Source organism: Lathyrus oleraceus, chromosome 1, assembly GCF_024323335.1.
Source record: "Lathyrus oleraceus cultivar Zhongwan6 chromosome 1, CAAS_Psat_ZW6_1.0, whole genome shotgun sequence".
Taxonomy (NCBI): Eukaryota; Viridiplantae; Streptophyta; class Magnoliopsida; order Fabales; family Fabaceae; genus Lathyrus; species Lathyrus oleraceus.
Window position 1 is genome coordinate 331,390,826 of NC_066579.1, and position 72,089 is coordinate 331,462,914.

Consider the following 72,089-nt stretch of genomic DNA (forward strand, 5'->3'; position numbering starts at 1 on the left):
GTGGTGCGATCTGAGCGGCAAACTCGCGCCATCTCTGGGCGTACTCCTTAAACGTCTCCTTCTCTTTCTGGGACATTACCCTCAGCTGGTCCCTATCGGGAGCCGTATCAACATTGTACGTGTATTGCTTGAAGAAAGATTCGCCAAGGTCGTTGAAGGAGCGGATGTTCGCACTATCCAGACCCATATACCATCCGAGTGCGGCACCGGACAGGCTGTCCTGGAAATAATGGATAAGGAGTTCATCATTTTCGATCTGAGTTGACATCTTGCGAGCGTACATCACAAGATGGCTAAGAGGGCAAGTGTTTCCCTTATATTTTTCAAAGTCAGGCACTTTGAACTTGATAGGGATCTTGACGTTGGGCACAAGGCACAACTCAGCAGCAGATTTACCAAAGAGGTCTTTCCCCCTTAGAGTCTTCAGTTCCTTGCGTAGCTCAAGGAATTGGTCATTCATAACGCCCATCTTCTCATACACATCTGGGCCCTCAGATGTCTTAGAATGATAAATGGTTTCTTCGACTCTTGGTAAAGTGTGCACAACGGGAGGTGGCACAGCAAGGACCGGGCTAGATGTCGCCAGAGAAGCGAAGGTTGGAGTAAGACCCTCTGGCACAAAGTTTGCGGGCATCCCCCAGGGAAACCCGGCTGGCATAGTCGGTGCGAAATGAGCGGTGGCGGCAGGCATAGTTGAGGAAGCTACCTCTGAAATAACCGTCCTCGCGGGAGGAGTTGCAGGTGTTGGAGACGATTGGCTCTGAGCAGCCAACACTGACTCCATCATGGCAGTCGGCCTAGCTACTTCCTCTTTCAGTTCACAGTTCTCTTGTTCAAGATGATCCATCAACTTTGGAAGATTTGCCCTGGTGTTATACCGGTGCGTCAGCTTATCTTTGAAATAAATGAAGAACAAAGAGTTAGACCACTGATCAAGAAGCTCTGAACAAAACCTGCTTATGCACATGATACATGCAATGCTTGTGCATATAATTTATTTTTATTATAGAGATCCATTTGCAAATATTTAGAAATATCAATCTTTTAAGACATATATGGAATACTCATAGCAATAGTATTTGGAAAAAATTTTACACCAAAGAAGTAGTACAGTTTTGGCAACCAAATACAATACAAGAGAGTAGGAAAATGAACATCCTATGGACCCTAGAAACAATCGTCCAAAGCTCTCGAGACCGGAAGATAAGCTGTAAGAAGCCTCTTCACCTCTCTCTCATAGGCCGCTTCAATATCAGCCTTCTCCATAGCTAGTCGATCATACTTCCTCTTCCAAAACTTGGACGACTGAGGAAGAATAGAAGCCACCACATCATCAGGATCATCAATAACCTGATGCTCCAGAAATTCTATCACAGCATCTTTATCTCTGAGTTACTGAAGTAGTTCCTCTCGCTCACGAACCCAAGCACGCGGACGATCTTCGTCTCTCAACTCCTCTACTCCTTGATTAGGGAGGTTTGAAGACCCAACCATAATCATAGAGGTAGGTCTCGGATAATCATAGGGCATGCGGTACTCAGAAGCTCTCTTCCTCACCCAAGAGGTGTAGGGTTCCAAAGTAATACAATTATTCAGACCAAGCTCTTTCCTTCCCTTCCTATGAATCTTGCGCCAAGCGTGAACCATCCTGCTCTTCAAGTTCTAGGGATCTTTACCCTCTTGAAAGAATACACCTTCCAACAGAATGTTGTTAGGTTTATCCTTTAAGGGGAACCCAAGCTGACGGCGAGCCAAAATAAGGTTGTAGTTAATTCCACCACATGTACCAAGAAGAGGCACATTGGAGAATTCACCACAAGAGTGGATAATCGGCACACCATCATGCACACAGTTCTACCAAGAGATATCATCATTAGTGAGAGACATAAGTCTCGTGGACCACCGTAGACATCCTTTATTCTCCTTGAAGGCGACCGTCTGAGACAAGTGCGAAATAAACCACTTGTACAACAGAGGCAAACAACACACAATGGTACCACCACCCTTTGCATTCCTCATATGCAAAGAGAAACAAGTGTCACCCAACAGAGTCAGAACGGGCTTAAGGGTAGAGAAAATCCTAATAGCATTCACATCCACAAAATTGTCGATGTTGGGGAATAACACTAGCCCATAGATGAGAAGTACAAATATGACTTCAAAGGCGTCCTCACTCATGGCCTTCCCAAATAAAGTAGCTTGGGTAATGAGAAAATCATATGGGAGATCTTGAATTCCACCTTTGGTAGTCATATGAGCACCAATATCAGATAGATCTATGTGAAGCAGATCAGCAATCTCCTGGGAAGAAGGAACCCTCACCAAGCCACTGAACGACAACTGGTCCAGAATAGGTATACCCACAAGATATGCATACTCCTCAAGTGTAGGCAAAAGCTGGAAATCCGGGAAAGTGAAGCAACGGTACAGAGGATCACGGAACTGCACTGGCACACTCATCAGACCTTCATCCACCTGAGTAGAAAGAATAGACAGAAGCTTCCCATGGAGAGCTTTGAACTCCAAGGGATCTAATACATAAGATGTCAAACTCCTTAACTCTTTCAAGTCGGGTTGTCTGAAACTATACTTCTTCATATTCCTTTTTTGCTTATCCATGTCTGAAAATTTTCACATAGACCTCTTAATTTCCTTGAAAATTTTCTCATCGTTGATGATATGGATGCATATGAATGCATGAATGCATGGATGCAACAATCACACTCAAGGATCAAGCAAGTCACGTCACACAAAGGTCACGGGATGGATCAAGTCATCCTCAATATCAATCATCCATTTTGGTGGATTATGGTTTACATCTTATCAACACCCAAGTTCCATTGATATTGAGGATATACGAGAACGGATCAACCGCGAATCAAGGGTTTGTTGCAAGTCACGAGTATGGAGTCTCAGTTAAGAATCACCCAAAGGGAGTGTACTATTGTTAAACCCGACGATCATGTTCTAAAAGAGGTTCCCATAGTCATCATCTCATCTTTCGGATATTATCGGATAAACGACTACTCGTATTCCAAAAATATTCTCAAGAGAGACTCTTATGAGTGTAGTATCGCGTAACAATCGTATCAAATCTTACACTTGAACGACCTTCGCACTAAGTCCTAAAATAGGCCAAGATGGGCTAGGTAATCTAAGGTCCTTGGCTTCTAAGGTATATATTGGAAAGAGTAATGCCTAACCACGACTACTCGTGTGACATTATTGATCCCAATAAAACCTCCACCAAGTGAATGGGCTTGCAAGTCAACTTGCTAAGGAATAACTCCACACAAGTCAACAAGACTATGTCATTCTCCTATCATAAGTGCACTCGAGTTCGGGTATAGAACTCATCTCACAAGAGACCACCAAGCACACAAGCAATTAATATATCAAGCAAATCATACATTACAAACAATACAATCATCCCAAATTTGCACAAAAATATGTCACAAATAAATATAAACATACAATACAACAAAGACAAAAAGTAGGCTAAACCCACTAGGAAGCAACGATCTCCCCAGCAGAGTCGCCACTTTTCTATAGCGGGGTATTCGTTACCTTTAGATTTATTGACTACATCAAAAGTAAGCATACAATTCGAGTCGCCGCCGCACTTCTATTTATCCAAAGGAAAGGTTAGAAAGCGAACAAAAACCAAGTAAGAAGTTTTATCAAATCAAAAACTAATAAAAAGGTCAGAGATCTGGGTAAGGGGGTTGGTTATGAAATGGGAAGGTTTTAAGCACCCAAAACATCCTTAGTACTCTAAGGGAGCCCTTTTTGCAAAGTTGTATTGTAGGTTGGTATTTGTGAAAAATATTTGTGCAAACATGATTGGGGAGATGAGAAAAGAACGTACATATTATTTACAATTTTGTTATTTGAATGGATGAACCCATTGCCTACGTACCATCACAAAGGTAGGATCAAAACCTCGTAGTTCGGGGTAAAAATCTCAAAAGATTGGTGAACTGATTTGATCAAAAGCCTTAAGGTCTTTTGTTATCAAAGGGAGAAAACTCAACCTAAACCAACAATCCACCATGTGAGGAGAGCTTCAACATACTAGCGAGGGATCCACCCTATGATAAGTATGGAAGACTTATAGTCTAATCACTAAGGATAAGGTGAGTTTTACATCAACCACTATGATAACTCAAACCTAATGACTAGTGTTTATGAAAAGGTTTTAACAAAGGTGGCCATTGGAACCACAAAAACAAATGGAAGTGAGTTGTATTTACAAGTTTAGAAGTATTCACCAAATGAGGTCAAGGTTGACTTAAGGTTCATTCGTAATGAGTATTAATGAAAAGAGTTTGAAAAATCAAAGGCATAAGGCCTAGGCTTCTAATTTGAAAACAATGTCAAAGTTTGCACAAAATGAGTTTGGCTTGGGTTAGAGTGGAGAGAAGAAGAGAAGGGCTAGTCCTAGACATGCAAAGATAAGAGAAGAGATAAAACCCTTGGAGTTCCTTTCTTGAGATCATAGAGATGATTCAAGATGCTCCTTTCCTTTGGACTTAGCGATTAACTCAAGCAATCAAACAATATTTGGATTCAAGCTCCTAGGATCTCCATTTGGCTTGTCTCTCTTAACTTGACTACTCATGACAATGGTCCTTTTTACTATCTCAAGTTTAGAATCCCTATCACACAAGAACAAACAATCAAAAAGTTCACAACACAATAAGAGAAATGGACAAAAAATGAGTTTGGAAAGGAAGTCCTTTGAAGTCAACTTTAAGATTTAGCATTCTAAAGGCATGAGGCCTAGTTGCTCTTCAACAAGTTTAGCATTCTAAAGGCATGAGACCTAGTTGCTCTTGAACTCCTTTAAGCATGGGTAAGGTCCTAATTCTAAGTCCTTTCTCCTTTTTGCATTGGATTCACACAAACAAACACAAAGCAAACACAAGGCAACAATATATTTATATACAATAATGGGCTCAAATGAGCAAAAGGAAAATAGCATAAACATAAAATATGTGCTCAAGTGAGCAAATGGAAAAAGCAATATGAATAAATGAGCAAGAAAGTAAATTGCATTAAAGTAAATTGCAAGGAATTAAATGCTCAAATTAAAGTTAGTAGTTAGTAGTTAATGTTAGTGTGTCATAAGATAATTTAGCGTTATATTAAGCAATCGTAAGTGGACTAATGTAGTAGTCACGCCTATCTGAGGCCGGTCAATAAAACTATAGGCAAATAAACACAAGTTAGAGATCATGACTAGTAAGCCAAGCTCCTACAACTTACCATGCCAAAAGAAAAGAGGAAGGCCTTGTATGGACTTTAGGTTTTTTGCTTGACCAAGAAGAAACCTATCTTGGACACAAAGCAACTCACTTGATCATGGATCAAGTTGAGTTTGATTTGGATCAAAGAAGTTTAAACCTCTCATATGTCAAGACCAACCATAAGACATTAACTCATTGGCCAAAATAAAAAGAAATAAGATGAAGATGAAATGAAATGGACAAAATGAGAATTCAAATGACATAATCAAAACACAATGATCAAGTGTGAATGAAATCAACATCAATCAATGGTAAATAGAAGTGAAATGAAGATTAGAAGTCAATGAAGGTCAAACATATTTTTGGTATTTTTTTGGAATTAAAATAATACATAAAATAAAATGAATAAAGCATGGTCAAACTTCAAATTCAATTCAAATCAACTTGAATAAGTCCAATTGAATCATCATAAGTCTAACATGGTCAAACTAGGTTTGACAAATTTTCTCAACATTTTTTGAAAACAGAAACTATTTTAAAACAATTAAAAATCAAGAAAAATAACACAAATGAATTAAAATCTTAAATAAATCTCAAATCAATTAAGAAATTGATGAGAATATTTTTCATAGACTTATAATCATCCATATGTGTTACGAAAATATTTTTGGAAATTTTGAATATCAAAAAGTATTTAAAATGAATTAAAAACTAATAAAAACAAAATAATTCACAAAAATATTAAATGGAATCAAAAAAAAATTTAAATCAGATTATGAAACTAGATTTTAAAAGAAAAAGTTTGCAGTTGGTCTCATATTTTTGTGATTCCAAATAAAAGAGTTATGAATTTTTGAAAATAAATGGAATAAAAGAAAATAAAATAGAAAAATAGAAAATAGGAAAATCAGCGCCCCTTGGATGTACTTCATTAATTGACGTGGCAACATCCAAGGGCTTAGAAGCGCGCGTACGATGTACATGAGTCAAGCGCGAAACACATTGGATTTAAAAAAGTCAAAAGAAACAAAGGCTGAGATTAGAACGCGCGCATGAGATCCAATGGCCATGGAGGTATCCACGTGGGGACGGTGGCGGAAACCACCGTCTTCTCCGGTGAGCCAACTGATTCCGGCCACCAGTTGCAGGTTTTCAAACCTCAACCAAAATGCACGTGCCTTATACCAAAATGAAGTTGGGGTGATGTACATCACCCCTGTAACCTTGGATTATCCTCAAGATCTCTATGGAATGAGAAATCTGAGATGGAAAATCCAGTTGCATAAACTGAAGTGCTTCAAAACACAAAATCAAAGCCACCACTAGCTTGCCTCTCACACGAGGACTTCAGAAAACCAAATGAACACAAGTAATTCACAATATATGATGAGATAGAGATTAAAACAGTTGAGTAATGAACCTTTGAAGTGCAGCTTTAAACAGCACAAACCACTCAATCTCTTGCTTCCAAATTGATCTTGAGATGTAAATTGAATGCAAGGCTAAGGAATAAGTATTGAAGATCAACTGATTTTGTTGAAATTCAAACTTGAAATGAGAAATTAAAAATGAGAATTCCTTTGGTATGGTTGGGTTTCCAATTCTGCAGAGCTTCAGGTTGAGTTCAGGATCCAGTTTGAATGAAGCAAGCATGGTATTTATATCTGAGCTGCAAGGGAATGAGGGAAAATACTCGTGTGCATGACCATTGGATCCTCCATGCATGGGCCTGTACAGGCGCATGTGAGGCCCAAAATCCATTGGGAATGCAAGCTAATGTCACTCTGAAGTGAAGTGGACGTGTAGTTTGAATTGCAATTGCTTGTGCATGGAAATTCAATGTGAAATGCATAATTGATCATAAATGTTCCCCTCTTCGAAAGTCCCATATGGAAAATCCAAACATAGGCATATGAGTAATGGTTGGAAAGGCCTTGTCATAAGGAACAAAAGCTATGTTGGGCAAAAATCCATTTGGAGTTTGGAAATTTATGAAAACTGACCTTGAAGTTTGATGTACAAAACATGTCTTTGAAACATTTGTCAAAAGTGGCCAACTTCAAGCCCTTCTATTTCAATGATGCAAGCCTCAAATGGGAAAACCTCCAACATCAAAGTTGTATATATTTTCAAGATGATAAATTTGGACTTAACTTTTGCATCATTAAGAATTTTGATGAGAAAGTTATGGGCACTTGAAGTTGGACATTTTCAAGATTCAATGGTTTTGGTCCAAAGTGACCTATAATGTTTTGTATTATCACATGTGTTTATTTTAGTATTATGAAATTTTGTCCAACATAACATTTGATTTAGACATCTTAATATTTCCAATTCAATTGGTCTCACCTCAAAATCATAAAAAATGAGGAAGTTAGGTCCTTGGGAAGTTGACCCAAAATTAGGGTTTTAGTCAAAATGACCTATAATGTTTTGAAATGAATGATGACCTTCCAAGTTTCAAATGGATTTTTTATGAACATGAAAGTTGTTTATATTGTTCTTAAGAACATTTTTCATCTTTAGGTCATCTTCATTTTACAAACATATCAAAAGTTAGGTCTCAGTGGATCTCAAAATAGTCAGATGACTTGACTGGTCAACTTCTCAAGTCCAAACTTCAAATCTTGATGAATGAATGATTGAGGACACTCACATAGGCTAAAATATGCAAAAATAATGGATGAAAGAACTTCCCTTGATTGAATTTGATCATAGGTTGAGGTTGCTTCATGAGCAAGGCACAATCAAAGCACAGTTGAAATTAGGGTTTCCTTGGGAAACAATCCTCAACCCCTTTGGTTTATCTTGATCAAATTGGAAAATTAAGATACTTGGGAGACATATATGATGATTAGGAATCTTTTGAACCATGGTAATTCTTGCTTTCATCTTCATCTGGCCATTTCATTGTGCATAGGAGCCTCCTAAGAGCAAGGGATCTCATGATTTGCTTGAGCTTCAAAACAAAACAAGTTAGTGACATATTTTTATGCTTTTGGTTAGTAAACAAAATAAGAAAAGCAATGATATACAATTCAAGCATGCTTGGTGGTCTCAAACCAACTCACATAAGTCCCAACCCTAGGGTTAAGGAGCCAAGATGTTCTTGAAGGTGAGAAAAACAAGAAAGGGGGGTTTGAATTGTTTTTGAAATTAAAAGCTTTTTCAAAAGTAAGAACACACAGAATTTTATATTGGTTCGCTTATAAAACAAAGCTACTCCAGTCCACCTGGCCAAGGTGATTTCGCCTTCAAAAAGGACTTAATCCACTAATCTTGAAAGATTAATACAACCAAACGTCTAAGAGAATGATCTCTTAGTCCTCTCAAGTATACAGACTACGCAGAGTCACTTGAGGAACAAAGGCAATTTAGCAAAAAATAAGTTTGTAATAGAAGGTGCTTCTAAGAGTAAGCAAGTATTATAGTAGAATATTTAAGCAAGAGTTTTCACGTATGAGCAGCAACTCGTGAAAAACTGAGAGAATGTGAATGACTTTTCTGTGCGTTGTTGTGTCTCTCAATGTGGTAGGCTATCCTTTATATAGTAGTGAGAAGGACCGTTGGAGTGATGACAGAATATTGGTCTTTGATGAGCATTCAATGTCATTACTTTTGTGTTTCTTGCCATAACCAATTTGTCTCCCTGAATAATTTCTTTCTAAAAATACTTCCTTTCCATTTGAAGAATTTCTTTCCGTTACTCTTTCTGATTTGGTGAATCTTCATCAGAGTCTTTGTTATCTCGGAGTCCTGCGTCAGAAGGAGATTACGTTGAGGTTACATCAGAGCTTCTCAGAGTACTGGTCTTCCAGATCATCAGAACTGAGACTCGTGGATGGTTAGAGCTTCTGGTTCTTTTTACTGTCTTGCTTTGTTCAGATTCAGAACTTCTTGAGCGCACTTCTTCCTCAGATGTGTCTGATCTTCTAGTGCTTTGTATCTGATCATAGTTTGTATCTGATAAAATGATCAGAGTCCTTCGTTGCTGTTCAGAGTCCTGCACACTTAGAGAAATTTTGTTAGGGTGCCATTTTTGGTTTCATCCTTTGTTATCATCAAAATTCTGGAATTCTATTGTAGAACTAATTTTGTTCTTACAGTTATGATCCTTGAGGCAATGTAATGAGCAATGATATAATGCCATGAGGGATCTTAAGGTCAAAATTAGGGTCTTACATGCACCATCAACCGTCGTTTCGTTTAACTGTTCTTCCATATTTGGTGTGTCATTTTCCTTTTAACTTGACCACTTCTCAAACACATACACTCTCAAATATTTATATAAAGAACAAAACAAATAAATGAATATACACACTTTCCTTACAAAAAACCTTGAATTAAAGTGCACAAAAAAGGGTCTCGTTGGGCGAGCCAATTTGCTTACTGGTATTTTTAGTAAACAATCACGAGTTTGGTTCACTTAAGAGATTAAACTCGAAAAATCTTGAGGACATATTTGTGCATGAAGTTTGAGAAAAAACTGCGTGTTTAAAATGGTGATTTTATCTGAATTCGTGAGAACTCAAGAATAACATGAAAAGAATGAAAATGTGTAGAAAATTATGGATATTTATAGTGAAAAGCAATAAGAATGGAATTAAATAAAATGAGATAAAATAAACTGAAAATAAAGTGTTTGCACTAATGTAAAATGGTGCGCATAATCATACGTTTTTCACTGAATCTCTGAATCACTGTGACTTGGATATTAGATTCTATAGAGAACTTAATGAAATTTTCCACCCTCATCATAGTGTAGAAATTCAACTTATATACTAGTAAAAAAACAATTGCCGACAACGGCTATTTGCTTAACATTTAACATGTTCCTAAGTATGTGGGTTACTTGACCTTTGTATGACTTCCACGCATCTTCAGAGTTAAAATCGCTTCAAAATGTTACTCATGCTGATAACTGCCTTTAAATCTCTCAATTGCCCTTGTCACAAAATCTTCACTCAACTCTTATAGTTGTTGTGAAGCATCCTTAGTTTGACTAACTTCTAGACTTAAAACCACACGAAGTCCCCAACATCTAATTAACGTGTCGAACTCGACACTTGTTAAAGTGCTGATTTATGCAACATTTTTCAAGATTCTAGACATGTTTTGAAGAGAGAATGATTATAATCTTGTAGATGTGTTCCTAAACATCTGTCAAACTAGGCTTAGTACAATGTCAAAATTCAATGACTAACAATTACATAAATTTCCAACAATCAAATTGGATGAAATATATTATATAATAATGTTTAATAATATTCATCTGTATGTCATAACACTTATAAATAAAAAAAAATTCACAAAACTCATTATTTCTAAAAATAATGTAAGTTGAAAATGATAAAAAAAAATAATAATAATAAATAACATTTAGCCTTAAATTTTCATAAATTATTGGTCGATCTAGTAGTAAATAAAAAATTTGGCAAATTTGTAATTTGTAAAAATATATTAATTTTAAATTTTTATTTAAAATAATAATAATAAAATTTTATTAATATCACATCAATGAATTGAATCAACAAATTAAAAATTTTAAAATTCATAGATCTGTAAATATACAAATTTGAATAATTTATAAGTTTCTTTTTATTTATATCGACAAGTTCGTAAACCTGCAGGCACGAAGATCCATGATAATTTGAGTACTTTCTATTTATTCTTAGTTATATTTTATATTTTCAAATCAATAGCTTGTCAAATTTTAAAACTTTCAATAAGTTAATGTCATCCGATCGTGAGGTATTAGTGGTGTAAATTTCTTTTCGCCCCACCAATAGTTTATTTTCTTGTGGTGTAAAACTCAAAGAAACCCAATTCAATTATGAAGCTTTTGTGCTAAGGTTAAACATATTTTATAAGCATTTATGAGGTAAGTTTTTTTGGGTGAATGCATTTATGAGGTATTTGCACATTCATAGATTTGCCAAATTATTTGATGGGAGTGATCATGTAAAATCAAAGTTTACACAAAAAGTTTCACACTACATTATACTACAAAAAAATACACTAAGGTTTATCACCACATTAATGATTCATTGTCGTATATTCAAGTTGGCAACTGCAGCACAACTTGTAACAAAGGTCACAACTTTTGGGGTCAACCAAAGCAATTATTGGCACAAGAAAAACAACTTGTATGATAGGAAAAGGATAGGGGTGTTGAAGTAGTGAGTCACTATTGGCCATTCTATTAGAATTCATTCCAATTTTAACAATTGTGTTGAATCAAATACGGGTATTTTTTTTTCATTTGAAACTCTAATAATCCAACTCAATGACCAAGGTGTGTATATTGTTAGGTAATTGATTGAAAAGACATAAAAAATAATAAATATAACTATATTTTTAATAAAAATAAATTATTTAATAAAAAACAAAAACAATAGAGACATAAAATCTAACACATCAACACAAGCTAAGGATTATGATAGTTGGGGTTATCTTAGATATCTTCAAAAAAAAAAAGTTTTCAAAAATGCAAATTATACATTTTGAAACTAAATAATGTTCTGCATCATTGAAACTTTTTAACGTTTGGAACCCAATCATTGGATCCACTTATATATTTTTGAAATTGTAGAATTAAGGAATTTTAGAGTCTCTTTATTACATTTTTTTCAAAAATGTTTTTAAAATATTATATATCTTTAGTAAAAATAATTTAAATAAAAATGTAATTTAAATAGTTTCTAATTAAAAAATATTTTAAATACTTAGTTCATTTGCTATGAACTTTTGTATATTAAAATTTTATAGAGTTACTAAAATTTGAAATTGTTTGAAGTTATTTTTCATTAAGCTTACTTTTTAGATATATCTGTTTTAAAAAAGTGATGTGATTTTTCAATAATGAACATTTTGTTTGGGAGATCAAAGACGGCGAGAGCAGCAACAAAGTCAATAATGCAAGATCGCAAAATTGTGAGACGTCATATCTCCATCAAAAATCTTAATTTTTTCCACAAATGTGAGTATCTCAAATCTTATAACAAAATTCAATATAGGATTCAACTCTCCTCTTCCACCAAGCTAGGTTTTGATATATATATATATATATATATATATATATATATATATATATATATATATATATATATATATATATATATATATATATATATGAGAGAGAGAGGGAGGGAGGGAGAGAGAGAGCATTTCCACCTCAAAAGACATTAAATATGTGGGTCGTCTCTCTTATACATTCTACATATTCATAAGCAATGTGAGACTTAACAACTATAACTTGCACCTAACAATCTTTCTCACAAGTGTGAGTCTCCCATAATGTATAATAAAATCCAACATAGATTTTGCTTATGTTCCCCATCAAGTCAAATCTGACTCTGATACCACTATTGGCGAGATTGGTGGAGTCATGAGCAAAAATAGAGCCAATGTTCAAGGATCACAAGAGAGACAAACGCCACATTCCAACCCAAAACCTTAAGATATCACACATATATCTGTCTCATATCATATAAATCCATCATTCTACTCATTTATAGGTCATGTGAGAGTTAATCACTCACACTTACATGCAATATATTTAATGCTTAAATTATTATTTTAATTTATAACATATTAGTTTTAAATAACTTCATAAACACTTAGAGTTTATTTGGGTCAACGAAATGGAGGGGAGAAGAGAATATGGATTTTAAAAAGTTATATTTGGTTTAACGAGTGGATGAGAGCGATTTAAATTAAATGACAATATGAAATTGTATATTTTTTATTCTTTAAATATTTAAAATTAAAAACTATTAATTCTTAATGTATATAACATTCTTCTCTTTCATCCAAATTTCCCATTATTTTAAAGGGGTGTCGAAATTAAATATGCTGAGATCTTATAAACCCCTTCATTTTCTTTTGCTCTTTCCCTCCATAAAAATTCAATCAAATTATTAAAGTTCAAAATAATCTCTCACATCCATCTTCCTTTTTCTTCATTCTTATCCAATCAAACACTCCCTTAACCTTCATAAAACTACAAGTTATAACTATCATGTTAAGATATCAACACACGTTTATTTATTTTATCTTAGTTTTATATAAGTTTTCTTATTTGGATGTCATTATATTCAAAAAATGATTGTATAACATTAAATATGAGGATACATTTCTAATGAAGTTTTTTTTAGTTGGATTCAAAGTAAAGACTATGGATTTTATCATAGTAAAATGACTATGAATTTTATCATAGTAAAATGACTGCATATGATTTTTCATTATCTTTAACATTTTTGCCCACTAATCTCTCTTTAGTTCTTAATAGAAAGTTAACTTGAAAAATATGTTGTATTCTTATTGTTTTTAATGAAAGATGACAAACCTTTATATATAGGTTGATGATCTATCTTCCAGAACTTGAAAATAAGATCAACACTAACAAACCCTAACAAACTAATAACAAACCTAACAAACTAATGACAAACTATCAAAAATTGAAAATATGATCAACCCTAACAAACTAATAACAAACCTAACAAACCCTAATAACAAAATATTAAATTTAGTAAAAATGAGGTCTTGAAAAACTTTCACGCCTAAGGACTTAGTAAAAATGACAGCATTTTTTTGTTTGGTGGGCAGGTAAGTTGTGCTTGTGGCACTTGACTGTATGTGTTCCCTGATAAAATGACAATCAATTTCAATATATTTTGTCCTTTCATGGAAGATCGGGTTTGCAGCTAAATGAAGAGCTGCTTGATTGTCACAATGCATAAGTGTGGGTTTGATGCATGGAACTTGTAGAGTCTCTAACAAATTACGTAGCCATAGTATTTCATTTGGGACGTGTGCCATTGCATGATATTCAGCCTCACTTGATGATCAAGAGATTGTGGCTTGTTTCTTTGTTTTCCATGATATTGGAGCATTGCCAAGTTTCATTAGATAACCTGATATGAACTTTCTAGTAAGGGGACGTGATGCCCAATCTAAGTTATAGTAGCCAACTAGTTGTAGATCATTGTGTTGTGGAAGAATGGTACCTTGACCAGAAGAAGATTTGAGATATCGTAAGATTCGCTTAGCAGCATCCCAATGGTCTTGGAGTGGAGTTTGCATGAATTGACTTAGAATATGAAATGAGTGGGTTAATTCAGGCCTAGTGATAGCTAAGTAAATCAGGCGTCTAACTAATATCCTATACCTTGACGGTTCTAAGAATGGAGGTCCCTTGGCCAAAGCAAGTTTATGATTTTGTTCCATTGGAAACAAAAAGGCTTACAACCAAGCATTTCACATTTTTTAGAATGTCTAAGGTGTGTTTTTTTTTACAAATGAATATCCCTTCTAACCCTTGTGTTAATTCCAGGAATATGAAGTATTTAAGCGAACCAAGATCCTTCATGTGGAAACATTAACTAAGATATTGCTTGAATTGATCACATGCCTCAAGGTCATTACTAGAAATGATCAAGTCATCAACATAGATCAAAACAACAAGAAAAATTGATCCATGTGAATAAGTAAATAGACTATGATCAGACTGGTTGTCTTAGAAACCATATTTTATCAAAGATTGAGATAGCTTGATATACCAATTTCTAGATGCTTGTTTCAATCCATACAATAACTTCTTTAATATGCATACCAAATATTTGTTTAGAACTTTATATCCTCGTGGAGGACTCATATATACTTATTCTTCCAATTCTCCATGCAAGAAAGCATTAACATCCATTTGATGTAATTTCCATCCTTTCACCACTGTAACTGTTAACAAACATCTGATTGTGGTCATTTTGGCCATTGGTGCAAAAGTTTCATTGAAGTCCTCACCTTCTATTTGTGTGTAACCTTTAGGAAACAACGTGGCCTTGTACTTTTCAATCTCACATGTAGCTTTATGTTTGATTTTGTAAACTCATCTACATCCTATCAATTTTCTTCCTTGCGGTAAATAAGTTATTTACCATGTGTCAGTGTCTTCTAGAGCCTTGATTTCTTAATTCATGGTCTCCCTCCAAACTGTGTGCTTAACTTCTTGGGTATATGATTGAGGTTCTTCGTCATTAGTGATGGCTGCAAGATAAGCTTTATGTTTTTGTGAAAACTTATAATAATTTTAAATTTTTAAGATGTGATATGTGATACATGAAGAGGATTCTAGAATTGATGCCATGCACTTAAGGTTTATGTTTAATTTTCCACAATCATAGTCTTTTAGAAAATTTGGAGGTCGTCTTATGCGTGACATGTTTTGAGGCTCCCCCTCATTTGAGACTTCTCTTTCACTTTCACTTGATGATTATTTTTTAGAATCATTGATGACTTCCTCATACACGTCATCTATGAATACATGTTCTTGCTCTATAGGCTCACACTCAGTTTGACTTGTGTATTCAGACTCATTAATGAGTAAACTTTCTATAGGACCTAATGTTTGGTCATTATGAAGAATTTACCCCAAGACTTGGTACTTCCAATTCTGCATCATTATAGAGTGAAGACTAATTATTGAGGTTATCATTTGATGAGTTATTTATAAAATTAGTATACCCATTATTGTCTTGTACATGTTAAGGAAATACATGCTCATAAAACACTACATTTCTCGATATGCAGCGTTCACGAGTCTTTGGATTGTAAACTTTCCATCATTTTTGTCCTTTTGAATAACCAATAAAAATAAATCTTTCAGCTATGAGATCAAATTTACTGATTTGCTTTAAGTCATTTTTCTTGTAGCACAAGCAGATAAAAGTTCTCAAGTGTTCATAGTTTAGTGCTCTCTTAAAAATTAACTTGTATGGAGTGATTCCCTTATTTTCCACGATATGGATTTTATTGATTAGATACGTTGTTGTCAATACACAATATCCCCAAAAATGCAATGGGAAATTTGCTTGAAAATGCAAGGCTCATGCTATGTTCAAAATTTGTCTATCCTTGAGTTCTACACGTTCATTTTATTGAGGTGTGACAACATAAGAAGTTTCATTGATCCCTTCTTTTTGAGTGAAGCACTTGAACTAAGAGTTAGTAAACTTTGTCCCATTGTCACTCCTAATCCTCTTGATATGCATATTAAACTGCCTTTTGATTAGATTGTTAAAATTAATCAAATGTTATAAAGTCTTTACCTTGTGCTTCATTAAATATACCATGTGCCATGAGTGTAGTCATCTACAATGGTTAGAAACTAATGTGATCCATTGTTTGTGGCAGTGTGGTATTTCCTCCATAAGGCACAGTGAATCAATTCAAAAGGTGCTTCAGCTTTATTAATACTTAAAGGGAAAAAGTTTCTACATTATTTTGCCTTGTAGCATACATCACAATAATTTACTCGATCAAAACTGCACTTGACTAAATGTGAAATATGTTGAAGGACTTGATTTGAGGAATGTCCCATTCTGATGTGCCATAAGGTTGGTATGTCCTTACCTGCATCCATTGAAGCCTTGTTGATGTTGTTTTGTGAACACATAAACCCCTTCATGCAGGTCACTTGATTCAATCTTTCTCTTCAAGACCTGGTCTTGTATCGTGCATGAATTTTGATCATAAATCACATAACAATTTAAATCATATGTTAGTTTATGAATTAAAATAAGATTTCATTTCAAGTCAGGAACCAATAACATATCTTTTAACGTAAGGCAACTTGATAAATTCACATCTTCCATATTTTTAACTAAGGTTGAAATCCCCGTTGGTGTAGTTATGTAGAGAGGTTTATCTAATTTTCTGATTTTCTTTAATATTGAGGTCAAAGGAGTTACGGTGTGAAACACCACTATCAAGTATCCAATTGAAACAATATTTAAAATTACCAGTCATGTACTCAGGTTTGGAGGTTTTTTCTTCTCCAATATCTCTTCTGAATCAGAACCGTGCTCGAATGCCATAATACAAAGTTAACTTGAAAAATATGTTGTATTCTTATTGTTTTTGATGACACATGATAAACCTTTATATATAGGATGCTTATCTATCTTTCAGAGCGTGAAAATAGGATCAACCCTAACAAACTAATAACAAATCTAACAAACTAATAACAAACTATCTGAGCTTGAAAATAGGATCAACCCTAACAAACTAATAATAAACCCTAATAACAAATATTAAATTTATCTCTAATATTTCTTATAATCTCTCTCTTGCGAGATCAATAACCTACTTTTCAACTTTAAGCTTTTAAGCTTGCATTAATAAAACAATCATGCTATGTAACTATTTTTTAGCACGAGCTTATAGCTTTTTTACATATGACTTTTTTTAGATACTATTTGAAATAACTTTTGAGTTAGTTATTTTTTTTTCATCTGTATCCTTATTATTTTAACAAAACCTCATGTTTATCTTTTATATTTTATTATAATTTAGAGCAAAATAAATATATTTTAAATGTAAGATAAAAGGTCAAACTTTATTTCTACAAAAGAAATTTATGATATAAAATTTCTTTCATTTTGTTCCTTCATAGTTTTCGTTCTGCTTTCTTTCATTCTCATCCTTATTTGTTTCCACCTTTTTCTCTCTATTGATCTTCACTGCTACTTCATTATCTATAATCTTCCGTCAAATTGTAGTTATGTTTGTTCATTTTCATTTCCCCAGATATCTTTCTTCATTTCTCTTTAATTGATTTTTTTATCATTCTTTAAAAGATTTTTGTTTGTAAGATTCATAAATAGATAAAAATTCAAAGTTCTAATTTTATATTTTTATCATTACTATTGAGTAGATGAAATTATACGCCCCGAGAAATTTAGATTTATTAATTTTACTGATTTAAGTGAGTAAGAGTGAGATGTTTTAGATGTATAATTAGGTTTTATTACTTATCTTTATGACTTACTTGTACACCATTTATTTATTTTAGTTTCTATAAATCAAAAACACTAATCATCATCGTCGTGTATTATTAAATTTATAAGATGCCTTCAAATAAAGATAAAATAGAAGGAATCAAATTTAATTTGACATATGAATATGAAAAAAAATTGTGGCATTTGTATCAAGTTTATTAAAAAGAACAAATATGGATCATTTAAGTGGAAGAAAATTAACCAAGAGTTTGAAATTGCCACCAATCGAAGATATTTGGAAACAACTAACAAAGATTGGTGCATTAGAAAGTTTAGTGAAACTAGCATAGGATGTGATACTATTATAAGAAATATTAGTTGTTCAAATGAGTGGTGGGATAGAAATATTAATGTCAATTTTTTAAATAAATATATTTTGTTAATTTACAATTAAAATGATATAATATAAGTTCTTAAGATTAATGGTGAAGTTCTCTTTGTAGGAAGTAATTCAACAAAATCAAAGTAATAAGTAATTTTTTAAAATTGATTGTAATTCTGAAGTTGCATTAAATATTTAAAAAATATTGGTCCACACGGTGTTACACTTAGAAATGCATTGTACATTATAATTTAAACCCATTCTCTAAACCACCATTACATGAACCTTTTACTTGAAATAGTACCTTCAATGGAGTTCAAGAATCACTTCAATTCTCTTTCACTTTGAGTTCCATCACTCTCAAAACCCCATTCCACTCTTCTCCACTACCACTTTCAGCAACACACTCCTAAACTCACTCACTTTTTCACACTTTTCTTTTTCCAAAATGCTTTTCACATTCATTGTGTTTTTCCCTCCTCTACTTCTTCTGACACACTCTTTCCGTTCACCATACCAACCTCTTTCCACACACTTTTCTTCATTCTCTTCACGTGCCCTTCTGACATTTTTCTAGTTTTTAGTTCTTCTCTCTCTCAATCATCCATCTTTTTCTCTTCAAAAGTCTTTGCTTTACCTTATTGGAAACTTCAATTTCTTATCTTTTTTCTATTTCAATGGTTGTAATCTCTATTTACCTTTCAAAGGGTATGCAAAGTTTACATTTTTATACTGTTTTGATATACTATATATTCATGTATTGATTCAAGTAGTAGGGTTTTTGATCTTGTTATTATTATCATTATTATTATTATTATGGAGTCTTGGAATTTTGTTTCTCAAGATAAAGGTTCAATCTTGGGCTGGGATTTGAAAACCCCATCTAGTTTTTTAGGTCAACAAAGCATTGAAAATGAGAATAGTCAAAGTTTTGAGGAATTGGGTTTTCATGGAATGTTGGGGAAACAATTGACTAATGTTGAAAATGATGATGATGATGTTGTTGTTGGAACTAGCAAAATTGTTACTAGTAGTAGTTCTGTTGTTATGGCTGCACCAAATGCTTGTAGTTCACTCATTGATTTGAAGCTTGGTGGGTTTGGTGATCATGGAGATGCAATTGGTGCATCATTCTCCAAGGGGATGTCGGCGTCGACTGGATCGTTAAAACCGACTAAGAGGGTTCGGTCTTCGGGATTGAACTTGCAGATTGCTTACTGTCAAGTTTATGGATGTAATAAGGATCTGAGTGGTTGTAAAGATTATCACAAGAGGCATAAAGTTTGTGAGGTTCATTCAAAGACTTCTAAAGTTATTGTTAATGGAATTGAGCAGAGGTTTTGTCAACAATGTAGTAGGTTGGTTTTACTAACTTTTTTCATAATTCAAATTAATCAAATTTTACTCTTGGATAAGCTTATTCTACTAAAAACAGATTTAGTAGTTTTTAGGTGTTATGTTACTTCCTCATTTTATGGATAGTCCTATTTTTGCTCTCTAATTTGTTTTTGGATTTTTGCTTTACTAGTGTTGGATTTATGTGTCAAAAATAGAAAATCTCGAAACAAAAAGCTATATAGTACTTCTGTAATGTTTAGCTTACTATCCAGGTTTCATTTGCTGGCTGAATTTGATGATGGTAAGCGTAGCTGTCGTAAACGTCTTGCAGGCCATAACGAGCGCCGAAGAAAGCCACAAGTTGGTATTCACTCAGGAAGGGCTGGGAGGTTTCTTCAACCATATGGCGGTAAGAATGTTTTTACGAAACATAATTTAATCCGGTTCTCCATCTCAATGTTTCTCCCTTCATTTCTACTTTTGCTTTGTTTGTTCATCGTGTATTTCGTCTTCATTTGGACCAGATACATGTTCGTTTTTAGTTATATGTTAGCCCGGAGGGAGTAATTAGTTTCATAGGTTTAAGTTGTGTTGCTAAAGTAAATTATCATGAAGAATGTGCACGTGTTCTCGACACGAAAACGGGAAAATAGATGTGCTGCTTTTTGAAAACTGATTGATTCTATGGATATAGATCTACAGCATGATAATTATGTGCCATTTTTGTTGGTTTTGCACCATTCTTTATCATTTGTCATCTTTGGTATAAAGCTAGCTTTAAATTGGATTCTTTTAGTCACATGGTGGATGTGATCCATAAGTGACTATTCAACAATAATAATGGAATCATATCTGAAACAAAAAGCTATCGGCTTATTTTCGATAATTATTTGGTTCTCGCAGATAGCAGATTCCAGGGAAGCATGCTAACATCAGCATCTTTTATATGCCAAGATATACTCCCCGGCGAGGTCTTTTCTTCCGAGAGATGTGGAACTAGTAACTGGTGGAGACCTATAAAAGCCGAAGACGGAACCGGATCTAGTTTTAGGCCTCTTTCTTCTATTCCAATTACCAATGCACATCCTCATTCAAGAACTCTATTTCCTTCATATAGCGATAAACAATTTCCTTTTCTACACGAAAATGTTCCTGTGTCTGCTACAGGAAGCATCTTCTGTGAAGACAATAGTCAATATCCTTCTATCCTCGAAGGCTCGAATACCAGATCACAATCATTATTCCAAGATACCTCCTTAGGAAGCGAAGACTTCAATGTTTTTGAAACAGAATCGACTGTTCAAGGATTATCGGGAGTATCAGATGGTGGTTGTGCTCTCTCTCTTCTGTCATCTCAGTCTCAGAACTCTTCAAGCCAATCGTCGGGAATTCCCGTGCCTCGTCATTTGGTCGGTCCAAGCAGCCATAGCCATAGCCATTATCACATGAGTCAGGTTTCCGAAAAGATGATAGGAATGGGTTCACAAGCATCAAGTGGCCTGTCGGATAGGTTTCCGTCTGAATTAAATCCGACAGATCGAAATCATCTCAGTCCTATACTGATATCAGACAATAATGAAACTGTCCATTTCGAAATGGCTGATCGGTTTTTTCAAGGGTCCGATTTTGTCAACGTGAAAGGCCGTCTTTCTTGTGAAGACGGAACAACCATTGACTTGCTTCAACTTTCGTCACAACTTCAGCGCGTCGAGCATCAGACACGAGCCTTGCAGGTGAAGCAAGAAAATGGTTCTTCTTGCTCTCTCCGGATTACTTAAGATACTTTTGACAGGTACATTTTCTGTTTCATGATATTTTTTCACCAAATTTTGTCTGAAGAGTGTTATTAAATTCACCATCACTTTCTTCCATTTGCATATAGCGTATATTCACCGCCACTTTCCATTTAATCACGCTCAACATTTCTCAGTTCAAACGTAAAAATGATGATATTTTTGCAGGAAAGAACTCGTGCATGTTATGACAGACACCAATGCTAGTAATCTTGATCAATACAAGACATAGAGAAGGAGAAACTTAGTATCTGGCAATCCTGCAACTCATGAGATACTAACTAGATTAAGTAGCTTTCTTGTGCCGAATACGAACGAATATCTGACCGAAGGTTGTGATGCAATAGTCCGAATATCTGACCGAAGGTTGTGATGCAATAGTCCGAATATCTGACTAAAGGTTGTGATGCAATAGTCCCTCTTAATCTACATAAAATCCAACTAGAATGTATAATAATAAAGAAAAGCCTGAGATGTATCAAAGTGTGACATTCAGGTTTTGTAAAAAATACTTCAATCTGAAGTTTAATGATGTTCAAATTTTGATGAATGTTAATTCTAGAGTAATAGTAAATACATTATTCCATCTTAGTATTTGTTAACTGTGTCAAGAATCCAATACAGGAAGGTGGAGTTTTCACTTATTGCATTCTTAATATTCAACTGTCAATCAAGCTTAGCAGCAAGAGATGAAAGTATTGTGCTATTTTATAGGTCTAAGTGAAACTATTAGCCATCAAGGGAACCTTATAATGTTTGCCATCCGATGGTGTCAAAACACTCCAACTCCAAATTTTGTTCATTTCAAAACCTCTCATCTTTTCTGAGTACAACTTTCCTCTGCTTTAGAATTAGTTTTACTTTGGTTTCAAACGGGCTTATGTAAGTGGACGGTAGAGTTGGTCCTCTTGAATTAGTCGGTCAAAAATGTTACTCTAAAAACGATTCTGTTTCGGGTGGGCTAACGACTCACAAAGATCGACTCAATGAGGATTTTACATGGCACCCTTGTTGTTCTTGGCACCCCATAAATTTAATAATGTAAAAAATAACTTTTGTTTTTTACCTCTTTCAAATTTACGTCTTTTAAAAACAAATTTTCTCAAAAAGCCAAATAAATGAAAAATCCGATAGAAAATTTTGTTTTTTTTATCAAATTTATTAAAGATACAGTAAAAATGCATAAAATCAAACACTTAAAATATTCTAAAATAATTTTGTTATCAGTTTTTAATTTTTTTTTGTAAATAAATTTATTGGATATTTTAAAAAATTCAGTAAAAAAGTATAAAATTAGGTATCAATCTTTTAAAAGTCCGGTAAAAATTGTATAAAATACTTATAATCCAAATTTTGCAGAAAAATATGCAGGTAACGCATTTCCACAGCAAATTTCGCTAATAAAAAATCAAACACTTAAAATATTATAAAATGGACATGTCAAAAAGCACAATTGTTTGTGGTATCCCTACAATAGTAGGGGATACTCAAATGTCTTAGTATGTTTATAACAGTTTAGGGAGGTAAGAGTTTACCCGCGACGACGAGAGACTCTATAAGATGGTTTTACAGGGTTCACTAGGGTTTAGAGGACCTGCCCACGTGAGGTGAGAGACTCTATATGCAATCATAATGCTTATAATATTATGTGTAAGTTATGAGATGTCCCTTCTCTCGTTAGGAGAAAAGTTATTTATAGAGGCCTTTGGGTTTAAGACTTAGGAAACCCTAGGAAGTGGTAAATGCTCCCCTTTTACTAATAGAGATTGTTGACTATCTATTCTCCAAGAAGTCGTGGTATGACTTAGTCTGCAACCTGATGGAGAGATAATGACATTGCACATATGTCTTATTAGGAGTGAGAGCCCTCATACTACAGACGTAACGTTGAGCGTCACTTCATGGGGCATGAACCCTTGAGTCGCCCTTATTTTGAGACTTTTACAAATATAACATTACACAATCCCTAAAGCATGAGGGTTTGTAAAAGGCGAAGTGTTTTTAAGTCTTATTTCAGGTTCCGCCCCACAGTTTAGGGCGAGACTTTCTATAAGAGGTAAGTTCAATATTTTGGGGTGTGGCCCCTTTAGATGGGAGGCAAGTCCCTCTGTTGAAGGAAACCTTTTTAATGGGAGGCGAGTCCATCAGCTGAAGGAGATCTTTTTAATGGGAGGCGAGTCCCTCCTTTTTATTGGCACAAGCACCCCTAATTGGGGAGATGAGTCACCTCCCCATTGCCATATGTCTTCTGATTAATCAAGATGTCAATTGGGAATGTCAATTATTCATTCACATAATAAAGCTTACTTTCATTTAATGTAAGTAATCATACCTTATTTTTCGTGACCCTAAATGCTAATGTCATGTGTCATAAGCGTGTTGGGTTTTTTGAAATTTCGGGGGAGCCTAAAAAGTTCCTTGTGGTTATACCTTGCTTATAAAAGTTTCTCTTTCCATTTACCTTGCTCTATTTTGATCTCATGACTTCTACAAGCTCCTTTGACTTGCATAGCTTTTCTACACCCCCCCTGACTCATTGTTCACAACCTTCCCAAGTATGGTTTTATTTTTCTCTCCCTTCCTTCTGTAGAAGTTGTGGGTAGGGATTGAAAAATAAATGTTTGAAATCAGGTTTAGGTTAGTGTAGAGTTATAGGTGTTAAGGGTCATATTCATCCCCTTTGATGATTGCGATGGTGATTTCTTTTTGTTATTCTGTTTTCCCATGAACAAAAAGACAACAGTTGCCCCTCCCGTCGTGCCTAAGGACGCCATGAATATTGGGCCTTATTATACCTATGACGAACATATCCTTTCTTTCCGAACATAAATGGGGGTTTCTGACTCAGAAGGCGAAGAGATGGTTATCCTGGACGCTTGTTCGCAATTAGAAAGAGTGACCATGTTCCTCTTTTTTGATTCTCCTTATTTTTACTTCTACTTCCCCTTGTTAGGGATACAGGGGTTCTCTTCCACTTTTCCCCTTTCTTTAGGGAGGTTATGAGGGTTCTTAATGTTACGCCCTCTTTTTTTGAAACTACGCAATGATGTATGTGATTATTTTCAAAGTTGCACTCTTTTTTGCTCATTTTTCACTCAAATTTTTACTAAATCCATAATCTTCACTCTTAGCTATTTTTCATCATTCTTTGGTATTTCTTCTTTATTTTGGATCATCTTTAACTTATTTTGATCCGATTCTTCGACTAAATTTATGAAATGACGAACTGTCATCAGTGAAGAAGAGATTCAAGTTGATGATGATAAGGTGAGTGCTATCAGGGATTGGCCTGCACCTAAATCAGTGAATCAGGTTCGTTGACTTCATGGTATGACCACCTTCTATAGGAGGCTTATCAGGGACTTCAATACTACCATGACATCTATTACTGAATGTTTGAAGAAAGGGAAGTTCAATTAGGGGTTTGACCAAAAGCGGAGTTTTGCATCGATTAAGGATAAGCTATGTACCTCCCAATTATTAGCACTTCCTAATTTTAACAAAGTGATCCAGGTTGAATGTGATGCTAGTGAAGTGGGAATATGACTTGTGTTGTCTCAAGAAAAGAAACCAACGGCCTTTTTCAACGAGAAATCAAGCGATGCTCGCCATAAATGAAGTACTTATGATCAGAACTTCATGTAGTCTTTAGAGCTTTGTGCCAGTCGGAACATTATTTGGTTCAGAAGAAGATCATTACTCACTGACCATCAAAATTTGAAGTTTCTTCGCATCCAGAAGGTGGTAAATAAGATGCATGTTTGGTGGGTAAGTTTTATGCATAAATTTCCTTTTATTATTCAACATAAGTCATGGGATCTTAACAAGGTAGATGATGAATCGAGTAGGAGGGATTCCTTACTAATTACCTTAGCGCATGAAATAGTAGTCTTTGAGTGCCTGAAAGAGTTATATGAAAGTGATGTTGAATTCAAGGATTTATGGACCAAGTGCAATGGAAAGCATCCTTGTGCAAATTTTCATATCTGAGATGGCTTAACGGTCATCTTGATAGAGACAAGACCATTGCTAGCCTGGAGGAGAGATATTATTGGCCAAACTTGAGGAGGGAAGTTGGTGTTATAGTCAGGAGATGTTATACTTGTCAGGTTTCTAAAGGTCAGTCTCAAAATACTGGTCTTTATATGCCTTTACCTATTCTTGATGATATTTGGGAAGATTTAGCCATGGAATTTGTGCAACGTACACATCGAGGTGTAGATTTTGTGTTCGTTGTAGTAGACATATTTTCCAAGATGACACACTTCATTGCTTGTAAGAAGACTGCTGATGCACCCAACATAGCCAAACTGTTTTTCAGGGAGGTTGTGCGTCTTCACAAGGTTCATACGTTAATTTCTTCAAACAGGGACACCAAGTTTCTTAGTCATTTCTGGATTACCCTCTGGAGATTGTTTGGAACCGCGTTAAACATGAGTTCTACAACTCATCCTCAAACAGATGAACAAATTGAGGTAACCAATAGAACTTTGGGGAATATGATTCTGAGTGTTTGCGGGGACAAGCCAAAACAATGGGATTTAGTTTTTCCCCAAGTCAATTTTTCTTACAACAACATTGTGCACTCAACTACGGGGAAATCATCATTTTCTCTAATTTATACTTATGTTCCTAAACATGCGATTGTTTTGTTTAAGTTTGCCTAAGGCGCCTGAAGTTAGTGCTGCTATTGTGAATATGGTTAAGGAGATGATAATTGTTAAATAAGGTGTCAAGGATAAGTTAGAGGCTACTGAGAACAAGAATAAGGTCGTTGCTGATAAATGCAAGATAGTTAAAGTTTTTAATATAGGAGACGACATAATGGTGTTTCCGCATAAGGAGAAGTTCCTAGTTGGTACTTACAGCAAACTGCAACCACATAAGTATGACTCGTTCAAAGTGACCCGAAAGATCAATGATAATGATTATGTGGTAGCTCTCCCGGATTCCATGAATATATCCAATTATTTTAATATTACCGACATTCATGAATATCAAACATATGAGGCTCTTTATCAAGAAGAGAACTCAAGGTCGAGTTCTTTAGAGGTGGAGGAGATTGATGTAGGAAGACTGACTGCGTGTATCTAAGAAGAAGTCGCGTGTCGAAAAACGTACATTTTAATATTTTAGCAACTTTTTGTTTTATTTCTATTTTGGATTAAAAGCTAATTAAGGTTTCTTTGAGTCCATTAGAGTTTCTTTTTTCGGTATTTAAACACTCTTGATATTTAGTACTTTTCTTTATCTGGTAGATTCCAGAATTTTATCTGACAGGTTTGTCACTTGCAAACCTGTGTTTTCATCCCAGGTTTAGCCCTTGCTAATCTGTAGTGTTTCCGACTGCGTCAGATCCGCAACCGCAAAGTCACAATATTGTTAATGTTGTTACCTTCTAAATAATATTGGGCTATAAAAACCACATAAACCATTTATATTCATGTTCGCTCGATTATTTTCACCAAAAATAAAAAATATAGAAATACAAATTTTAATATTAATAAATAATTTTATTTATATTTTTCAATTGTATATTTTAATTATCGCTCTATAAGTATTCACACTGCAATCCGCAATTGCAATTACAATTTAAAATCATGATTGATTCAAGCGTTTGATTTAATATATCTTATACATATGGTTTGTAGTTTGACCTGATATTTGTACTTTTTTGAACTTTTGTTATCCTCTTTTTTTTTATATATATATATATATAAACAAATTAAGGTAAAAAAATTAAATTTGGCAGAACATTCTTAATAGCAATAATCTCATTATTAAATTTGAAGAAAGAAAGTATATAAAACAATACAATTAAAGAAACATTCAAACCTTATTATTGTTAAAACAAAAGAAAGTAAATTGATAACAACGTATTCAAACATTCAAACATTTAAGTATAACCGTATCCTCTGCCATGCGTAACAACTTATTCCTAGAGCTTCAGATCAAGAATCTATTTTCTTGAATCATTAGGCAATGCAACAGTTTTTTCCTCAGAAGGGTTAAGCTCATCCCAAACTTCAATCCAAGTAACCATAGCATCAGCTAGCTTGATGAAATAATCATCAATCAATCCAAGCTTTTCTTTAACCATTTTGGAGAGTTCAAGATAGCATTGCTGAGGAGTTGTGCATTCCTTTGGAAAAGTAACAGATTGGAAAAATGGTATCAACTCTTCCTGCCAGAATATTCCTTTGTACTCTAACTTGAGGTTCACAAATGGGTTACTAGCTTTGTTGTGCCTCAGATAAGGCAAACCAGTCTTCACTCCTAGACCCAAATGGTCACTTATCACCTACATCATCAAAGAGAGTATATTGTTAGCACTCTTCAAATGACATATACATTGATGAATGAGTTTATAGAATCAAAATTTGGATTACCTTCACACACCAGCCAGCCCACATATCATCATAGCGACTAATAGGTTGGCCAGCACCCATGAGTCCAAAATACAAAGCAGGACCAATCAATTCACGGTTGAACGCCAAATTCATACCACACATGGGAAAGAGAGTTCCCTTTGGTATTGTCATAACAGCATCTACATACCTAAGAAAAAAACAATGCTACAACTCATAAAACATTTCTCAGACACAGACATCAGACACAATACTGACACATATAAACGTTGATAATAATTTGAAGGAGATACCAAAACAAATACCTAGTGTTTCTTTCGAGGGGCTTGACAAGCTGAGTTGGAGCATCATAATCAGGAACGTTAAGCCATAGTCCATGAGAGACTGCTGTTGGAACACCTTCACGAAGACTGAACGGATATCCGCGGACAAAATCTGCACCTTCTCTATATGGATCATACAGAGTGTTGAAGAAAAATGGGGTTGATGGAGTCAGCAAGTTCTTAAGATGCTGCTGCACGGCATTAACTCTTTTGCCAGATGGATCTTCGGCAACCTGAAAAAAACAAAAATACCTCAAAACCTATAAGAAGGATCTAGCAAATACAAATGATAGTTAGAGAGATAAACAAGACATACAAAGCAGTCATCATCAATGGTAAAGATGTATTTCTTTTTGGATAAAGCGAAAGCAAAGCAACGACAAGAAGAGTCTCTGAATGAAATACAAGAAGCTTTAGGACCCAAAATACGGTTAATATCGTTACGGTTATAAAGCTCATAATCAAAGCCTTGAGGGACTTTGATGACTTTAGAAGGATCACCATCTTGTATGATGATGAGATGATATGGTTGGAAGAATGGTCTCCAGTCTTCCAAGAAATCGAGATTCCTTATTGTTGGAATCACGATATCCAATTCATCTTTCAGAATCAGTGTTGATGATGATGACATGGTTGCAATGAGAGAGGAGTACGAGGTTTGTTGTTGGACTATGTTGTTGTTTGGGGGGTTTTGTAGTAGAAAGATTATACTTTTTTTTTTGCCAATGATAGAAAGAGTTACAAAATATGTATTTTTTTACTGAATTTCAGATTTTGTTTACAAGTGGGAAAAAGAAAGGATCAAAACAATAAAAGAAAAGGTTATTCCCGGATTAAGAAACAACACAATAAATAAAAAGTAACTAGTGGAAAGATTATGTTAATTCAATACTCCTTCGGTCTTAAAATGAAACAGAAAAGTAATGATTTTATTAAAATATCTTATAATGAAATAGAAAAAATAATGATTTTATTAAAATATCTTTATTAACTATTGATGTATTTGAATTAGTTAAAGTGACGAATATTGACAGTTAATTTAAGACTGAGGAAGTGTTATATTATTTTTCTTTGTGATATACTATTAAGTTATTATAGTTGGTGAACATTATTATAAATAAAGGTAGAAATTTATGTAATAATTATATAAATCTTCTATTGGTAATTCTTAAAGTTTTAGTGTTTTTGACTGAACATAAAATATATCTAATCTCATTAAGCTTTACGCTTTGACTGAATAATGAAGTTTTTTCTTATATAAGTGTTTCTTTAATGATATTTGATATCGAAGAATCTTAAAATTTGGTTAAGAATGCCTGAAATAAACAATTAATTTAAAGCTGGTCTATTATGAATCTTTTCAACTTGATCAGATTTTGGTCTATGAGGGTGAGGGTTGATGGACTGTTATGATTTTGTGTGTTAGTGGGGTCTCTCTAGAGTTGTCTCTATCGTTTCGATAATGATTTTTGAATATTAAAAGTTAAGTAGTATTAGTTATTTATTAAAATTGACAGTGAAAAAAATCAGTTATTTGTGCAGATCATAATTTAAGATGACTTAAAAAAAATTATACAATTTTTTTAGAACAAAACCTTCAAAAGTTATTAAAGAATATTAAGGATGTATAATTATAAAAATATAAGATTAAATGGAATAGTTTTCTTAATATTTTCCATTCACATTTTTGGTCCCTCCTGTCAAAGTCTGTTAACAAAAACTGACGTGACACGCCACATGAATGTTTTTTTTTGTGACTGGGTATACACATGGCATACCACATGAATAAAGTCAATATTGTTCATGAATCTAGAAAAAAACGTAGTTAATCGGTAGTTAAAATCGTAGTTAATCTATATCAAATAAATTGCAAAAAAATTTGTTCTAAAAATGCAGTCTTAGTGCAGATCTTTTCGAGAACTGCTTCGGGTTTGACTTGGGTGTCGGGAAATCAACTTGCGATTATGGACAAGAGATGAGTTTTTTTGTTTTAAAGGAGAAATATAGTATGCATGCTAATGAATGTGAATGCATGATATATTTTTTTTTGATATGCTAAAAGATTCTTATGAAAGGGATAAGTTTAGGATGGTGTCGCAACCTGAAAAAGGAGATGCGAAAAAACAACCGGCGAGAAAGAAATGACAGAAGAGTCGCCACCATGCGTTATTTATCCCAAATGAGGGAAAGGAAACGCTCGAAATAAACCTGGAAAAGGGAAAGGAAAAGACAAGGTCTCGCAACCAAATCTTGGGTTCGGGAGTCGATTATGCGAAGGGAAGGTATTAGCACCCCTACGCATCCGTAGTACTCTACGGGATCCAATCTTGTTGTTCTTGTCTAAAAGACGTGGGTTTATCTAATGTACTATCTACTAAAAGAAGGGTCAAAAGAAAATGACCCGCACGGATGTCGCATCCACTGCATACGTATCTCATCTGAATATGAGAATCAGAGTCTTCGTAGCTCGGCTACCTATGGGTTAAAGAGGAGTGTGCTCGCTAAGACATCGCGTCTTATGCCTACGTATCTCATCTGGAATGAGAATCAGAGCAAACCGTAGTTCGGTTAACTACGGGTTAAGGGTTGTGTTTTTTAGATGAACAACGTTACTACGCAATCTACCGGATGCTCGACCTTTGGAGACTTACTCGCCTGTAGTAGAGGGAGTTAACGTGTTCTTAGGAGAAGAAAAATCAATGAGTTTGTTTGGGTTTTAGGAATGCTCATGCAAAAAGGAAGTCCTAGACGAAGGAACAATGCTACCTTAATTGACATGCAAACGAGAGACTATACGAAGCCTAACAATCCTATGGGGAGACAATCACACCATACAAAACAAACATGCATAAAGTAAAATGCCAACAAGGGGGTTCAAACATATATTTAGTCAAGAGGGGTCATATCAACCTCGACAAACAAGCCATGGAATAGGTAATCAAATGGGCTTTTAACCACTGACATTGAACGTCAGGGTGAGCAGATCAAGAGGGTAATGAGGATAAGACCTCATAGCTCTTAACCTTGGACAGGGTGAGCTCATGACAAAAAGTGGGGATTCAGAAAGGTGGAACCCTCTCCACTGACTGACCGGACAAAAGATCTTGGGCTTTTGTTCTGAAGCATCGACACGTAGTGCGAGCATAAAGAACGACACACTGAGTAACAGGGGATTGATTACTAATCCCTTTTATCCGTCAATTGCCTCTTCAGGGAGGTCTTTAGCACTGATGCCTCTTCTTGGAGGTCTTTGGGCACAAAAGTAAACAAACAAGAGAAAACATTGCCTCCTATTGAGGTCTTCCAGCTAAGAAAGCGGTAAAATGCGGGAAAGATAAAGGATCAAGAGATCTACCACACGGATAAAGATCCGAAGTAATAACAGCTAAAGAAATAAGAAACCCAGAGATCTCTCGAGCTGGCACCATCAAAGAAAACAAGTCAATACAGGTAATCAGAATAAATCTCCAAATGGTATCCCACAAATAAAGTGGAATGCCAAGCAAGCTATCATTTCAGGAGTCATGTGAGCCCTCACAAAAAACTCAACAAACAGGTTAGAGTGACAAGATGGGGTGCAATCAAGAGTTTCCCCAAATCAAAATGTAACCACATGAATCATGCCATTGAAATTCACAAAAAGAGATCACAAAAAGCAACCAAGTGTAGGAGGCCTAAACCTCTTGTCAGACACATGCAACAAAAGGGTATCAAAATTCAAAGTCAGGGGGCAAGGATCCATACATCGAGACATGACGTACCTACTGATTGGAGACATCGATTGAAATTGAATTGCACCGTTGGCTTTGCAGAATAATCTTAGGGTTTATATGAGAGGGAATTGGTTCTTTGCAGATGAGTTCCCTTTAGTCTCTGGAGGTTGCTCTGAATTAGTTAGAATCTCTCTAGGTTTTTTCCACTGAATTTTTTTTAGAATTTATAACCTGATTTTCGTGGCTTTGTGGGCTCAAATGAGAGAGGTCCAAGTCCAAGATTTTTCTGTTATATTTTTTTTATTTTTTTATTTTTTTATTTTTTTCGTTTTTTTTTTTTCGTTTTTATTTTTTTTTTCGTTTTTTTTCGTTTTTTTTTGTTTTTTTTTCAAAACGCGTGGGCTTCGCCTAGCGAGCATGACAGTTCAAGAAATTCCTCTGAGCGTAGGTGATTCTGGTGGCTTTTCTTGGGACTCGCTAGGCGACCCATTCTGCTCGCCTAGCGAGCATGACAACTCATGAACAAACTTTTGCTCCTTCAAGATTAACGTTTTGACTGATGAATAGACCCCATTTGAACATGTTGGAAGTATCTCAAGCCATTCCCTTGTGTTGACTGATCACCCAGATAGGACCAACAAAGTGTCTTGGATGATATTCAAGCTTCTTGGATCTAATTCCGATTGACATGATGAAATGCAATATGAAATGTTAAATGACCTAAAAATGAATGCATGAATGAGGGGGGCAAATTTTGAGGTATTACAGCTGCCCCTATTCAATCAACTGGAGACCCGAAAAGAAGATAGCAACGGTTTTCGCACTTTCGATGTTTCAAGGGATTGAATACAATAAAAGCCCGAAAATTTGCACTGAAGTGAAGTGAAGTAACAATGCCTGTCAGAATCGGCAAAGAGGTGGTCTTGAAAGAAGAATCCGTCTGGTACGGTGAGATTCAGTCTGAATACCGAAAAAGAATGTTAACCTGGATACCAAAATAAATGATAACACAGAAATAACCATGGCCTGAATGCCGCTCATCAGTCTGAATACTGGAAATGACTTCGATCTGAACATCGGAAGATATGAGATTATTAATACCGGTCTGAACACCGAGAGGCTGGCCTGAATGCCACAAGTTGCGTCGACCTGAATTTCGGAAACTTCTTCGATCTGAACATCGAAAAACTGACCTGAACGCCACTTCGGTCTGAATACCGGAAACTGACCTGAATGCCACTTCGGTCTGAATACCGGAAACTGGCCTGAATGCCACAAGTTGCACCGACCTGAATGTCGGAAACTTCTTCGATCTGAACATCGAAAAACTGGCCTGAACGTCACTTCGGTCTGAATACCGGAAACTGGCCTGAATGCCACTTCGGTTTGAATACCGGAAACTGGCCTGAATGCCACAAGTTGCATCGACCTGAATGTCGGAAACTTCTTCGATCTGAACATCGGAAAATTGGCCTGAATGCCACTTCGGCCTGAATACCGGAAAAACTTCATGCCTGTCAGCATCGGCAGAAATAGGGAAAGATAATAGAGGCGACGCATGGGCCAATGACACTTGCTGGGGATAATAAAGGTAAGTCATGAACAATCTTCAGTCTGAGTACTGGAAACAACTTCTGGCTTATCACTTGGGATACCGAGAATGTTTTATGCTTACATGCGTATGTTTGAATTTTTCAATGGCGTAATGCTCCATGAAAATGGAAATGCTACGCGATTTGGGAGGATGCAATGCAATATGATTCTACATGCAGGGATGCGAAATGCTGGGTAGAATGCCAAGCCGAGGCAAGGGAATCTACTGGAGAAATTATCACCATCTTCTGGACCCTGGCAAGGCTGTTGGAGATGCACAGCGCAAATAACTCTGTGGGGAAATGACCCGCCACACGGTGTTCTAGCAATAACGAAATACCGAGACTCTGACTGGGGAGAGAACGACACTGAAAACCTGTTGTTGGGGAAAGCGATAGTGGTTTTGGCAACCATAATCTGCGAGAGAGACGACTTAGCAGGAGAAGCAAACACCGATACGGTACCGAGATTCTGCTTCAAGGAAAAAGACCATGGATCTGGCGTCGAGATCACCGATCTGGCATCGAACCCTGAGGAGCAGCCGCTTCTGCTGGGAAGATACAGTCTGGCACTGTCAACTCTGCTAGGGATGTATAGTCTGGCACTGTCAACTCTACTGGGGAGTGTATATTCTGAAATAACCGCTTGGGGGAGGTACAGTAGTGAGAGCCTGCTGGGGATCGAAGAATCCAATGGGGAGACGACCACACCATACAAAACAAACATGCATAAAGTAAAATGCTAACAAGGGGGTTCAAACATATATGGGTAGGGCTTTAGTCAAGAGGGGTCATATCAACCTCGACAAACAAGCCATGGAATAGGTAATCAAATGGGCTTTTAACCACTGACATTGAATGTCAGGGTGAGCAGATCAAAAGGGTAATGAGGATAAGACCTCATAGCTCTTAACCCTGGACAGGGTGAGCTCATGACAAAAAGTGGGGATTCAAAAAGGTAGAACCCTCTCCACTGACTGACCGGACAAAAGATCTTGGGCTTTTGTTCTGAAGCATCGACACGTAGTGCGAGCATAAAGAATGACACACTGAATAACGGGGGATTGATTACTAATCCCTTTTATCCATCAATTGCCTCTTTAGGGAGGTCTTTAGCACTGATGCCTCTTCTTGGAGGTCTTTGGGCACAAAAGTAAACTAATAAAAGAAAACATTGCCTCCTATTGAGGTCTTCCAGCTAAGAAAGCGGTAAAATACGGGAAAGATAAAGGATCAAGAGATCTACCACACGGATAAAGATCCGAAGTAATAACAACTGAAGAAATAAGAAACCCAGAGATCTCTCGAGCTGGCACCATCAAAGAAAGCAAGTCAATACAGGTAATCGAAATAAATCTCCAAATGGTATCCCACAAATAAAGTGGAATGCCAAGCAAGCTATCCTTTCAGGAGTCATGTGAGCCCTCACAAAAAACTCAACAAACAGGTTAGAGTGACAAGATGGGGTGCAATCAAGAGTTGCCCCAAATCAAAATGTAACCACATGAATCATGCCATTGAAATTCACAAAAAGAGCTCACAAAAAGCAACCAAGTGTAGGAGGCCTAAACCTCTTGTCAAACACATGCATCAAAAGGGTATCAAAATTCAAAGTCAAGGGGCAAGGATCCACACATCGAGACATGACGTACCTACTGATTGGAGAGATCGATTGAAATTGAATTGCACCGTTGGCTTTGTAGAACAATCTTAGGGTTTATATGAGAGGGAATTGGTTCTTTGCAGACGAGTTCCCTTCAGTCTCTAGAGGTTGCTCTAAATTAGTTAGAATCTCTCTAGGGTTTTTCCACTGAATTTTTTTTAGAATTTATAACCTGATTTTCGTGGCTTTGTGGGCTCAAATGAGAGAGATCCAAGTCCAAGATTTTTCTGTTATATTTTATTTTATTTTATTCTTTTTTTTATTTTCGTTTTTTTTTTCAAAACGCGTGGGCTTCGCCTAGCGAGCATGATAGTTCAAGAAATTCCTCTGAGCGTAGGTGATTCTGGTGGCTTTTCTTGGGACTCGCTAGGCGACCCATTCTGCTCGCCTAGCGAGCATGACAACTCATGAACAAACTTTTGCTCCTTCAAGATTAACGTTTTGACTGATGAATAGACCCCATTTGAACATGTTGGAAGTATCTCAAGCCATTCCCTTGTGTTGACTGATCACCCAGATAGGACCCACAAAGTGTCTTTGATGATATTCAAGCTTCTTGGATCTAATTCCGATTGACATGATGAAATGCAATATGAAATGTTAAATGACCTAAAAATGAATGCATGAATGAGGGGGAAAATTTTGAGGTATTACAGATGGTAACAAAATAACCTATATAAGAAAGCTCCTTACGATTGGATAGTTCTAGGTGTTTTCACACAAACCCTATCACATTGGATGGATCTATGGTTTTCTGTTTACTTAAGAACACACCCAGGTTCTTATACCTTATTAGAAACTTCACCACGAGGATGTGATAGCCAATTTATGGTGAAATTTCAAAGGATCTCCTATAGGCGGAGCCTTCGCATTAACCTAGAGAGATGTGCATCTCATAAGCCATACTACATGGTCTCCAATCTTATTATAGATATCTTGATTCTAGACAAGGTCCCCAGAGTCATAGACCATGTTCAAAATCTCGCCACGAGGATGTGCTAGCCAATTCATGGCGAAAGTTTTGAATAGATCTACTACAGGCGGATTCTTCATATTTAACCTAGTGGGATGCGCATCCCATAGGCCAATACTACACAACATCCATTTTTAAACTTATGTTTTTCTCAAGATCATGTGTAGAGCTTCCCTCAAGAAACAGTCCCAAACCAACAAATGAACTATATATAGAGATATATAAAGTATCAACATAAAGTAAGAGAAATGAGAAAATATCTAATAACAGAAAAAAATGTGCAGACAAAACTAAACACTTAACCTAAAACTGATTAGAATAGGCTTGACTCGCTAGCTTTTCCATAACTGAGTTGCCAGTTCTCGCGGCGCGAAATGCCCAAGCGTAATGAACACTCGAATTTCACAGATTCGCCACTAAAGTTTTATTTTTAAAGTAAACATCGATAAAACCCTTAAAGAACTAAATATGGTCATCATAACCAAATACACGTTCGAGAGTCGGTTATGCGAGGGAAAGGTATTAGCACCCCACACATCCGTTATGCTCAATGTTGAAACACTTTTGTTAGGAAAAGTATTTGTTTTACTGTATCCACAGAGATTAGTGCGATATCATTATCGTTCCATAGTTAATAATGTTTTAAGGAAGAATTTAAAAAGGTTTTCGATTGTGTTAAGAAACATTCACTAAAAAGTGTAACAATGGTAAAGGATTCGGTAATAAACGTTTAAAGAAACATGTTAGAATTAGATTTCATTAACCATGTTCATATGCATTCTATTGATCTAGTATGTGAACACCATTATCAATCACTGTTATCACATATCACTCATCGGTACTATTTATGTCTAAATAATGACATGAAATCTCACTGTGTTGTTTAATTGATGATCTCTCTACCTATTAAACAATACAATGATGTTTAAGATCTGATACATGTAAATATCAAATCCCAGATCCATCTCTAGACTTTGGTTTTTGATAGATGAAAATCCTAGTTCAAGACTTGAAAGATATTTCTCAATATTCATTCAAACTCATATATTTAACATGTAAACAAAGATAACATCAATATTGATTCTCAATACGCTCACAAAACAACGATCAAAAGAAATACATACGAGTTTAGATAATTACATCTAATCCGGACACAAATAATTTAGCTACACATCATCATGGTAGCTTGCTTCATAAAAAGAGAGAAGAGATAAATGAGCATCAACAAGGATTTCCCGAGTATTGATGTGTATCCAGCTCCGATTTTCCAATTTTTGAAGTTTTCTGAATTTTTGGTGTATTTGGTGCTCAAAGTTGGTGTCTAACCCTCTCCAAATTAAGTGAGAGGTTATTTATAAAAAAACAAAAAAAAAACAGACCGTGTAAGCCCCCATAGACGGTGCTTAGCGCGGATAGATGACAAAACATATAAAATCGTCATAAGTCGCGCTAAGCACGGAAGCTCCTGCCCGGAAAATTTGGATGGCACTATGACCGCGCTAAGCTCCATATCCTGGCATGCCTTTGATCCAAAAATACATGTAGAAGCCTTTGTCTTGCCTTTTAGCATCCAAAGCTTCTCCAATGTAACAAAACCACATAATTAAATACAAAAATGATTAATCTTCATAATATTTACATGATTAAACTAAAAATCTAAATTTACATGAAAGTTAAGGGATCGATATACAAATCCAATGAATTGAGCTAATAAGAGCCATTAAATTATACTATTAATCAACACAATTTGGCCCTTAACATCTCTCCCTAGCTTAGAAATTTGTTTATTCTCAAACAGTAGTCTTTCCAACCTAAAGAAACATGCAACATCAAACATCAAAAGATTAACAAGCTTTGAGAAAAGACAAATGCATGGTTCAAATTTTTCGAGGGCACAAGCAAAATAATGCTTACCACTATACTACAATAACATCATGATCATGAAACAAATTCTAAGCACAAATCTTATATAAAAAATTCTAAGACAACACATGCTCAATCATGAATCACACCTAGCACACATCTTCATCAATAGATAAAGGATAAAATTTGAGAGACTTGACTAACACCAAACAATCTTGCTAACATCTTGATTAACTTATGTGTTCATCTAAACAAAGAATATTGAAAGCATAAAAGCATAAATCATAAAGGACTTTAAAGTGTTGTAATGAGCCTTAGTTAACAAAGAAGGGTCATATCTAAAGGTCTTTGAAACAAAGTTTCCAAATTCTAGAAGAGCATTCACCTTTTCAATTTATTTACAATTCACAACTTCATTCACCATTTTTATTTGTTCATATGATACACCCTTGATCACACTTTCTAGCACAACTATTTGCCACTTTTTTTCAAACAAGTTCGTTTCTTTTTCACCATTCTCTTTCTTGTTCAAATTATTTTTCAATTTCTTAGCAACTTATCTTTTTTATTTTTCTTTTCTTCCCAACTTGAATACAACCAACATTGCACATGAATGCTCCCCGATTTTCTATGGCACGAGACAAAATTTCGACCATAATTTGAAGGTTGATGGTTCAAATGTTTCAAGAAAAAGATTTTAGAATCAGATAAAAATCAATGATGAACTAATATTTATCTACAATTTTCACAATTCAATATCAAATGGATCCTGACATTAAGGCTCAAAGGGGTTAACGAATTATCGCTCACTCATAAGGTAGGTTACTTTTGGTCAAGTGGTTGTGCTCAAAATCAAAAATTGCCTTTATCATTTTCATGCTTTCATAACTTCAAACATAAACGCAAGATTAAACATAAATCATCTGAGTTAAAACAACATATTGTTGGTCTCCCGTGCATATAGTAAACAATGGAAGTTTCCTCACATTTAGACTTTGATCTAAAGTTATTCAATCATGAACAAGTATTGCAAAAGAATGTATGACAAGTTATTTTTACAAATTACAAGTTTCATATTCATGCTATAGTTTAAAAAGAAATAAACATGTACCTTGCTTTTGTACCATTATTTTCAGGTTATTATCATTACCACACATTTGCATATTGACAATATCAAACTTTGAGTCATCACTTTTTGCTTCTTCAAGTGGCTCAAGACTTATCTTTGGAACAAACTCCAAAAAAGAAAATATTTTCCAAAAACCACAATAACTTAAATTTAAACTAACAACTTAATTAATTAAACTAACATCCAAAAGAAATGTCATGGCAACATAAAATGCCTACAAAATACAACAATTCCTTATCCTATCAAAGGATGGCACAACATAAACCAAAATAACATAAGTTCAACAATACCATAAAAATAAAAAATATAAAAACAAAGTAACATAAAAAAGGTTATCCATTAATAGGTCATCCATCAATCTTCATCACTCATGTATTCCTCATCTCCATTTTCTTCTTCCTCGGTTTCTTCATCCTCATTAAATGCCCTCTCCTGATGAAATGGCATGCCTTCAAGCCAATTAACATGTTGCTGAAATGCTTCACGAGAAGGAAGGCTATTATTCAAATGTGGTTCCCTGATCTGCAACCCCAACTGATGAATGAAATCATGCATAAACCAAAAGGCTCTTTCATTAGCCTCAAGCATGTCCCATGTATAGGTACAAGTAGCTCTCTCATCAAAAGGTTGTTGAGTAGGAGGTTGTGGATCATTTAAAGTTAGGGCTCCTTTAGTCATGCAATACCTTTCTATATACCTATCATTGATAACATCATCAACGGTTTCACGGTCCACTGGTGGCATTGAGATGCGAGATCTAATGCACAACCCCATAATCATCCATAGAAAAGCCAAAGTACAAGGGATCTTGCTTCTCAATTGATGACCGCTTTTGGCAATCATCTTAATCTCATTCAAAATAATCCGAGCAACATCCACTTGTCTATTACCCAAGATGTAGTACAAAAGGTACGCAGTATCCAAAGGAATTGAGGATGTGTGACTTCTTGTTCTTATGTTGTAAAAGACCAAGGTCATCATTACATGAGCTGTAATTTTGAGCTCCTTCCTTAAGAAGTTTTTGGGTGCCCCAGAAACATTAACCTCATAGGACTTACCTGTCATCACAAGCGCATCCTTAACCAACTCAATATTCCAATTACCCCTATCCAACCTCTTTCCATACTCACACAGTGCTCCTTCCTCCAAAGTAAGAGGGCTTCCAAGGGAGGAATTGATTGCATCTCTACTGAATAAAATTCCCTTCCTCTTACCATAGTCATGAATGAGTAAGGAACACCTTGAACTGGAATTGAATTCACATAGAACTCCCTCACTATTTCATAGTCCAGGTTTGTTGGAGGAGTGCATAACCTTTTCCAGTTTCTCTCTTCAACCATTGCCAAAAAATTCCTAAAATCTCCTTGAGGACTGATGTTAAAGATCATCTCATACCATATGTTCCTTGCTTGCAAGCTCTTTGTACCTTTCTTGCTATTCTGGTCCTAGAAACTTGTCTCGGTTTAAGCTACCAGCTCTGGCCCTGGGTACAGAAGAAGGACCTACACCATATGTATTTTGCTTCTTGGATGCAAAGATTTTTTAGAACTCATGTCTGCACAAATCAAACAAAAATAGAATAATCCACATAAAAACCATTAATCATTCATAAAGTTTCCCTCTGAAATCCTATGGTAAGCAGTACATAACAAAAATACTACACAATTCTAAAAACAAGAAAATTAGGTAGCAGCAATTGCACTTAGCCACATATCGTGCTTAGCGCCAACATAAGTGTTATGCAATATTTTGCACATTGCTCTCAACCCTAATCTAAACTTATACATCTATAATATCTTATAGGAGTTTACCCAATACGAAAAAGAGACAAATATGCACAAAAATCTACCCTAACATGAACAAGACAGTAAAAACACTAATATGCAAACAATTTCTAACTTGAAAGTGAAAACTATCATGAAACTATCTACAACAATGAGAAATTTCAAAATACTTAAAATTACATACCAGAGGCTTGGTGCTGCAGTGAGGAAACAAAGAGATTCTTGAGAAAATTTGGTGAAAGGGTTTTGATTTTGAGAAAATTTGGTGAAAGGGTTTTGATTTTGAGAGAATTTGAGAGGCTAGGGTTTCAAAGTGTATGAGGAAATGAGGTTTGAGCAGAGTTTTGTGTCATTTTAGCTCAGGATGGGCCCACAAAATGGGCTTGGGTAAAAGTGTATCAAGCTTGGTAAAAATTTTTTTTTTACCGAACTGACTGAGGGAGCTTAGCGTGACTGACCGCGCTTAGCATGGTTTCCACTGCCTTAAGCTTCTCAAAGTTTTCCAGGGCACGCTTAGTCTTATGATGTTGCTTAGCGCCATTAGTGCATCCGATTTTTCATGTTTTTTCTCATTTTGCCAAGACTTCCACCCAAAATCACCATTCGGAACATATATAATTAAATCAAAGCTGTAAATACTTACAAAATTGGGTTGCCTTCCCAACAAGCGCTTATTTAACTTCAATTAGCTCGACGGTTCTTTGGCGACCTCAAGGAATGCCAAGAGAAATTGTTGTTGTAAGTCGATCAATCTCACCACCAAGGTATAGTTTCAACCTTTGACCATTCACTGTCCAACTTTCTTTCGAAATGGGGTCTTCCAACATAATTGCTCTGTAATGTTTCACTTCTTTGACTTGGAAAGACCCTGACCATTTAGACTTTAATTTTCCCCTAAACAATTCCAATCTTAATTTAAATAATAGTACCATATGTCCGGGCTTGAAGTTCTTGTTTAGAATTTTCTTGTCATGATATTTTTTTACCTTCTGCTTGTAAAGCTTATTAGAGTCATAAGCTTGAAGTCTCAGTTCATCAATCTCATTCAATTGCAACTTCGTCTATTCTCTGGATAACTTGGGGATCAAAGTTCATAAACTTCAATGCCCAAAACGCTTTATGTTCTAATTCCACCGGAAGATGACAAGATTTCCCATAAACCATTTGAAAAGGAGTAAGACCAATTTGAGCCTTGAGAGAAGTACGATATGCTCATAAAGCCTAATCAAGCTTGAGAGAACAATATTTTCTTGAAGCATAAACTGTTTTCTCCCATATTTTCTTGATTTCTCTATTGGACACCTCAGCTTGGCCATTTGTTTGCGGATGGTATGGTGAGGCTACTTTGTGTTTGACACCATAGTGCTCAAGAGCTTTTGTTAATTGCGAATTGCAAAAATGAAAACCCCCATCACTTATCAAAACCTTAGGAGTACCAAAACGAGTGAAGATGTTTTTCTTTAAAAAATCTATCATTGTTTTTCCATCGGCCTTTTGTGCTGCAATCACTTTAACCCACTTGGAAACATAATCAACTGCTACCAAGATGTATTCATTTGAATAAGAAGCATGAAATGGACCAACAAAATTGATGCCCCAACAATCAAAAACTTCAACTTCTAACAAGTCTTTCAACGAAATTTCATTCGGTTTATTCATTCCTCCCATCCTTTGGCAACTATCACAATTTTGGGTATGCTCATGTGCATATTTGAACAAGGAAGGACAATAGAAGCTCGAATGTAGAACTTTTGTTGTCGTCCTTTGACCATTGTAGTGACCCCTATAAGGTGAATTGTGACAATGCAAAAGGATGTTTTTTGCTTCTTTTTTGGTAACACACCTCCTTAACAAACCATTTGCTCCCATTTTGAACAAATAAGGCTCATCCCAAACATAAAACTTTGAGTCACAAAAGGAATTTATTTCTTTATTGCTAAGTTAAATCCTCCGGTATCCAACCTGTGGCCTTGTGATTAGCTAAATATGCAAACAACAGTCTGAATTGTACCATGAACAACTTTTTATTGGGGAATTCCTCCACAACTTCTTTTTCCTTTTTATATTATCTCATCATTCACCAACCTAGACAAGTGATATGCTACCAAATTTTCTGACCCCTTTTGTCACGAATCTCAAGATCAAATTCTTGTAACAAAAGAATCCATATTATGACTCCTTGCTTTGAATCAGGCTTGGTTAGCAGGTATTTTATTGTTACATGGTCAGTATAAACAATAACCTTTGAACAAATGAGATAAGATCTAAATTTCTCTAATGCATACATTATAACAAGCAACTTTTTTCTGTGGTAGCATAATTAATTTGAGCTTCATTCAAAACCTTGCTCTCATAGTGTATAAAATGAATTGTTTTATCTTTCTTTGACCAAGAACTGCACCAACCACATAACCACTTGCATCACACATTAGTTCAAAATCAAGTTTCCAGTCAGGACCAATGATTATGGCTCAATTATCATTTTTTATTTTAAGTCCTCAAAATCAATTAAACAAGTATTGCCAAAATCAAAAGACTTATCTTTGTAAAGCAGATTGCTCAACGGTTTGGCAATTTTTTAGAAGTCTTTGATGAATTTCTGATAGAACCATGCACGTCCCAAAAGCTTCTAGTTCCTTTGGCATTCAATGGTGGTGGAAGCTTTTCAATCACTTCAACCTTTTCTTTATCAACTTCAATTCCTTTGTAAGAGATTTTGTTGCCAAGTATTATGCCTTTCATGACCATAAAATTGCATTTCTCCCAATTTAGAACCAAGTTAGTTTCCACACACCGTTTCAGAACAGTTTCCAAAAATTTCAAACATAATTCAAAGGAAGGACCAAACACAGAGAAGTCATCCACAAAGACTTCAATTCATTTCTCAATTAGATAAAAAAAAGATGCCTTACATGTATCTTTGAAAAGTTGTAGGTGCATTACACAACCCAAAAGGCATCCTTCTATAAGCAAAAACACTAAAATGACATGTAAAAGTCGTCTTCTCATAATCTTCCGAGTTGACGGTAATTTGATTGTATCCTGAATAACCATCCAAGAAACAATAGAACTCTTGACCTGGAAATCTTTCAATCATTTGATCCATAAATGGTAAAGGAAAATGACCTTTTATAGTGACTTGATTAAGCCTCCGATAATCGTACACATCCTCCATCCCATCACATGTCTTGTTGGGATCAACTCATTCTTTTCATTCGTAATCACCGTCATCCCTCATTTATTGGGTACCACTTGCGCTGAACTCACCCAAGCACTATCTAAAATAGGATAAATCATGTCGGCCTATAATAAATTCACTACCTCATTCCTCACTACATTTTTTCATAGTAGGATTCGAATGATATTGTGGTTGAGCTACCGATTTATAATCCTCTCTCATCATGATTTTATGCATACAATAGGCGAGAATAATTCCTTTCAAATCAGAAAGTGCCCAACCCATTTCCTTTTGATTTTCCTTCAAAAATTCAATCTATTGTTGTTCTTCCTTGATGGACAATAAATTCCTAATAATGATAGGTTTGTGACCACTCTCTTCAAGAAACACATACTTCAAATATGAGGGTAGCATCTTTAATACAAGTCTGGAGTCATCTTTCTTTTGTTCATCTTTCAATTCTTCAACTTTGGCTTCAAGAGAAGGAATTTTTTCTAATGACTCAAGTTCTCTCAAGCATTCTTCAATCTCTTTTTCTTCATCTTCATTAAGAACTTTGAGTGCATCTGTTAGAGTTCTATCTAGAGGAGTAGATAAATGAACTTGTCTTCTCACATCTATGATGGCTTCATCAGTGGAATCCATTCGGAAGTAATCTCCTTTATCTTTTGAGTGTTTCATGGATTCAAAGAGGTTTAAACACACTTGATCATCTTGACTTCAAACTTTCATTAAGGCATCATCAATATTTATCATCATTCTTGCAGTTTTCATGAAATTTCAGCCTAAAATCAAAGGTGCATCATCATCTTCTTCCATGTCTATTACATCAAAATCAATTGGAAACAAGAACTTGTCCACCTTAACTAGAACATCTTCAGCTACTCTATGCGGACAAGTGGTAGATTTGTCAGCCAACTGTAATGTCATCTTTGTAGGTTTCACTTTAATGTTTCATAACCTTTGGACCACGGATAACGGAGTTATGTTTATGCAAGAACCTTGAAGCTACGCGAAATATACCTAAGCGCATCTCACGCTCAAGGATACAACAGAGTCTCCATCAAACTTTATTCATTCCCAAAGGAAAGGGAAATCATCAATAAAACCCGGGGGAAGAGACAACGGGTAAGGAAGTCGGCTATGCAATGGGAAGTTATTAGCATCCCTCATATTTATTGTACTCAATGGGAACCATTTTGATATTTCTTTGCTCGAATGGGTGTTACTATCTAAAGATTACTCGTGAAAGGGGAAAAAGGTTATAATAATTAGGGCGATCGCTGAGGATTATGGCCATCGTGCCTACGTATCCTTATAGTATAATAAGGAAACCAGAGCTCAGTAGTTTGTGGTAGAAAATACGGAAGCGTTGGTTATTTTTAATGAACAATGTTAACGTTCGCATTCTGACAGTCAATGTTGCTTGTATGCTCTTGCATGGGATACTTAAGCGTTTGCTTGTTTGCGATAGAATGGATGCACCTGGATCGCACTCTAGCAGTTAAACGTTACTTATATGCTTGCGTATGGGATGCTTAAGTGTCGTTTATGGTAGAACGAAAGTAACACGTCCTTTATGAAAAGGTTTTGAAAAGATGCCGAAAGGCAAAAAAAATGAATTTGATGAGTTGAATTTGCTTTTATATTTGAAAAAAGATGTCTTAATTTGAATTTTACTAAAGTATATGAACGAAGGCGAATACTTTGAGTTGCTAGGGCATATGCCCCATACTCAAAGGTAGTCTAGACAAGGATAGGAATGATCCCTCTCATCATTCTTCGTTGCTTAAGGCTCGTGGCGTATAATTCTAATCATATTTTAAAGTGTTTTTTAGTTTATTTACAAAATGGTTTTAGTCTTAAAAGAGAAAGAAAAGAAGAAAGAAGAAACCTTAGAGGTTGAAATGTTGATCTCCAGTCTGGCTGCAGCCTCTGTGTGGAAGAATACTTAATAATTGTTAGACTTAAATCGCACTAAAGTATATGAAAGAAGGAGAATACTTTGAATAGCTAGGGTCTACGCCCCATACTCAAAGGTATTCTAAACAAGGATAAGAATGTCGCTCGTCATTTTTTGTTACTTAAGGCTCGTGGTGCACAATTCGTGTCGGAATTGTTAAGTATGTTGAAGAAGAACCTATGTTGTGCTTGAACAATAATCCAATATCCAGTATGTCTGCAATGTCTGACTTGTATTGACTTGAATGTGAAGTCTTGAGCTTGTTAAGGTCTTATGATCCAATGCAGTTCTAGTACATGGGATTGGTCATATCAAGCGACCAAGAGACTTTTCATCACTTGAATAGACAGAGGAAATGAGCATGGTCAAAGGATTTAATTGATCAAAGTGAGCTTTGATCAACTTAATCAATCGGGGTGAAATCAATTGGAAATTCATGCACGGGGAAATAATGACTTAGAAACCCTATGGATTAATTACATTAACGACTAAGTTTAATTCTAAAGAAATAAATCATGTCATTGGTTAAAATGCAATTAATCATAAAATCGTATCAAAGTATAACAAGAATATCAATTTGATTAAAAAGATCAATTAAGTCTAAAAAGATTAAGAAACAATTTAATGTTCCTAATTAAAATTCCAAAATTAATAAAACTAAAATCAAACTATATGCACTAAGTATTATTAATCATGTGAATTTAATGACTAATCTAATCAAGAGCTAGATTGTCATCTTTTTTTTCAAGGTATTTTCCAAACAATTAAAAGGTTCAATGCAATTAAACAAGTCAATTAAACTTAACATTAACCTAAGCATGTTAATTTTTATTTTTTTTTTGTATCAAAATGAGTAATGAAACAATTAACAAAAATGTAAAAAATGACACACACAAAAAGTAAACTCCCAAAAAATGCAACAAAAAAGGGGGGGGGGGGTTTCAATAGGAAAATAAAGGTGTAGAAATCAAATCAGGGCGCAAGGCCCATTGCAGGCCTAAAGTGTATTTAGCTCATGACACAGGGGGTATGATAATAGAATGTGGGTGTAGGAAGCAAATAATTGGGCCTGAGATGCACAGAGGCCCAATTGCTCATGTGAGAGAGAAAGAGTTTCAGATCAATGCATTCCATCACGTGTCTAATTTCTTTCCACAATTTTCATGCTCATGCCAAATAATTCAAATGCTCAGCTTCCCTCTCACCTTAAACACTCTCCTCCACCGCGCCGGAGGTCGCCTCCGGCGGCGGCGCCCTAAACTACAAAATCATCATACCAAATTATTCCTCTCACATCCCTAATTCCATATCTAATATCCGTTTCTCACAATTATTCACCAGTTACATGAATTGAAACAAAATGTATAAGAACCCTAACCTACGAAACGTAAAATTAAATCCCAATGATTTGGAATCAAATCCTTATGGGTTAGGGCTTTGATTCCCCAAGCCAAAGCCTACATTCCGGTAACAAGGACGAAGTAAACAACAATGAAAAATGGATACTCACCGACGGAGAAGACGCATCTGGAACCAGAATTTAGTTCTTCTTTCACTTTCTTCTCTTTTAATCTTCTTCTCCTTCAACCTTCTTATTTTTCTTCAATCTTCTTTTATCGACACTTGTGTGATCTGAGATTGAGATTCGAGTTTGTGTTATGAGAGGATTGAGAGGTGTGTGTGAATGCATGAGAGAGAGAGAGAGAGGGAGAGAGAGAGAGTGTGTGTGTGTGTGTCAGGTGGAATGAAAGTTGTCAAGAAACATTCGAAAGAATAAAAGAATACTTGCAAGAACCTCCAATTATGATGCCTCGAGTGGAAGGAAGACCATTAATCATGTACCTCACAATCCTCGATGAGTCAAATAGGTGTGTATTAGGCCAACATGACGATTCTGGCCGAAAAGAGCATGCAATATACTACCTGAGCAAAAAGTTTACCAGCTGTGAAATCAAATATTCACTGCTCGAGAAAACTTGTTGCGCTCTGGCATGGGTTACTCGCCGGCTAAGACAATATATGTTGACTCACACTACCTTGTTGATCTCAAAGATGGACCCAATCAAGTATATTTTTGAAAAGCCTTCTCTCACGGGAAGAGTTACCCGTTGGCAAATGATTGTAAAAGAGTATGATATTCAGTATACGACTCAAAAAGCCATCAAGAGTAGTATAGTTGCTGATTATTTGGCTCATCAACCTATAAAGGATTATCAGCCAATGAAGTTTGAATTTCCTGATGAAGGCGTGTTGTTTCTCAAAGAATTTTATAATAGACTAGACCCAGATGAAGGCCCAGAACCAGAATCGTGGTGGACGCTCGTGTTCGATGGTGCTTCAAATGCTTTGGGAAATGGTGTTGGAGCTGTCATTACTTCTCCCACAGGTTTTCATATCCCTTTCTCCGCCAGAATCTGTTTTGATTACACAAATAACATGGCCGAATATGAAGCTTGCATCTACGGGATTGAATCAGTTATTGACTTGAGAATCAAATATCTGAAGGTATATGGGGACTCAACTCTGGTTATCGGTCAAATCCAAGGAAAGTGGGAGACAAGACACCCAAATTTGATTCCATACCAGAAGCACATACTGAAGTTGATTCCGTATTTTAAGGAGATCAAGTTTGACCATATCCCGAGGGAAGAGAACCACTTAGAAGATGCACCGGCTACTTTGGCATCCATGTTAAAAGTTAAATGGGTAAATGGGGCCCCCTCCATCAGCATCATGAGGTTGGATGAGCCATCATTTTGCTATGCAGATGATAAGCCTTAGTTTTAAGATATCAAAAAATACCTCAAGAAGTAAGAGTACCCGGAGGATACATCTATACCAGATAATAAAACAGTGAGGAAGCTGTCTGCCAGGTTTTTCTTGAATGGCGATGTGTTGTATAAGAGGAACCATGATTATGTTTTGCTCAGATGCATGGATAGATACGAAGTAGAAACAATTGTCGAAGAGATTCATGAAGGTTCATTTGGAACCCATCCCAGTGGTCATACCATGGCTAAAAAGATTTTGAGAGTAGGTTATTACTGGATGACCATGGAAACTGATTGCCACCTTCATGTTAGATTATGTCACAAGTGCAAAATTTATGTTGATAAAGTGCATGTTCCTTCCGTGCCTTTGAATGTCTTGACTTCTCCATGGCCCTTTGCAATGTGGGGCATTGACATGATTGGACGCATTGAGCCCAACGCTTCGAACGGACACCGTTTCATCTTAGTGGATATTGATTATTTCGCCAAGTGGGTGGAAGCAGCTTCATATGCCAACGTGACTAAGCAGGTGGTAGCCCGTTTCATTGAGAAGAATATCATTTGTTGTTATGGGATCCCCGAGAAGATTATTACAGACAATGAGTCCAATCTCAACAATAAAATGATGGCGGAGTTGTGCCAGAACTTCAAAATTTAGCATCATAATTCTACCCCGCATCGCCCGAAGATGAATGGAGTTATTGAGGCAGCCAATAAGAATATCAAGAAGATTGTACAGAAGATGGTTGTAGCTACTAGGACTGATATGAGATGCTACCTTTTTCTTTGCATGGTTACCGTACTTTAGTGTGTACCTCGATCGGGGCAACCCCATTCTCTTTAGTGTACGACATGGAAACAATTTTTCCAGTTGAAGTTGAATTCCCTTCTTTAAGGTTTATGACAGATGTGAAACTCGAAGAGCCTGAGTGGGTTCAGAATTGATTCAATCAGTTGAACCTCATCGAAGAGAAGAGAATGACTGCTATCTATCATGGGCAGTTATATCAAAAGCGCGTGAAGAAGGAATTCGATCAGAAGGTCCATCCTCAGAGTTATAAGGTTGGTGTCCTCGTGTTAAAAAAGATTATTCTTCCTCAATCTGACCCCAGAGGCAAGTGGACTCCGAATTATGAAGGGTCATATGTTGTGAAGAAAGTTTTCTCTGGTGGAGCCATGATGCTTGCAACTATGGATGGTGAAGACTTTCCACTCCCTGTGAACGTATACATAGTTAAAAAATACTTTGCATAAAAAGGACCCGCTAAGTCGACGACTTAGGAAAAAGTGGGCATCTCGGCGAACCATAAAAAAATGAATAAAAGGTTCGGGAAAAAATTAGGGATAAAAAAAATAAGTACATCAGCTAAGTTGAAAACCCAAAAGGGAAGCTTAGGTAATAAAGGGTATCCCGGTGGATTGAAAATCCGAAAGGGCGGTCTAGGAAAAAGTTAGGGATTATAGCGAAAGGCTACGTCTTACGGAAGATCTTTGATTTTATCTCACTGTTACAGTCGGAAACCCCGAAGGGTAGGAATAAATCCAATCATCTTCTTCATAAAGCAAAGTGATGAGAGCATTGATCTCATAAGAGTTATAGCAGAATCGGAACCTGATGGAAATTCGCGTTCACATTGCCAGTCTTGTAATACACTTTTGTTTTTGTTTGTGCAATTACCTCTTTATAGGAATGACTTCCTGATGTAAATGCTTATTCATAGGCCAACTTTCAATCAATAGAAGGATATTTTCACTCAAAAGCTTGCTCTTTGTTTTTACTTTACTGTTTTGTTTGTAAAAACGTCTGAATTTTTGATAACCATTGCATCTGAAAATTCGAAAGGCTTTACATAACATGATTATAAACATTTGAAGTTGCTTACATTTTCTGTGTGGCCTGGTTGGTAGACAAAGTAGTCACGCTATAACTGGGGCAATTTCGTGTGTTTTGTATAACATGAGCCTTTGTTCACTTGCAGATGTACGACATACCTGTTTATTTTCCTAACAAAGAGTCCTTGGCTTTTGATTAACGAGATTTCTTAGCGAATAATTCTTATTCCCTAGCAGATGTTGTTAAAGTTGAGCTTATTAGAGAATGTGTATGCTCGAAGCTGAGTTTCACCCCCAGTTGTGAGATCTGTCTTATTCCCCATCCGGGCGTGCCTGAGATTTGTCACACTCCCTAGTAGATTTGCTTTATTGATATTTCTTGTTCAGGCTTTCTCATATCTCCAACGGAAGTGTATTTTTTAGGTTTCTTGTACAAAGATCATTTATTCACCAACCAGAGCTCTGTGCATAAGTCCTCTTATCCCCGACAGTGCAAGATTTTATAATCCCCAGCGGAATAAGTGATGAGTTATCGCCCGAGCATTCAGAAGTGAATTTTGTTCCCCGCATGTCTAGTAGTAATTGGTATCATCCCTAGCATTGTTCAATTTCATTGGATCTCCCCGCGCAGAGTTTGCACTAAATATTTGAAGCTCTCCATTAGAGCTTGCAACTTATTTTTGCAATTCCCCGTAGAGCTCAGGGTTTTCGGGACTCTCTCCGGTTGTTCCTTACATCTCCTTTATTTCCCGGCTAAATTATGCATCATTACATTGCATATATAAAACTGCGTAGCATTTCCATTTTTACATGGAGCATTACGCCATAGAAAAATTCAAACATGCATCTAACATGGTCCAATTAAGGTTTTTTGTATGTATCCCCAGAAGAGTAATTCTCACAAAATACCCTAATACATGGTTCATTACCGGCTTGGGTCTATTTCTTTAGAGTCCAGCGTTTACTAGCGTGCCTTGGTCAGATCTGTTTAGCCTTCCTTGGTTAAGTCCGATTATTATTGGCATTTCTCTAGAGTCTAGTGTTTACTAGCATTCCTTGGTCAGGTCTTCTTAGCCCTCCTTGGTTAAGTCCAGTTATTATTGGCATTTCTCTAGAGTCCAATGTTTATTAGCGTTCCTTGGTCATGTATGTTTAGCCTTCCTTGGTTAAGTCCAATTATTATTGGCATTTCTCTAGAGTCCAGTATTTACAGGTGTTCCTTGGTCAGGTCTGTTTATCTCTTATTGGTTAAGTCCAATAGTTATTGGCATTTCTCTAGAGTCCAGTGTTTACTGGCATTCCTCGGTCAGGTCTGTTTAGCCTTCCTTGGTTAAGTCCAATTATTATTGGCATTTCTCTAGAGTCCAGTGTTTACTTGCATTCCTTGGTCAGGACTGTTTACCCCTTCTTAGTTAAGTCCAATCGCTATTGGCATTTCTCAAAGTCCAGTGTTTATTGGCGTTTCCTCGGCCATGTCTGTTTAGCCCTCCTTGGTTAAGTCCAATCCTTATTGGCGTTTCTTAAAGTCCAACGTTTACTGGCATGTCCTCTAGTAATAGGAGAAAGAAAAAAGTTTAACCATTACCCAATGCATTACCATTCCTCAGAGTGCAAATTTTAGAGTTATTTTGGTATTCAATCCTCTCCCCCCTTGAATGTCTAAAAGCCTTCATTTTTCCCGACTTTTCAGGTCAAAGAAGATTGAATAGGGGCAACTGTTGTACCCCAAAATTTACCATCTTCTTTTCAACCCTAATTGGCTCATTTTTCATCATCATATATACGCATGCATATCATTGGTTCTATTGGTTATGGGATAAAGGTATCTTGTTCTATTGGCTTATCTCAAGCAAGAAAGAAGAAAGACACGTATTCAAATCAATGGTGAGGGGATGTCCTAAATATCTTAGGTCAATCAAGATACAAGGGTTCCATATGCCTAAAGAGGTTAAAACAAGTTCACTATATCCTCAAATGATTGAGATTGGCAAGGGGTTTGAAGATGATCATCATTCTCAAATCATTTGGCTATCAACTAGGGTTTTGGTCAAAGTCAGTTTGTGACTGACTTTTTGAGCAAAACTTCATATGTGATGTATTGGTCATTGGATTTAATCATAAGAAGCTCAATTGATCAAGAGGGAAGAGGGATTGACTGAGTGGAGCAAAAGTCAAATGTGCAACCAAAAAGTCAACTCTTGACTTTTTAAGGTCAAACTTGTGTCTCATAAGTCAAATGTGGACAATGGTTGAGATTTTTTCCAAGTGGAATCACAAGAATCAAGAAAATCAAGAGTTTTGTCAAAATTTCCTAATCTGGGAATTAGGGTTTTATGGAAACTTACTATTTTTGGCAAGTTTGGTGTTAATGATCAGCTGTCTTCATGGTCAGTTTTCCTTATGATCAAGATTTCAAATCAAATGGGTCTTAACATTAAAGTTGTTCTACTTTCTTCAATCTTTGAGGAGATACCAAGTTTGGAGCATTTGGAGCGTCATGGTTCAAGTTGTGATCATTTGAAGAAGGGTGTTTCAAATTCATCAAATGTTCAACACTTAGAAAATTTTCTAAGTGTTTCAAGTCAGGATTTTCAAGCAAGTTCATGGAAATTTTAAGATGTGTTAGAGCCTTCATTTCAAAATACTCTCAACATGAAAAGTGTTCCTTGATCTTCCCTCTTTCCATTGGTACTAAGTTTGTGAGTTTTGGTTAAGCATACATCAAGTTATAGTCGTGCCGAGTTGACTGCATGGCCATGCATAAACCTAAACATGAAGGCATGCATTAACCAGATTGTGCACATCTTTCTCCAAATTTCCCAACAAACTTCATCCTAACCATACACACCACCCTTTTTCTTTCCCTAAATGGCCCAAACCAAGCAATTTCATACATAACTTTGTTCCCATGCATTTGGCAAAAAGAAGAAATATTCAAGTGTGCAAACTTACTGATCTTGCTCTCCCTCACGTGCCAGCATTCTCATTGTTTATCCACCTCATTCTTGTTGTTCCAAAACGCACCAAGTATGCCATTAAAACAGCACAAAATGCAGCTTACCACCTCATTTTCATTTTGCACTCAAACTTCCAATCATGCCCCTCAACTGATTTCCAACCTTGGGCAGCACTTTACCTCACTCTGCACACTCTATATGAGTCCCTCATGACCTGATTTCACACACACACACACACACACACTCCATTGAGGAGAGAGAAATCAGATTTGCATATTTGAAGCTTGCAATCATTTTTCTCCATTAGAAGCTCTTCCCTCTTTATTTCTCCTGCTCCCCTCCTCTCATTTGAAGACCACAAAGCATTGTTGGTAGGGTTTCTGAAGCTCAAACAAGCACGAGAAGAAGTGGACCTTCTCCATTAGGTAAGCTTATCCTCTCTTCATCTCCTTCATTCTGGATCTGAACATGCCATAAATATCTTGCATACATTGTATATGAATGGTTTAAAATGATGGTTTTGCTTGATTGTTTGAATGTTGGATGTTTGAGTTGCTGAAACATTTTGAAAATAGTTTATTTTTATTGACTTTCGTGCTATTTGTTTCCATGATTAATCCATATTTTTGAGATTTGCTTGACATGTTAAGGTTCTACTCTATGAGATCTACATTTTTGCTTTTGATTTCATTTAGTTTCATGGATTGTGGATGAAGTTATGTGGATGGGAAGTTGATTTATGAGATTTCATGGGATTAGGGTTCATGTCGTGTTTGGCTTTTAATCTGAGGTTGAAGATGATGCATTGCGTGTTTTGTTTGGATGGCCTATGTTTTTGTCTTTTCTGACTTAAGTCACCGTGTCCAATTGATGCAGGGTCACATGATTATTTTGTTTTATTTAAAATGTCATGCCCTTTTAATTATGATTAATTGGTTTGGATCATTGGGATTTGCACTTCCGTTTATCCCACCCCCAGTCTTTTGGCCCATGCGCATGTTTAACCAGGTTTCCAGTTTATTTTCTATATTACTCATGCACCCCCTTTATTCCTTTGATTTTATTTTAATTATTTTTGTTCTATTTTCTTTTCTAATTTTATTTTAGTACTTATGAAACTCCAAAAATTCCCCAAAAATACATGATTATATTTTAGCATATTATTTAATTTTCTATATTTTTTATTTTTTTTCCTAATTATTTTGATATTTTATTTTAATTTTATTATAAAATGTGTTTAGCTTGACCTAGTTTTTGATTTAGGGTTTGGTTCTTGATGCTTCCTTTTGACTTTTAACCCCAATTTTTGTACACACTTAGGCACATGTATGTAGGACATTTGGGTATTATTTTGATGTTTTAATATTTCATTTTGGGTCATTTTTGAATTTGTTCTTGATGCTTAACTTATATGATCAATGATGGATTGTAATGCTTGATGATAGATGCCATGTTGAACTTGTTCTTGAGCCAATATTTTGGGAATTTTTAGACACCTATATGCTTAGGGTTTGAGTGTGTATTTGAGTACTTTTGATGTCAAAATTGATGCATGTCTATTGTGTTTTTATGAGCCTTGATTGCATGTTTATTTGTTAAGGTACTTGTGGACAATTGTTGATTGCTTGAGTGGCTTCTTGACCACACTCTTAGACACATGTTAGGAAACTTATAAGTTGCTGACTTCATGATGCTTTATTAATTTTTCAATTATTTTTGGAGCCTCCTAAAACTTTCTCTTGTGTGATACAATGCTTGCCTAATTGATTGGCTTTTGCTTGCTTTGCTTGCTTGTTTAGAGAATGCACTTGTGCAACCATTTAGGGTTTATTTTTCTCTCTTGTTCTTTATTTAGATATCATGAGGTAGATCCCCTTTACTCATTTTTATAGGTCATACCATGCCTTAGTGTTTGTGATTACAATTGAGTTTTGCTCATGATGTTTGTTTGCCTATCTTGTGACCTTTCCTTGAGCATACCTTGTGATATTGCTTCCTAATGCTTGAGTGGTTCATATGATTGATATAGCATCCCATTTGCTTATGAATTGTGGGATTTGATACCTCATTTCTATGTTCCTTTCTCACTTTTTTTTAACATAATGTTTATCTCTTCTTAGAGGCATGTTTAGGCTTCACCATGATTCATATTTTGCCCTCATCTTTGAGTTTGGGTTTGATATTATACCTTTGTGATGATTATAGGTCTTTCATGTATGATTATGCCATGTCTAAGCTATTGAATTATCTTGTATGTTTTCCTTGTGCTCATCCTTCTTTGTTAAGAATTGTTGACTTCTCTTATTGATTTGAATGAATGTTTGCTTACTTGAATACTTATGCATTTGAATTCAATTCTTGTTTGAACTTTTGATATGCCACATAGACATGTTTAAATTTATTATCTTGTTGATGTTTGTATCTTCTTTATTCACCATGTCCATTCTCTTTTGTCTTTGCTTGTTAGCACCTAGATTAGAGGACTAGTTTCCAATTAGGGTTGTTTGTAACCTTATCTTTGTGCATGTTTGTGACACTTCTTTTCCAAGCATGTTTGATTGATGATAATGAGTATATTGTGCCTTAGTTTCTGATTTGTATGTCATCTCATCTTCTTCACTTTAATCCACTTTCTTATATCATGCTAAGTTAAGCACTCTACACTTGTAGCCTTGCATGCGAGCTTGCTTGAATGCCTCTTTTCTTTTGGATTTTCCAATGCCAAAACCTTTTGCGCATGACCCTTAGGACTTTGATTAACATGTCTAAAGGTTTACTTTTATTATAAGTTTCTACACCATTAGTGTTTGATAACATTCTCTTTTGGTTGGTTAATCTTTGTTTGTATGCTTTGCTTCCTTACTTGTTTAAGTGGGAAAGTTCTTAGGTTAGGAGTGAAATTCTAGTTAACAGACTTTCGATGTCACACGGGTTGTTATGACGTCCAATTCTGCGCAGACAAGGATTATGCAGAAAACAGTAAGTGCAGTAAATAACACGAGTAATTGTTTACCCAGTTCGGTCCAACATGACCTACGTCTAGGGGCTACCAAGCCAGGGAGGAAATCCACTATTAGTAGTATTAATTCAGACCTTAAACCAACTGTTTAACCCTATCACTTAATACCTACCCAATGCAATTTCAATCTTACACGAAGATCAGAGTTCCTACTCACTCCCCCTCAATCACCTCAGTGATTACTACCTTTAATCAATATTAAAGACAATTTTGAAGACACACTTCAAACAACTCTTGATTGTGCTTAACAGCTTTAATCAAGATACACAACACTCACGCTTAAAAGCTAAGAGTGACACAACACTTACAACTCAATGAACACCCTATACCAATGCAATCATCTATGTGATAATAGCTTGGCTTACAAGATATGTATAATACAAGACTCACAAAAATACAGCAGTGAAGTATGATGGACACACTAAACCTTCACGCCTCAAAATCCCCAGTTCTGAATGAAGGAATGACTTCCTTTTATATTGCAGTACTTGGGCCTTGTACTTGTATTCTCCTGAATTTAAGGACACGCGAGTTCCCCTAAATTCCATATCTAGGTTACTAACAAATAGGCTATTTGTTAGGTTCATTAAATGTAGCTTGGTTGTTGATTTCCTGGATTTTCTCTCAGCTGTTGAATCCCTGAAGAATAGCCTGAGAAAAAGCTGAAACAGAAAAACTAAACAACCTACAATTTAGCATATGCTGTCAGGAATCAATGTCACAACATTCAGCTTGACATCAAGGTCCATATGCTAAGTCTGTTTTTCCTAAAAACAGACTGTACAAATTTGCTGAACTGTACAGGACCAATCTGTCCATTCTACAGTAACAGCTTACATTAATAAATGTCAAAGCATCCAATTTGACATTTACACATTTAGCCTTAAGTCAGTTCTGTTATCCTCTTGAAGAACAGACTGATAAACATACTGAAGTGTAGCAGAACACCACTCTGTCTATTGTTCAATATATGCTGTCAGTGATGAATGTCATAACATCCAGTTTGACATTCAGACATTAGGCCTTATGCCAGATCTGGTATTTCCTTGATAACCAGACTGAAAGTAAATACTGAGTTCTAACAGAGCACCAATTGTTCTATTCCTCAGTATCTGCTGACAGGGATGAATGTCACCACATCCAATTTGACATTCAATAAATCCTGTATTAGCTAATCCTGCAGTAAACTACTCAAGTGTGTCATGACATCAGTCAAGACATTAGAATCCAGCTAGTGTTTTACCATACAATGCAGCCAATTAAACACCTACAAACTCCCCCTTTGGCAAATTTTTGGCTAAAACACTTTGATCCCACAACAGAGTTCATAGCAGCGGAAATCACACATCTAGCAGGAAATAGACCTAGTTAATACACTCAGAGTGGCAGCACACTCACACACATGGAAGTTAAATAAAAACTTCACACACATCAGCACTCAATCAGAAGTGGAACATCTGTTGCAGCACAACCTCTGGATAAGAGGATCTTGAATATCTGTCCTAAGTATCTGTTTAGCAAAACAATCTGTTGTCCTGGGGTATCACCTGTTACTCCCCCTTTATGGCAAAAATGTTGCCAAAGCAACACTCAAAACTACAGACCAACATAACTTAAACAAAATTACACATAAATGACAGAATTACAGACTTGGTTTTACTTCACAGTTTCAACCAAGTTAACACCCACTCGATGTTGCTTCACAGCTTTGATCAAGTTGTCACACCCTTTTGCTTTACAGTAGGTACCACCATATCAGATGCCATGACTTTGTGTCTGACATCCAGAACCACTCCTGCATGAACAGTGTCCTTGAACTCCTGCAGGTGCATAGGCCGCCTCAAGTTAGGATATCTCCTTAACCTCTTGTTTCCACACTTGTTGCAAGTGGCATAGCTCTGATCTATTGACCAATCAGAGCATAGTTCCAATTGTTTAATAGGCAGAGATATTAAACAATACATCCCAAACATCATTGGTTGCTATAAGTTCTCAGAGAGACATATTCCCAGTTTTCCCCTTAAGTTTTCAAACTGAGTAGCATCCAGAGCCTTTGTAAATATGTCAGCCAGTTGGAGTTCAGTGGCTACATGTTCCAAGGTAATCACCTTGTCTTCCACCAGATCTCTGATGAAGTGATGTCTAATGTCAATATGTTTGGTCCTGCTGTGTTGGATGAGATTCTTGGAAATATTGATGGCACTGAGATTATCACAGAACAATGTCATGACATTTTGAGTGACATTGTACTCAGTGAGCATTTGTTTCATCCAAACCATTTGGGAACAACTGCTTCCAGCAGCTATGTATTCAGCCTCTGCAGTGGACAGAGATACACAATTCTGCTTCTTGCTGAACCAAGATATGAGATTGTCTCCCAAGAAGAAACATCCTCCTGATGTGCTTTTTCTGTCATCAGCACTCCCAGCCCAGTCAGCATCACAGTACCCAGATAGGACAGGCTTAGAACCATGTGAGTACAACATCCCATAGTCACAAGTCCCATTGATGTACTTGAGAATCCTCTTGACTTGATTCAAGTGGCTCACTTTGGGCTCTGCTTGGTATCTAGCACACACTCCAACTGCATAGGAAATGTCAGGTCTACTTGCAGTTAGGTATAGAAGACTGCCTATCATGCTTCTATACAAGCATTGATCAACACTAGGCCCTCCATCATCTTTGGTTAACTTTAGATGAGTGGGAGCAGGAGTTCTCTTGTGCCTAGTGTAGCACCTCAAATTTGCACCTATCATTGTACATACATTCTCATATTAGGTCATAGCATAACATGGTCCACTGCATAGCATTGCATTGTCCCATTTGCCTCAAGTGCAAGATCATCAAGAGAATTAGGTCAAACTGATCAGGAGATCAGTCAACCAAGCAAGCAAGCACAATTCTCAAGGAGCCAAGGCCCTAGGGTTGGTCCAACATGTTCACATGACTTGGGGATCCATTTGAAGTGTTTAGGTCAAAGATTGGATGTTCAGAAGTCATCATTCAATGCACAATCAGTCAGAAACCCTAAAAAGTCAAACTTGGTCAACTGTGGTTGATTTTATGGTTTTGATGGATGGATTTGGTTTGAGAGAGCTTATTCATGTCCAAATAGGCCTCATATATCATGGCAAACAACATCATTGAAGAATTTGAAGCCAATCAGAAAATTTCCAAAAATAGAAACTGGACCTGTAATTTTAACTGCCAAAAATGGAAACTTCTTGATCCCAAACTTACATTATGATACAAGCTTCAAATTAATTTTTGCCCAACATGAAAGTTGAAGATCTTGTTCTCCCATTTTCAAAAAGTCCAAGAACTCTCAATTCCCATGTATGGTTGGCAAGATATGATCAATTCAATTTCAAAAATTTGTGAACTTCAAAGGGCCATATCTCATGAACCACTTGGCCAATTTTGGTGGGGTTTTTTCCTACAAACTCTATTTGTTCCCCTCTTTCCAAAAATGCATTCATAATTCACCAAAACCTCACCATGCAAAATGGCATTTTTGGACTTGTCTTATTTAAATTCAAGTGTGGTCCAAAGTTGACTTTTTGAATTAGACCTTTTTAACACATTTGGCCATTTGGGATTTGTTTGGAGTGATATTTGAGACATGTTCAAGGCCCAAACTCGGCCAGAATACACACCTCCATATCCATGTGGTCAAGATTAGCAAGATTAGCAAATTGGTTCAAATGAGCAAAGCATGATTAGCATTTCATTACCAATGCTTAAACAGACCATATAAATCACTTTTTCTGTCAATTGGAAAACCCTAGCAGCAGCCATCTAACATCAGAAAACTCTCTTCTCTCAAATTTCCATTTTCACATCTTTGCATTTTTCTGCTAAAAACTTCAGAAGGCCACGAGCCACCTTCATTGTTTCATCACCTGGCCATCATTTAGAAGCCATTTGGAGCATCAAACCCCAGCTGGAACAGCATACTCGTGTTCTGTTTTCTCCAAGCACATCCATGGTGAAATTCAATTTGAGCATTCCCAAGCCTTGCTGAGCTAGATTGCTTCAAGTATCCATCAATACTAAACATCAACTTCATCTGTTTGAGCTTACATCTCCAAAACAACAGCTGTTTCACGAGTTTCTTCAAAATCAAGTAAGCAATCGAATCTCTAGTTTCTTAAAATGATGCTATGCCTTGTGTAAATCTCTTCTTGCTGGTCATTCTGAAACTCGAATCACTTGATTTGGTTGATTATTTCTTGAGTTATGTTGTTTTTAAGTTTGAAGATGAAATGATTTCTTGCTCGATTCACACTGTTTGAAGCTGATTTTGTTAAAATGGATGTTGGATTATGATTATGCTTGGTCTGCTGATGAGAATAGTGTGCTCGATTTCATGTTCTGGGTGAATTCATTTTCCACGATTCTTGGAGAAGATGAACATGTACTGTTACTGTAGCAAACCCTAGGGTTTTTCCAGAATCGCGTTTGGTTATTTCTGCTTGCATGAGTTACTGTTCCATTGATAGCGGACTAATCAAAACATTTTATTCCCATGCCCTGAACGATGCGTTTTGGTTAGTTGGAGTCATATTCACAAAAATGCCACCGGTCAACCGCTTTGACCTAGTAAACCATGTTATTTTGTTCATTTATTCCAAATTGATACCTCATCTTATAAAAATCATAACTCGTGCATTTTAATTCCAAATTTCATGAAAATTTTTGCATCATGTTCATATGAATGTCTACTTTCTTATCATGATTTTTGCTGATTTTTTTGGATGGCTGGATTTTTAATGGTATTAGGTTTTTGCTCATGTATGCATATTTTGTACATCTTGCCAATTCAATTGTGAAATGATGAGGATATATCCAATGACCCTGAAATTTTTTGTGCTTAATCTACACTCATTCATGTTTGTTTTGATGTAGAGTTCTTGAATTTATCTTATTTGGTTGCTGAGTTATGAATTTTTGAAGTAGGGTGTGACAATTTGTGTCACACCATTGATATGCAATTTCATGATTTTTGTTGACATGCTTCCTAACCTCCAATTGATCTAAATTTTTGCATGAACCTTCTCTTATATGTCTAGTTGACTTGTGATGTTTCTTGGAATTAATTATGCCATTTCCTAATTGTTTGAGATTTTTCTCCCCTGTCTAGTCAAATGTTGACTTTGTGTGACACATCTTGCCATTCCATTTGGGAAATTCTCATACTTTATTGGATGATCATGAAATTTTACATGTGCATACTAGACATCTTAAGCTTTGCATTGGTGTTGATCCCATTCATTTCTCATTTGTTATCACTGACTTATGAATTTTTGAAGTTGATACATGTTTGGTTGACTTCTTTGAGCATGCATAAACTTGCTTTGACCTTCTGATTTTCATTGACCATCTTCCCATGATCCAATTGAGCTGAAATTTTATATGCATGTCATGCTATGGATTATGTTTGACCATGATTTATTTGGTGATTTTTGGAAAAAGTTTGAGTTGAATTTTGAGATAAGTCTTGCTGTTGACTTCTATGGGCTTTCATTTGCTATGCTTTGCTTTCTTTTGCCTATGAAATGATGATGATGCATGATATGAACATGAAACCAATTGGGATTGCTCCTTATATGTTTGAACTTGGTTTTGATTGGGCATTGCTTGCTGTTTTGACTTTTTCATTCTCTTTTGACCCTAGGCTTGCCCTAGTGGTCCTGGTACTCACTTTTTAGTTTATGTTTTCAGGTTGAACACCAAATGACCAATGAGATCAATTTCTTTTGATTGAGCTTGCTTGAATATCATTGTCTAACCTCTTGGTTTTGTAGTTGGCGTGACTCATATGATTTGAGTCTTGTGCTTTGCACATTGGTCCCTCTGTGTTGACTGTTGATTCTTTTCCTTTTGCTTTAACTGTTGAAATGTGTACTGATTTGTTTGACTATTTCAGGTACCATTAGTTGCTTAAGTTCTTTGAACTTGCTTTGCTTTGCTATTTAGCAACTTGCTTGAGGTATAATTCCTTTTTCTTCATGTAGTCTGGAAGACCTGGCCTGTTACTTGGCCAGGCAACTGTCTGAAGTCCTCCTTAAGAGGCAATGTTTGTGTATGTTTAATTTGTCCTTGTACAGAGTCAAAGACCTCCTAAGTGAAGAGGCAATTGGCAGAACCAAGGGATAAGCAACCTATCCCCTGCTAGTCTGTGTGTCACTCACATTGCTCACACTGCCTGTGTTGATGCATAGTGGGTAAAAGCCCAAGATCCATAGAGTCACTTGTGGATAGAGTTCCCCCATTCTGAACTCCCACACCTTCTGATATTCAAATGCTCTCCCTGGCCAGGGATAAGAGCAATGAGGCACACCCCTCATCTCCTTTCATCTGCTTCACCTTGGCTCTCAATGTCAAGGTTAAGAGCACCATCACCCATTTCCAGAGGTTTGTTTGTTGAGGTTGATATGACCCCTCGACTAAAACCTAACCCTTGTGTGAGCCCCTTGTGTGTATATAGTGTGTGCTACCTGTGCTTGTATGTTTGTTTGACTTGCTTCCTGTGCAAGTTAGGTTTAGTTTAGACTAATCCTTGTTTGCTTTCGCCCTCGTTGCGATCCTTTCTCTCGCCCTCGTTGCGATCGAGCCTTTTCCTTTCTCTCGCCCTCGTTGCGATCAAGACTTTCCCTTTCTCTTGCCCTAGTTGCAATCGAGACCTTTGTCCCTCCGTAGCCGAACTACGGCAACTCTGATTCTCATGTCCAGATGAGATACGTAGGCACGAGATGCGATGTCTTGTCGAGTTTGACTAACAACTAACACTAATTCTTTTCTCTCGCCCTCGTTGCGATTGAGACCTCCCCCTTCTCTTGCCCTCGTTGCAATCGAGACCCTTGCTTCCTGTGCAAGTTAGGTTAGGTGTGGCTTGCTTCCTGTGCAAGTCATGTTTAGGATAGGCTTGCTTCCTGTGCAAGTTAGCTAGAAACCTTAACTTAGGGACGACTTTGCATGACAACATCTAGGCTCGAGTCGTAGTCTCCCTAGTGTTGTGTCTCCCTCTGTTATCTGGTTAGGCTAGTCCTTTGTCCCTGCGTAGGGGAACTACGTCGCCCTGATCCTCATACCAGATGAGGTACGTAGGCAGGAGATGAGCTGATCTCTCCGGGCGCCTTTTTTCTTTTTGTGTGTGTTGTTTGACAGTTGCTAGGCTCGAGTGCCTGACTCCTTAGCAATTCGTTGTCTGTTTGTTTGAGTGTGTGCTTGACAGTTATAGGCTCGAGTCCCCGACTCCCTATTAACCTGTTGTGTTGTTGTGTGCTTGGAAGCTGATGTAAGACCATCGAGTGGCATTCGGGTTCTAGTGTGGGTGTGTTTTGGTTCGGATGCTGATGTAAGTCCAGTGATTGGCATTCAGGCTCCATGTTTGCCTTTGCCTGTGTTTGCTTGTGTGCGTGTTAGCCGAGCTACGAATGCTCTGATTCTCCTTCGTCCAAGGAGATACGTATGCATAGGATGCGATATCCTAGCGAGCATGTGTCGTCTCCCCATTCCGAACTACTTCGACTCTGATGTCTATGTCTGATAGACTAAGTAGGCCCAGGATACGATGTCCTGCCGAGTCAGTTTCAGTCAGTTTCTTTTGTCTCCTTCAGCCAGTGTGTGTGAGTTTGAGCAGTGTTTAGCAACCAATTTTCCTTCCTATTGTGCGTAGATCCCGTCGAGTACGACGGATGCGTAGGGGTGCTAATACCTTCCCTTCGCATAACCGACTCCCGAACCCATCCTCTTTGGTCGCGAGACCATGTTCTTTCCTAGGTTTACTTCGAGCGTTCCCTTTCCCTCTTTGGGATAAATAACGCACGGTGGCGGCTCTGTTGTTTCTTCTTTCCCGCCGGTTTTTCGCGTGATGCGACAGCTGGCGACTCTGCTGGGGATGTAGAGAAGTTGACCTCTTGCTGGTCCATCTTCCCTAAGCGAGTCTCTCCTAGCGCTCTCTAGGTTAGGGTTTTGGTTGCTTTGTGCTGTGTTTATTTATTGCGTTCATTATTTACTGTTTGCATTCATTGTCTATTGTTTGCATTTATGTTTGTAATTATGTTTGCATTCATTCATTATTCATCTGCCTGGCTGGTTGTCTGTTTTTCTTTGTTGAGGGGTGGGAGTTACTCGAGGTAAAAGGCCCAATACCCAGGCTATGAGTGAAATCTAGGAAACCTAGGAATAGAGTGATTCATGGGAAGCGGGTGGTGTACGCCACTTAGCGGAACATTGATATCACGAGCAGTTCAGACCCTGGTGGGATATTATCGGTGCATACATCGGGTGTGCACAGGATGATATTCTGCGAAAGGTTATTTATGCTGCGTTTCTCTCGACCTTACCCTGGCCTAGATGACACCCGTGAGTGGGGGGGATTGATCATTATTACAGGTACAGTTGGTGACTCCCGGTACAGATGGTGACTGTGAATTATGGACATTTATTTCTGGGACGCCGGAGTTCTGTCCGTGGTTTATCAGCGGGTTCCGTTTATTTCGGATCCCCGGGTTGAATTTGAGAGTACCTGTTCAGAGGAGCTGGCTGTCATCCGTTCAGTGGATGTTCCTGTGATGATAGTGATGTAATCTCCAATTCCGTTTATTTCGGAACTCCCCAAGTCGGATTTATGGTGACTTGGTTCCTCAGATTGGTTTCAGATGCCAGTTGATCAGATTGACTTTGGGTTTCAGATGTTTGTGATCAGAGTTCAAGCCGAAGCTTTGACCCTGTGCCTTGAGACGCACAGCCTGACCAGTCATGTTGCATCATTTGCATCATAGCATGTTTATTTTCCAAAAAATAGTAATGCAAAAAAATAAAACAGAAAAAGTTAACTCGCATACGCATATCCTTTATCAGGATCATTCATGACAAAATAATACCCATATCATGCATATCATGCACATAGCATCCTTGCATTACAGACATGTTTGGAGAGACTTCTCACTTCGGTTCCTGACTGAGACAGGATAGCTGATCGAAGACCGCATCGGTACTCAACCAGACTCAATCATTAGAGGATTATGGACCAGGTTCAGACAGAGTTGGCCGAGATGAGGGCAAACATGGCCCAGTTCATGACAATGATGCAAGGAGTTGTTCAGGGGCAAGAGGAGCTGCGTGCCTTAGCCCAGAGACTGGAAGCCGTGATTCCACCAGTCCACCGTGCTCCACCAGTGGATGTACCCGTTCATGAGAATGCTGCTGTCACTATTCTCGTCGATGATTATGACGTGGGTGATGAATTGAAGGGGATTAGAATCAGTGAACAGCCTCTTGCTGCAGAGACTGTTAATATCAGAGCAACCCGCACTCCGGTTCGCCATCCTGGCTCTTCAAGTTCTTCCGGTTCTAATAAGCCATCCTCTGGGGCACCCAAAAGGGGAGAAAGTGAAACAAATGCTGTGCACCGTCGGAGGAGCGCAAACAGAGGACAGTATCGTCAGGCTGCTGCTGTGACTATTCCAGCAACTCAACAGCAGCAGAGAAGGCCAACTCAGCAGTATCAGACTCCACAACGTCATCCTCAGCAGCAGGCTTACCAGCCTCCCATTGATATTCAAGCTGGTACTAGTAATGAGAGGAAGAAGATCATTTTCGATCCAATCCCCACGTCCTACGCCGAACTGTATCCCTCTCTGTTAAAGCGGAACTTGATTACTCCCAGAGACCCGCCGGCTATACCTGTCAACCCTCGGTGGTGGTATAGGCCTGAACAGCATTGTGTGTATCACTCGGGTGCTCCTGGTCATGATGTGGATAGTTGTTTCCAGCTGAAGATGAAGGTTCAAGACCTTGTGAGGTCGGGTATTCTGATCTTGGAGGATTTAGGTCCCCGTGTTAATCAAGCTTGAAGATAACAAGTCCTGGGCTGGCGCCGACTTTTTCTTCAGAAGGGTTGTTCAGAAAACAGAAGCTGCTGATGCAAGAGATACTGACAGTTGTCATCCCCGGTGGGATCTATCACAATTGGGTCACTGTGGGCGTTCCTACAGTTGTTCATAAGTCTTTGTAATAATCACTTTGTTTAAAAACCCTTCTCCCATGCCAAAAGGAGAAGTGATGACATTGTTGGCAACATTTTGTGCAATGATATTTTCATTCAAATAGATTCATGTTTGAACATTTGTTTTTCCATTTGTTTTCTCTTTTCGCTATTTACATGAAATTGGTGATCACAAAAAACCTTAAAAACAAGAATAAAAGCAATCTTTTCATCTGCATAACGATTGTCTTGTTTGATTTTCAAAAAGCTTTTCATATCAAAATCATTATGCAGGTTGTTTCTCAAACCCATTGAACATAATGATCGGACGTCATCTCCCAATTTTGGATTCCCTGTATTCGAAGCGGAAGAAGATGATGTTGAAGGGATTCCTGACAAGATTTCCCGACTTCTTGAGCAAGAAAAGAAGATCACTCGGCTGCATCTCGAGAATCAGCAGAACAGCCAACTGGGGCATCAAAAAAAAAAAAAAAGAAAACAAAAAAAAAACAAAACAAAAGAAAGAGAGGGTACAAAATCAAAAGAAATCAAGAGAAATCAAAAGAAAGCAAAATCAAAAGAAAAAAATAGCACCCTCAAAGTCCCAAGTTGACTGATGCTGAATTCGATCGAATAGAAGAGATCAACTGCCATGTGTCATGGTCAGTTATATCAGCAGAGAGTGATAAAAGCATTCGACAAGAAGGTCAAGTCTCGTGTGTTCCGAGAAGGTGACCTTGTGCTCAAGAAAGTCTTGTCTTTCGTGCCCGATTCCAGGGGCAAGTGGACTCCAAGCTATGAACGTCCATTTGTTGTCAAGAGAGCCTTTTCAGGCAATGTTTTGACACTTACAACAATGGATGAAGAAGTTCACTCGTCCTGTGAATCCCGATGCAGTCAAGAAATACTTTGCCTAAAACAAAAAAACAGAATAGCTCGCTAAGTCGAACACCCCAAAGGGCGACTTAGGCAAAAAGGAGCGTCTCGGTGGATTGAAAACCCGAAAGGGCAATCCAGGCAAAAGTTAGAGACATTGAAAAAGAATTTGCATCCCGCTAGATTGAGCACCTCACACTGGGGCAATCTAGGCAAAATTAGGGATTTGGCAAGTAACTGCATCTTGACAAGACTGTGCTCTATATCTGTCATCCGTCAGGGGTTCTCGATTCGTCGTCAACTGAAGCTCCGAATACATCGAAAATTCGGAATGGTAGAGGAAAGGTCATTATGTTCAATGTAGCCCTCTCCAATATATATCACCGATTTCAAACTTGTACAGATCTATGGAGTCTCGCCCTTTGCAGACTACCATTCCATCACATTAATTTGAGCTTTTATCCAAATTGTTTGCACTCTTATTTGTTTCAACTCAACAAATGTTTTGCATGTTTTCATTGATAAGGTATCATTGTTTTCAAAATAAACAAATTTTTCAAAATTGTTCTTAAACAAAGTGAACGTTCACAATGATGGAAGGATACTTAGGAGATCCGCAGTGCTCTCCCGGGGGTGGTATGATTACCAACAGGTAAGACATTTGTTCGTATCTCGAGTATAACTGTATCTTTTTCCTGACGAACCTCTTTTGGTTTCTCCTCAGCAAGAGTTTACTCCGAGCAGTGTTGGTTGAAGTTGTTCATCTTCATGTTCCCGGCAGTACAACATTCTTCCTCCAAGTCCCTGTTAGCCCTATTGTGGGGCATCTCCAGTATAGGTTTGCTTGAGCCCTACCGTGGGGCATTCCCAGCAAGGTTGCTGTTGAAATACTTTTGTGGGGCAGTTCCCCAAGCAGAGTGTTTACTGAAGACGTTAGCGTTCGTCTCTCCAGCAGAGCGGTCTTCTCCTCTCCCCGCAGGATGATGTTATTCCCTAATATCCCGGTTTCCAGCAGATCGCGTTTGCTCTCTGGTGTTTTTGGCCCTCCCTATGGAAAAGGAGTGGTACCAGGTGGTTGATTCCTGGATCTGTGTATTGAGCATGTCTGTTTGTCAGCATTCATCATACATTTTAGGTAGAATGCATACATGCACAATCATAGCATTTGGATACTCATGTTGCAGCTGTTGCCGTGTATCTGTTGATTGTTGTCTCTTGCTGTTTGGTGATAAGAATCTCTCCAGTAGATTTTCCCCTAGCAGATATGGGTGTGTCTGATCTCTCCATGTAGAGCCAACCTCTTAAGCAGAAAGTGTCTATCCTTTCCTGCCATTTCCCCACTGAGATACATCCTCGTGGATGACGGTTGTTTCCGTTCCCCCCCAACACACATTGGGATGGGTTTTCCCTATTGAGTTCTTTCCTCATTAGGATGAGTCTTGTTTCAGTCTGCCTTTTTGGATCGATCCTAAATTGGCTTCCTGTTGGCTGTCTCCCGTACTTCCCTGGGGCATAAATGAATAGTCGCTCACTCATCTTATCCTCAGCGGAATTTGTTGGCTTCTACCTACAAACCGGTAGCTGTAAGTCCTATCTTTGTGGCCTCTACCTACGAACCGGTAGCTGTAAGTCCTCTCTTTACGGTCTTCTACCCACTACTCGGTAGTTGTAAATCCTTTTTTCTCACTCTGTCTCTCAGCAGATCGTTTGGTGGCCTCTACCTACAAACCGGTAGTTGTAAGTCCTATCTTTGTGGTTTTCTACCCACTAGCTGGTAGTTGTAAAATCCCACTTTCATCCCCTTGTTGGAGTTAACCCTTTGTGCTCATCCCGATGATGACTGGTTACTTTTCCGTGGTTTTCTGCCTACAAACCGGTAGATGTAATCCCCTCTTTGCAGTTATCAGTATCCGGTTTGCGGTATTGGTATTCTTTTCCCCTTTGGATACTTGCCTTGATCAAGCAGTATTGTCCCCATTGGGTCTTCCCCTGCCTTTGGGTATTTGCTCCGAGTTAGCAACTTTATCCTCTCTTGATTGGTCATCTTTTGCATACCTAGTCCTGGTACCCTGATGCCTTTCTTTTCGGTCGATTATTCATTTAACAACCTACAACCCGGTTATGGATAATCTTCCATGCGAGTGTATTATCTACGTTTTGACGGCTATAGATAATATATCTCATGCACTCTTTGGTCAATCTTTTGATTGTTTTCTCCAGCAGAGTAAGATTCGTATTCCCTATGGAATCAGTGTCCATCCTTTAACAAGATCACTTTTCTAGCCCTCTTCAGGATGTTGAGTGTTTTGGAAAACAAACCAATTCACGCTTTGGTCGGTCACCCGTTTCATACCTACAACCCGGTATCCTTGGTGTTCCTTCCTGTTTGCTCGCTGTCGTGACCTCGATCCCCGAGTGGAGCAGGTTTCACGAAATATTTCTCCAGCAGAGTTCATCCCACCAGTGGATTGGACAGGTTTCAGTAGCAGATCGATACCTGCATCCCCAGTTGAGTTCGATTTCACTTGTGAATATTGTGGGTCGTCCCCGGCGGAGTAACAGTTATTTCCCAAAGCAGAGTTTATCATATCTGAGGTCTGTATGAGCCTTATCCCCAGCGAGTTGCCTTGTCTTCCCCTAGCGGAGTTGTATTGTTGGTTCCCCAGCAGTTGCTTTGTTTCCCCCAGCGGATTGGTATTAAAGATTTCTCAGCACAGTCGTCTTGTGCACTCCCCGGCGGAGTTCTCATCATATTGCATTGCATGTAGTAATCATTGCATCCTCAAAACTGCGTAGCATTTCCATTCTGTATGGAGCATTACGCCATAGAAAATTCAAACATATGCATTCATGTGTTCGAAACCACATCAGACTGTATCCCCGGCAGAGGTGGATCATTTTACTCAACATCAGCACAGCCCGTCTGCTACAGTTGCTTCGACAGCATTCAGAATTGATTATCCCCACAGAGGTTTATTTCCTCACCCGATGGTGACAGAAAGTTTGTTTCTCCCCAGTGAGACCCCCAGCAAGTGATCAGCCTTGCTTTGACATATCTCAGATGTCCGTTCTTGTAATACCAGTAAGTATCATGTCAGCACCCGCGTGTGTTTTCATTGTTTCGGTGTCGGTAAACATCGAGTCTCACCCAGTCATCGGTAAATGTCTGGTCATTTTTGGTGTCAGTAAACACCATTGTTTCGGTGTCGGTAAACATCGAGTCTCACCCAGTCATCGGTAAATGTCTGGTCATTTTTTGATGTCGGTAAACATCATCTTTCGATGTCGGTAAACATCGAGTCTCACCCAGTCATCGGTAAATGTCTGGTCATTTTTTGATGTCGGTAAACATCATCTTTCGATGTCGGTAAACATCGAGTCTCACCCAGTCATCGGTAAATGTCTGGTCATTTTTGGTGTCAGTAAACACCATTGTTTCGGTGTCGGTAAACATCGAGTCTCACCCAGTCATCGGTAAATGTCTGGTCATTTTTTGATGTCGGTAAACATCATCTTTCGATGTCGGTAAACATCGAGTCTCACCCAGTCATCGGTAAATGTCTGGTCATTTTTTTGATGTCGGTAAACATCATCTTTCGATGTCGGTAAACATCGAGTCTTTCCCTCAGTCATCGGTAAATGTCTGATAATTCTCCAGCTAGAAATCCCCAGTAGAGTCATCCGTAAATGTCCTATCTGGTTTCCAGTTGCGAATATTTGTTTGTATCTCCCCAATAAATTTCTCACCCCCAGTCATCGGTAAATGTCTGGTCATTCTTTGGATGTCGGTAAACATCGAGTCTCATCCCAGTCATCGGTAAATGTCTGGTCATTCTTTGTTCTCTTGTTAATAAATCAAAAATCCCCAGAAGTCGTCGGTAAACGTCTTGTCTGGTTCCACCACAAAGATTTTGTTCCTCTCCAAGCAGAGATGCCATCGGTAAATGACCCAATTTTCTTCGATATCGGTAAATATCGAATTCCCAGTTGCAGCAGCCATCGGTAAATGGCCTTGATATCGGTAAATATCAAGTTGCTTTGAAGCCACCATCGGTAAATGGTCTTGCTTCCTTTCTACATCAAATTATTTCCCAGCAACCATCGGTAAATGGTCGTGCTGAAGTTGATATCGGTAAATATCAAGTTTTTAACCATCGGTAAATGGTTCTGTTTTTCTCAAGTTGTTTTCCCAGCAGCCATCGGTAAATGGTCTGGCTGAAGTTGATATCGGTAAATATCAAGTTTCCAGTTTTTAACCATCGGTAAATGGTTTTGCTTTTCTGAAGTTGTCATGCAGTTGTCATCGGTAAATGACGTGGTTTTTCTTGTATTATATCCAGTCGGTGCAAATTTCTACGGTTCTTTGGTATTCAATCCCTGTTTACCCTGAAAGTCTGACAGCCATTGCTATCATCCGTTCGGGTTCCCAGCTGATTGAATAGGGGCAGCTGTAGCACCTCAAATTTGCACCTATCATTGTACATACATTCTCATATTAGGTCATAGCATAACATGGTCCACTGCATAGCATTGCATTGTCCCATTTGCCTCA

The 72,089-nt window shown here is 37.1% G+C and overlaps 3 protein-coding genes and 1 long non-coding RNA gene across 4 annotated transcripts; 2 read left to right on the forward strand and 2 right to left on the reverse strand.

Annotated features, from left to right (window-relative positions):
• Positions 1-16,471: 16,471 nt before the first annotated feature.
• LOC127134069 (uncharacterized) lies at positions 16,472-17,142 on the reverse strand. The gene is made up of 2 exons (XR_007807849.1): positions 17,048-17,142; positions 16,472-16,747 (listed from the first exon to the last, which is right to left on the reverse strand). It is a non-coding gene; the product is annotated as an uncharacterized LOC127134069 (long non-coding RNA).
• Positions 17,143-18,667: 1,525 nt separating this feature from the next.
• LOC127134080 (squamosa promoter-binding-like protein 13A) lies at positions 18,668-22,134 on the forward strand. Its single transcript, XM_051061778.1, has 4 exons — positions 18,668-19,765; positions 20,018-20,154; positions 20,649-21,537; positions 21,707-22,134. Exons 1-3 carry the CDS (start codon positions 19,224-19,226, stop codon positions 21,521-21,523), a joined length of 1,554 nt encoding a protein of 517 aa, XP_050917735.1. The 5' UTR covers positions 18,668-19,223; the 3' UTR covers positions 21,524-21,537; positions 21,707-22,134.
• A 5,221-nt stretch (positions 22,135-27,355) lies between these two features.
• LOC127134097 (probable UDP-arabinopyranose mutase 2) lies at positions 27,356-28,918 on the reverse strand. Its single transcript, XM_051061779.1, has 4 exons — positions 28,546-28,918; positions 28,212-28,462; positions 27,928-28,096; positions 27,356-27,839 (listed from the first exon to the last, which is right to left on the reverse strand). Exons 1-4 carry the CDS (start codon positions 28,858-28,860, stop codon positions 27,498-27,500), a joined length of 1,077 nt encoding a protein of 358 aa, XP_050917736.1. The 5' UTR covers positions 28,861-28,918; the 3' UTR covers positions 27,356-27,497.
• A 19,221-nt stretch (positions 28,919-48,139) lies between these two features.
• On the forward strand, positions 48,140-48,868 carry LOC127105253 (uncharacterized). The gene has a single exon (XM_051042427.1). The coding sequence runs from the start codon at positions 48,140-48,142 to the stop codon at positions 48,866-48,868; it is 729 nt and encodes a 242-aa protein (XP_050898384.1).
• The last annotated feature ends 23,221 nt before the right edge of the window (positions 48,869-72,089 follow it).

Coding starts and splice junctions, on each gene's coding strand:
- LOC127105253 (XM_051042427.1), top strand. CDS start 48,140: ATGGACCCAATCAAGTATATTTTTGAAAAGCCTTCTCTCACGGGAAGA.
- LOC127134097 (XM_051061779.1), bottom strand. CDS start 28,860: ATGTCATCATCATCAACACTGATTCTGAAAGATGAATTGGATATCGTG. Junction 28,463..28,545: donor CCATTGATGATGACTGCTTT/GTATGTCTTGTT, acceptor TGTTTTTTTCAG/GTTGCCGAAGATCCATCTGG. Junction 28,097..28,211: donor CCCCTCGAAAGAAACACTAG/GTATTTGTTTTG, acceptor TTTTTTTCTTAG/GTATGTAGATGCTGTTATGA.
- LOC127134080 (XM_051061778.1), top strand. CDS start 19,224: ATGGAGTCTTGGAATTTTGTTTCTCAAGATAAAGGTTCAATCTTGGGC. Junction 19,766..20,017: donor TTTTGTCAACAATGTAGTAG/GTTGGTTTTACT, acceptor CTTACTATCCAG/GTTTCATTTGCTGGCTGAAT. Junction 20,155..20,648: donor GTTTCTTCAACCATATGGCG/GTAAGAATGTTT, acceptor TGGTTCTCGCAG/ATAGCAGATTCCAGGGAAGC.